The sequence below is a fragment of the Xiphias gladius genome, chromosome 22 (assembly GCF_016859285.1).
Source record: "Xiphias gladius isolate SHS-SW01 ecotype Sanya breed wild chromosome 22, ASM1685928v1, whole genome shotgun sequence".
Lineage (NCBI taxonomy): Eukaryota > Metazoa > Chordata > Actinopteri > Istiophoriformes > Xiphiidae > Xiphias > Xiphias gladius.
In genome coordinates, this window is record NC_053421.1 from 9673924 (window position 1) to 9737599 (window position 63676).

At 39.3% G+C, this 63676-nt stretch overlaps 1 protein-coding gene across 5 annotated transcripts; it reads right to left on the reverse strand.

Annotated features, from left to right (window-relative positions):
* Nucleotides 1-23082: 23082 nt before the first annotated feature.
* LOC120783818 (trafficking kinesin-binding protein 1-like) lies at nt 23083-60574 on the reverse strand. 5 transcript variants are annotated; one of them, XM_040117073.1, is made up of 16 exons: nt 60345-60574; nt 51599-51793; nt 38552-38628; nt 37810-37926; nt 37415-37515; nt 36973-37081; nt 36420-36498; nt 36134-36264; nt 35866-35940; nt 35561-35698; nt 35199-35275; nt 34826-35065; nt 34063-34391; nt 30985-31467; nt 29356-29458; nt 23084-27609 (listed from the first exon to the last, which is right to left on the reverse strand). In XM_040117073.1, exons 3-16 carry the CDS (start codon nt 38600-38602, stop codon nt 26556-26558), a joined length of 3087 nt encoding a protein of 1028 aa, XP_039973007.1. In that variant the 5' UTR covers nt 38603-38628; nt 51599-51793; nt 60345-60574; the 3' UTR covers nt 23084-26555. The 5 variants fall into 5 exon arrangements, with proteins under 5 accessions (XP_039973006.1, XP_039973004.1, XP_039973007.1 ...); XM_040117071.1 differs by lacking the exon at nt 60345-60574 and adding an exon at nt 55152-55340; XM_040117074.1 differs by lacking the exons at nt 51599-51793; nt 60345-60574 and adding exons at nt 28862-28958; nt 43448-43927 and having other exon boundaries at nt 27522-27609.
* Between the last annotated feature and the right edge of the window lie 3102 nt (nt 60575-63676).

The following is a 63676-nucleotide window of genomic DNA, read 5'->3' on the forward strand; positions in this document are numbered from 1 at the left end:
ACAATGTGTTAATTAGAAGAAAAAAATTAAAAAGAAGAACAGAGAGCAGAATAATATGTTATTGTTCTGAACTCAAATTGACAGCGTCAGGCTTTTGGTTACTGTAACAAAACAGACATATTTCTGTAATGACTGAGCAGGTTTGATCTTCAGGCATGTGGGCTTCAAATATTCAGCTGGTAAACTTCATATGACCCTTATTCTCACTGTTAACCGAAGGCTACCTTAATCACACCTGTAAAGGAATGAATTGGTTTTCATTTCTCACACACATTTGTGAAGGAGGGTCAAAGAGAGGGAGGATTGCTGGTTGTAATACAGAGGACTTGAAGTACACAGCCTCAGGTTGTGATTGGTGAGACGGATGACAGGGGAGGCTCAAGGAAGAAAGGCAGAGTGAGAGGAGGAGAGGATTAATTGGATCTGAGTCACTGCAGAGTCACTTGTCTTTCATTAAGAACAGAGAAACGCTCAAACGACATACAGACTGACAGTGATACTTATTAAGGACACACACACACACACACACACACACACACACACACACACGCAAACACTTTGTTGGATTCAGTTTGACTAACAATCTGAACATTAAAACAGTGTGTCTGATATTTTGGGTCAGACTGTTGTTTCATTCATTAACCAATTAGTTGATAACTAGTTTAGTAGAGACGAACAGCGAGCGGCAGAGGCCGGCTGGAAGAGAAACAGAGGAGGAGAGCAGTCTCAGTACAGTCCTGCTTATTGGAAGCTAGAATACAATAAGAGTGGCAAAATTTTGGAAAAAAATAAAAAATACAGTAGTAGAGTTTATTAGTCGCCTGCAGGCATGGTGTATATGCTGGGCAGCAAATCAGTAATTCAAGGGTAGAAGCAGCTCTACACAGACAATACATGGCCATAAATTAAAATGGTTTCTACGGGTGAAGTGAGAAGATTTATGTCCAGTACAGTGAGTCAAACAACACAAGATGCCCCAAGCATCTAATTTTTTTTTAATGCCAAAAAAGTAATATTTTTAGGGTAGGGCACTATTAACAGGCTTATTACAAAATAATTTACAGAGAGACAGTAGATATCACATGGGGCAACACAATGCAACAAGACACTCCTAGGAAACAAGTCTATGAGTCTGCAGCCATGTTAGCAGCACTGTGAGACTGTACTGAGCTAAATGCCAACATCAGCATGCGAACATGCTCACAGTGACAATGCTAACATGCTGATGCTAAATAGGTGTAATATGTACATGTTGTTCACTGTCTTAGTTTAGCGTGTTAGCATACTAACATTTGCTCCTTGGCACTAAGCACAAATTACAGCTGGGGATGATGGGAATGTCACTAGCCAAGCAGGTCATAAACCACAATATTGGACAAATTAAACTTTTGACCCAATGATGGTGTTAGGTTAAATGTCAGAGGATCACCAAAGTTAATAAAGTTCATCCTTACATGAAAACATGGGAACATGAATGTCTAAAGTCCATAGTACTCCATTAAATAGTTGAGACACTTCACTTAAAACCACAAATTTCAACCTGTTGGTGGTGGTAGAGGTAAAATCAGGGGATCACCAGAGTCATTAGGATTCATAGTCAGGGCACCATGAATATCTGTACACAATTTTGTGCCATTTCATCCAATAGTGGTTGAGATATTTCAGTGTGGACTAAAGTGGTGGCCTGATTAACTGACCGACAGACGGACTTTGCTGTTTCTAGAGCCAGTCCACTAGCATGGCTTTACACAAAGTGAAAGGATATGGTGGCATCATAGGATTTTTAATGCTGTGCCACATGAATTAGCAAAATGTGATTTTTAGCAGAAGTTGTGCACCAGTCTCTTCACTGAAACTTTAGGCTTTTAAGATGAAGCCAGTGAATGTGAAATTTGATGGTCTACAACAAAAATAAGGAAAAAGGTTAAGGCATTAGTTTATGGTGTCTGTGCAGACCACACGGCAATGTGGACTTGACTAGACTCTCAGCCAAAGAACTGTCTGAGGGTGAACCAAGAACACGTGCATTCTGTGAAAAATGGTTACATGGAATGACCTGTCATGAAATGAATGTTGACCACACTGAGTTTTCTTAAATTATGTCATCAACATCCCAGTTGACAAAAGCAACATCTATTACAAGGGCACAAAACCCTTAAATCAATAAGTTCTTGAAATGCATGGAAAGACTTCTGAGCCTTCCAGCTCTCATACATTCAACTCTAACGTTCAACAAAGCAAAGCACACAACAGCAGTATGTTCCTGTACAGAAGACTTAACTTCTAAATAGAAGCTCGGAGTGAAAGCTAGAAGCCCACGTACAGGAAAACAGGGATGAGTTCTAATCCTAACCCAGAAAAATGTATTTTAACTGATCGCACCCTAACCAGTAGGCCTAAGTGAGTCTGTTTTGGTTTCACTAAACAGACGCTGTCAAAACAAAGACATTAGTCGTCGCTCCTTAAGTGGTTTTCAGTTTTTGCATTTGCTGTTCTTTTCTTAAGGAAGCCCAATAATTGTTTTTTGGCAGGAAATTACCAGTAACTTGCTCTGCCATTCTTCTCTTACCACCTGCCATCTTCCATGACATATTATGATTCACCATTTCCAACTAAGTGGCTGTCGGACTGGTTTTAGTCTCACAGAAATCATTAGGAGTCCTATCCATTAAGTTGTGCTTAGTCACAACATGGTGCCTGATAAGAAAAAAAATTCAAGTTAATGTTAAGTGTGATTTGCAACTTTTTTTTCACATGAACTAGCTGCTATGAAATATATCAAGTCCATAGAATTAGGACAGTAATGAAACCTACCCTCTGTCAAACATTATTCCATAATATAAGTTGTTTCCTGTTCCGAATGTTTGTGCATTCTGAACTTTTAAATAAGTTTTTGATTTATTAATGTTTTTCCTCTCAGCTGTTTAAAATTTTAAGACGACAGGTCTTTACCCTTGAGTAAGGATTACAGTCATTATTAAGCTGCAGATTTACTCTACTAATCCAACTGTGTGGAACTAATCTTTAGTGTAGTCATCATCCATCCAGCCATTAGTGTGTTTCCATCTTTTTTTCAAATCTTCATCCATCAGTCAGCCAAGTGGATCTCTCATCCAATATATAGCTGCTCTCTTAAGAGCAAACCCAGTTAGACCGTTTAGAAGTTAGACAGTCATGAGATGATGGTCTCTGGGAAACAAAGTGCTTAAAGTCAGATGTGTCTGTGTAAAAGTAGCCACGTCCACGTAAGTGGACACGTCCATTTAAATCAGCTTACTGATTTAAACCAAGAGCAGCCGAGTTCTGTTCTTTAAAACCCATTACATGATACTGAATACAAATTTGAATGAGTTGAGCTTAACTGAGGCCTTAACATTTGTGACTGGCTTCTACATTTTAGTGGTCAAAAGAGAGAAGAAAAAATATAATAGATTCATTGATCAAGATCTAAGCAGGCTCCAAACTATGATTTTTGATGTGATTAGTGATGCATTTAATTCAGTTCCGATTCTAATTTCAGTCCAAGACAGTTGGACAGTTGCTTATTTCATTTACCAGCAGCTTTAACCTTAGAGTGGTGAACTAATGAAATCGAATGCCTTAGTCCATCCATCACTAGGACACCATAAAAAATTTACTTCATAATGTTTTAATTCCTGCTCTCTGCAGGCAGGTTTAGACACACACGCGCGCACACGCACACACACACACACACACACACAAACACACGCACGCACGCACGCACGCACGCACACACACACACAGTATAGTTTCTCAGGTTCTATTCTTTCAAATCTATACCATGACGCAGAAAAAAACAAGAGAAAATAAATGGAAAAGTAAAGTTTTACCAGAAAATCAATGCATAGGATCACCATGGCAACAAATCTGCTAAAACTGAAACTTTGACCGTGAAAACCATCGGAGAAGCATTCAAGTAATTTACATTTACACGTTTGAAAAGGAATTATTTTAATAAATTGGAGAAAAGACAGACTGTGCTAACATCATGAAAATGTATAAACTTTTAAGGAATAAAAATGGTGTGATAGTCAACAGGAAGGACTCACTAAGATGTTAGTCAGCAGAATGACAAATATATCATAGGACAGAGGATTGCTTTTAGTTCAGTGCCATTTCCCACACTGAAGTATCAGAGATTTATTTGACTGAGCGACAATCTCTGTGTCCCAGACACAATATTTCAAGGTGTTTGAACACCATATGTTGCTTTTTCTCAAACTGCAAATTACTGATGTTTTTGCCACCTAGTTGAATTTCCCGCCCACAATCACATAAACTTGATCAAAACAGGCAGAGTAGAATTTGATATCCTCCAGCAGCTGTGGATCACTTAGACTCTAAATGCTGAAGAAATCTGAGTGAATTTTTAGGACGTCAAAAGCCTAGACTGGGAATCGCCAAATAATAATCAATGTCTCTTCTGTTGGTCAGTAAATATATCCAGGATCCTCTTATCAGCCGGCCTTTAACTGTGCAGATACACAGTGCACACACACACAGACACAAACAGTAACTAATTAATGACTATTATTCACAAAACAGGAAAAATTGTATCTTTGCCCTTTAGATGTAAATGTAAATAATGAGCTCCATCTATAATCCCATTACGGCCCTGCTGACAAGAACAGACCCACTTTTCAATGGGAACACACACTCTTGTCTAGCACACACATCAGCTTACATACGCTACCTGCTGCTTCCTTTGGTTATTACCATAATGGTTTCCTGTAAGAATGTTGGACAGCGTGACGGGTAAGAGTCGTTAGTGGCACAGGTGGGGTCATAAATCACATTTAACACTGTTGAACTTTTCGTTAATGGTAACCATGCACAAAAAAAATCAATAATAGACTGCCTGTGTCTACTTATGTAACATGTTGTAAATCCAACAAAGATATATGCTGAAAATGGGATGACAGGGTTTTTTGTGTTTGTTTCTTTGGGGTTTTTTTTGGCAAAAATGGATGGATGCACATTAGACAGTGGAGGTAGGGATAAAAAATAGAGATGTTTGCTGGGTAAAAACCATCTCTGACTTTATTCCTCTAGTTTGGTCCTTCTCTTGAATCCTATTTATTGCACAAAAGTGTAGTTGGTTGATTTGGGATTGACACCAAACTGATGTAAAAATCCATATTTGGACCTACTTTGTATCTTTGGCTGGATATTTAGTTGTGTGGTTTTTGTGATTCCTTTCCTAACATGGGTCAATTTCATGTCAGTTCAGTCATTTCAGAATGCAAATAGAAACTGCAGGTGCTTGATTGATGATGAGTCCTTCACCACATCTGTTTCTCAGCAAAAGTTTTTGAAGTTAATTTAAAATATGATACTTTTGACAGAAAAGGTGAATATGAATTAATTCCATCCCTGATGTATTCCTGTTGAGATGCTGCGTGCCAACGCATGAGACTGTTTGTCATCTTCTCTAATGCTAATAAGTGAGGAAAGTTTCAGTCATAAATCTGACACCGCAGTGATGGATATTTTTAAAGATTAATTTTGGAATTATTATATCATGATTTAGCCAACCACTCAATATTCAAACACTCTTTATTCATCAGGTGTATTAGGGCAGTTAAAGTGGAAGCCACTTCTGATTTAATAGCAGCAGTGATGAAAGTGCAGCTCCCCTGAGCATAGCACTCAGAAGAACCCTGTTTGAATAATCTACCTGAGTGAAAATTATTTTTTTGTCATATTTACAGCTGGACCATGATGGTTTTTGGAGAAAACTGTAGTCTGTATAGTAGGAGTATGAGAATTTTAGCACTCAAAACTTGTGAGTTGTGTGTGAAACGTTAGTACATAGTAAGATGGCTACGAAGGTAGACATAAGCATTGTTACTGTGTAGTTTTTGGCTGGACTGGGGCCAGCCCTATAAACAGTAACAAAGCTGTAAATTTCCAACTTACAGCCTTTGCTGCTAGATTTACTGACGTTTCACAGCCCTTAAGTGACTTTTCTTCACAAAAGAACCCAGGGACAATCTATTGACTTTTTGGACAAACCTTAGACACTTTCTGTAGAAGAGAGTCGCCAGTGTTGCCCCGCGAGTGCGAGGTTTGCCTTTCCATCCACAAGTACACCTCTCTTATTCAATTTAACACCATGCAGCTTTAGAGACAGGAATGAGCTTCTAACTTTCTCCCTGGGTGATCATTTTACAAGTAAATATAGCCAAAATCACAACCGGGCCGTTGTCTTTTCCTTATGTGCATGGTGATTTTGTCAGACTACGTCATGGTTATAAAATCAGGATTTGAGCAGTGCAGAGCAGCAGCTTGGAAAAGGCTCTGAAATGACTGCTGGTTAACATGTCGTCTTAATGGGCTGTGTATCAGTAACTATTTCATCCTTGTTCCATTGTCTGACAAAAGAAACAGAAAAAATGCAAATGAGAACAGCTTTATTGAAGATTCGGCGCAGAGACAGAGACATGGACGTGATGATAGATTCAAACTGTTCTACAGAAAAGCCTACAAAGAGACGGATACATAGTAAGAGAGAGTGATGTGTGCTGTGGTTGAGACCCTCCCTGATGTACATGACAGATGGAGAGAAAGAGAGTCCGCTTGTGATGTGAGCAGAAAGCAGCGTCCCCCATGCATACCAACAACTGTCATGGACTCGAAGTCAAGTGGCCACACTGAACAATTGACACCAGCATGCCCCTGTTTGTATGTGCTGTGGCTCTGTTTCTTTATGTGTGTCTGTGAAAGGGAATCTATAATAGTATGGATTTAAGGGTTCGGGTGTGTGTGTGTGTTGCAGTGTTTTTGTGTGTATGTAAATGTGTGTGTGTGTGTGTGTGTGTGTTTGTGTGTTTGTGTGTGTGTGTGTGTGTGTGTGTGTGTGTGTGTGTGTGTGTGTGTGTGTGTGTGTGTGTGTGTGTGCAAGGGCTGGGGGTAAGTGTGTTCGCGTCAGCATGGTGCTTATGAATTTGCGTAGCAGATGATGTCATGCTTTTCGGTATGAGGCTCTCTCACAATGGGAGTAGGGCACGCACACACACGCACGCACACACACTCTCAAATGAGTATGTCTATTTTTTTCTATCACTTTGTGGCATTTCGGCTCTGTGAGACAGTACAAACCAAAGAATAAAAATAGATGGGGTAGGAAAGAAAAAAATGAATTGCCTATGTTCATATCTTATTATTATGTTTTTTAAGATAGCCTGTAATGTTTAATATTTATGTCTAGGCATTGAACAGCAAATTTTCCTTCTATTTACAACAATCATGTCCAAACTGTACAGTTAAATTATTTTCGTAAATGGTTTTTTGATGGCATAGTCCTTCTTACTTTTACAATCTTCCTTGGAGAGGGTGGCATTTCTTTCAATGGGAGATTTTAAACTGACAGTGAGATATTGGCTTGACGTTGCTCAATAGTTAAACAGGAGACGTCTCTTATTAGAATGCCACTTCAGGTTAGAGTTGAGCACCCTGAAATGGAAATCATGATGCCAAAACTCATCATGCAAATAGTCTAATAACGGCTCCAGCTCTCAACAATTAGAATCACTGTGTAAGGCCTTGAAGCTATTGTCTGGGTCACTCATACACACACACACACACACACACACACACACACACACACACACGGATTTAAAAACCTTGTATTATAAAATATAGAATAATATAGTGTAATAGTAATTGTGTTCAACTGTTCGCATAAAAGATGGATAAATGAAGACAGGATGGTTTCATTGAAAAAAGATTAAAAGATAGTATTTTACTGTATTTTAAACATGCAGCTGATCAGGTATCAATATCACAAATCTGTGTTCTTTAATATATTTCAACTCATTATTATTAGTTCAGTAAATGCAATTCAATATTAAAGCTGCACTGATTCATATTTTTACATTAAGAATGGATCAGTTGACTACATGTAATGTGAAAGGGGTCACTCGTAACCATGAGCCCACCTAGAATTATAACCTGACTGTAACTTCTACAAAAACCTCAGTTCGAACAAAATTCGAACCACCACATAATTTGTTGGAGTTAATTTGCATGCAGTCGTGTTTGCCTCCACTTGGGTGGATAACATGTGAATCCTCAAATTTGTTGTCATTGTAGAGTAAAACAGCTGCTTTTATGAAGTTGGCATCTTTGTTGGTTATTTTGTTACCTACGGTGTAGAACCCAGAATACTTGCAAACACAGCCTCTCACAGCCTCTCACAGCCTGAGACCTCACTGTTTTGGTTTCACTCTCACTGCACCTCGCTATCGTTGTTTCCAGATGCAGTGTCCAGCTGTTTTTTAAAAAAAAAAATGAACAACAACAACAACAAAAAAACTCTAAAAACCAACTTTCCGTCCAGCACCAGATGGCAGACAGATGCAGTTAGTCACCTGAACATAGTGAAACATTTAGCTTCTAAACAGCCAATTATTTCCCAAGTAGAAGTTAGTGGAGACCAAACACGAGCTAAATGGAGGGTGAGTATTGGATCTACATGTGCCAGGTCGTCATAAATACGATTCTATATGAATGCTAATGTGCCTCTGTATCCACTGGATGTGTAAATAAGCAACTGTTCGCTAACATGTTGGCCATAGCAACTTTATATGGTGAAATTATGCCAGTGTTGTGTTTACAGCTGCTCCCATATTGCCAAAAAATACATACAATGTACACTACTAGTAGCCCGGATCCTCTCCACAAACCTCATTTCCTAGGGATGTAGTCCTTACAGAGCTACAGCTGTCAGGGTGAGATGGTCTGATTTCTTCTTCTCTGTATTCATTGCGCACGGGCCAAGCACAGGAATGCTCTGAAAATGTTATGTAGCTCATATGAAAGTAGACAGGGCTATAATGTGACCTACTAGAGACAATGGAGCAGTAATGACACAGACGTTAAGTGCACACACACACACACACACACACACACACACACACACACACACACACACACACACACACAAACACACGCACACACACAGTCTTTAACCTTAATTTCTCTCCTCTCTTTTTTCCTCTCTTCTCCCTTCTGTCATCTGTCTTTCTCTCCTTCCCTTTCCTCTGTTGTTCACCATTACAAGCAGTCATAAAGACATTAAGATATAACCACACAGGAGACAGGAGCCATAAAACACACACATACAGTGGTAGATATGGCCCTAATGTGTATAAAGTACACAAATCAGCAGGATCCCTCAAACAGCCAGAGAGGAGGGCAGATAAGAAAGCCAACAAGCTTCAGTTATTAATATGCAAAATATAAATGGTGGATATGAAAATCGGCATGTGTTGGTAGTTTAATAAAAATATCACATTATCATTATTAATTGGTCAAGTTAGGATTTATTTAATGTTATTCTGGTGTAATGATATTATTAACAGAAAACTTCCCTAATTTTCCTTCAACATACAAAATCTGTGGTGATTAACAGCGGTAATTTGATTATGCTGATTTACTAAACAGGCCCACCATTCATTTTTCTAGCAGAGTGATGACACAAAAGTGTGTTTTCATTACTGTAATAAATACAGAATATAATATGCAGATTTTATTATTTTGCCGAGCATTTGTAAACATTAGAAATGAACAAATATATCAAACTGACCCCTGTTTTTTTTTTCTTTTTTGAAAAATGTGTCTGTGTCAGTATATTACAGTATCTGTCAGCACAGGCTCACACATCATGCAATACTTTCATCACTGACATCATTTCCCCAATGTGCTGTTTGCTTAGGTTAGCTGTTTTTTTTTTTTGACATGATGAAGCTGATGCATACAATATGAAGCTTTTAAGGTTCATAAGTCCACTTACACTTGATTCTGTGACTGGTTACAGCAGCAAAATGGGCAACACCAGTTTACATTACTGTGAATAATTAAGCACTGTGGGAAAATCACAACCCCTCGAAGCCCAGAAATTAGTGGCATTGGCCATTTAGAAGATGGAAGGTTTGTCTGTATCAGATGAAGACAAGGACCTTTAAGATATTAAATGATATCAAGACCTACAGCCACCCAGAGGGTTTATTATGCAAGGTAGACATAACATCCCAGTATTAGATAGAACCCTTGTTACATGTACTCCTCCTCTTTCTCTGTTTAAGGATAATCTAGCAGGTAACATTTCTGGGAGTGCAGTGACTAGAAAAAGCACTAGACATCTTCTACGCTGTCTTATAATATCTTCTTCAGTGGTATACATTGATGTGCAGCATCTATGGTTTATTCTAGTGTTTAGTTTCCTGTTGTCATATCAGCCTTGTGCACCTGCTCTCATAATGACAGCAATGCGACCTGGCAGCCCTGCCGTCATAAAAGCACAGTGACTAGTTGAGCATTTGGTGAGGTTACTATGGGGCACCGGGATGGGAGACACAGAGACAAGTCTATGGTGGTGAACACACACACACACACACACACACACACACACACACACACACACACACACACACACACACACACACACACACACACACACACACACACACACACAAAGAAATAAGACTCATAGCTGTAGTTAACAAATCTGCCATGGCGAAATAGACATGCTACTTCACAACCACTTTAAAGGTTTGTGAGCCATTTAAAATGTTTTATATTTCTACACACAACTGACCTAAAATGTGTCCAGATCCCCATCTAAGCCCTAAAGTTAAATAAAGAGAATCCAATTAAAAAAATAACACAAGAAACATAATACAGTACTTTTTCCTTTTTTTTATTAAGCAGAATTTTCAAATATTAAATATTTTGTTGTAAAAAGTTTGTGAACCATTGCTTTCAGTAACTGGTGTGACCCTTTGAGCAGATATAACTTCAACCAAACGTTTCCAGTAACTGTTGATCAGACCTGCACATTGAGTCCTTACAAAACCTCTTCAGCTCTGTGATGTTGGTGGGCTTCCCTGAATGAACTGCTCACTTCAGGTGCTTCCACAACATTTCTATTGGGTAGAGGTCTGAACTTTGACTCAGCCACTCCAAAACGTGACTTTTCTTCTGCTTTAATCATTTTATGGTGGACTGGCTTGTGCGTTTCGGGTCATTCAGTTCATGGATGGGAACCCTGAAATATTCCTGAAGCATTCGTTGGTACAATGCTGAATTCATAGTTCCATCAATGATGGCAAGCCATCCTGGTCCAGAGGGAACCATGATACTGCTACCACCATGTTAAATAGCTCATGGTTCATTGTTTGTTTGATGGTAGAGTCATCAACAATGACCTTAGCAATGCCAGAGAGGCCTGTAGATCCTAACACGTCACCTAGGGTTTTTTGGTGACCTACTTGGATATTAAACTCCTTGCCCTTGTATTGATTTTTGTTGGATGACCACTCCTGGGGAGAGTAGCAACGGTGGTGCATTTCCTACGTTTTTACAGGATCTGCCTGACGGTGGATTGGTGGAACCCAAACTCTTTAGAAATGGTTTTGTAACCTTTTCCAGTCTGCTGAAGAACCACAACTTTTTCTCTGAGGTCCTCAGAAATCTCCTTTGATCGACGCATAGTACACGTCCACAGACCTGCGTGATGAAGATCAGTGTTTGATAGTGAAGACCGAGGTTTGTGGTCTTTAAACAGAGCAGGGCCTCCCACACTCACACCTGACTGTCACCCCATTGACTGACACACTTGACTCTAATTAGCTCCTTAAATTCACCAGGTTCACATACTTTGTCCAGTCACATATTTAATGTTGGATCATTTGCTCGATAAATAAATGAAAAAGTACTGTATAATGTTTTTTTGTATTATTTGTTTAATTGGATTCTCTTTATCTAATTTTTAGGACTTAGATGAGGATCTGGTCACGTTTCAGGTCAGCTGTATGTAGAAATATACAACATTTTAAAGAACTCACAAACTTTCTGGCACCACTGTAAATGTACGTTGCAGCCTGCTTCAGTGCTCACAGACACACTTGTTTATGTTAATTTTTTCATAATGCTAGTCAAACCATTTTGAGGAACGACGCCTTACTCATAGCTGTTCTGTCGGGTTCACTCATCATCTGCTCTGAATGTTTTACATGGGTTATGAAAATTTTAAAATATATAATTGACACATTGGTCTAGACTTGTTTTTGTGTGTTTCCTCCATACTAAGAGCGACAACAGCATATATGGCTTTTTTTTTGAGAATGAGCAAAAACTGTTTGAATTAATGGAACAAAATTAAATGTTACCTGCATTGGTAAAACAGTTCCCTCACTTTGTAACAAAATTTGATCGTATTTGATATTATTTCATGTTTATATGGTATTTTATGTAATAAGTGTCTAAATACTTGATTCTGACAAACATAATCCCCCTTACAGAGACAGATGCACATGTAAATAAATAAAAGCGACATCTCAGTCTTCATGTCATGTCATCTTGTTCTACATCCTTCCGATGACGCAGGTGAGACGAGCAAATTCTGCTAAATATAAACTTGCACTGGAAAGGTCAGCAATGTCACATTCCTAAATACAAACCTTACTACAACTTCAAATATAAACTGGTTAAATCCCGATGACCCAAAGTAAACTTTTGGATTTGAATTCATATATCTTAGCTACATATTATCACCGTCTTCATCTGTCTCCCTGCCCCCTCATGTCCTCTCTTTCCTCTCTACCTCTGATGTGTACTATTTGATAATTTGTGAAAAACAACACTGAGAAATACAAAGTGTGCATTAGAGTATGTATGAAATTAACAAACCTTAAACAAACCGTGAATAATCATGACTTAAGCGAAGCAAAACAGGAAGCAATTAAGTGTAGCAAAGGGTTTAACCTGAGAACAGACTCCTGACTCAGCACTGTGGTCAGATGTACACTTGTCCTCACACTGGCCCTCTTATTCTTCTTTGAACATTTAACAGAAAATCATAGATTATATAACATTTTCAGTTGTGGGCAGTCCTTCGGCATATGTTTGCTAAACTAAGAAGTCAAAGTTAACATAGCTTCTGTGTCACATTCTGTGTGACTGTCAAAATATGTTATATTAGCTTATAAATAGGTTTGGAAAACACATCTATGGTTTCTGTTGTCTCATTCCATCTGTGGGGCATTTCTGGGACTGCACTGCATAAATTGCCCTTGCCCTGGTCGAGTGTATGGTTCTCTGCTTTCGCTGTTTTGTTTTGTTTTTTTGACCGAGCACTCATCATGTTGTATGACTTGGGTGGGTTTCAGGTGACAGAATAAATTGCTTGTTGTAGTGCAACTATTATCCGACACATTTATACTTTCAGTTTTGTTTACTGCACGTCCCCATCTGCAATTTCTCCAACATCTGAATAGTGTGTTCTTTTTGTTTGTTTATTTTTTTCATTATCGACTGATGTACTGATTATTTTCTCAACTGATTACAGTTGCAAACCTGGAAACCTGGAAGCAATTAATTTTTTTGGAAATTTTAATTGAAAAAATACTGTAAGAATTAACAGATGATCAAAATAGTTGATTAATTTTGTCTCCGTCAACTGATCGATTCATTTATTCAGCACTCAAGCACAGAGACTTGGTGTTGCATTAAAATTCCTAACTTTCAGGAACTTTCAGGTACATCGGGGTGTTCTACGAATGACAAGCCACTTGAAAGAATTTATTTACTGACATCACTTAAATAAGGTCCCAGCCTTGGCAATAAAAAAATATATTTTATAAGTGGGAATTCATGCTTTCTTACATGGATTAGCACACAAATGAGGATTGCTTATAAATAACATACAGTATCTAGGTTCAGTGTCAGGGGTTGTAAAGAGAACTGTGTGGCCACAACATCTTGAGTCAGGCGAATTATTAAGCCTCTTTCAGACATAGAATATATTAACAATGCTGGGTTTTATTACCCATTAAGTAATGGCTTGGATTTTAAATAAAGGTCTCTGTTATGCAAAGGTGCTATGTTGACTATGGACATTGTTTGGCAGAACACTGGCAAGCAGCCAGTTAAGAATCCTACTCCAACTTTCAAGATCTTACTGCAGCAAGGAGATTATCATGCATCAGGAGGTGCCCTCTCTGTCTTGTTCTCATTCAATGCTGTTCACACTCTGGCTAATTTACCACAATTTAAAAAAAACATTTCAGTCGTGTAATCTCGTCAAATTATTCCACTCAGTAATATAATGAAAAGCTTTATCATGGCACACATTGTGGGATTGTATTGTGTGTTTAGGTGATATGTAGTTATTTAGTTCCTTAAGATTACTATACGTTTTTCAACTGAAGCACAGTCAACGTGAAAAACCAAATGATTTTACCCTGAGGAGGCTGACGGGGTCTAATGTCAGCTAATGTTTGTTTTGGAGGGCAGACTGAAGGAAATGCAATTCTACTTCATTCGACTTGATTCAATTTGCTGTCTGGTAAATTCTAATAATCGGCTGTAAATATTGTTGGTTAAAAATGCCACAATGAAACTGTAATGAGTGGAGCAGGTGAGGACAGGAGGAAGAGGACCCTCCTCACACATTTCACATCCACAGACCACAGCAGAGGACGACATTAACTCTCATTGTATTATTCCTTCAGGACCTGCTGCTAATCATATGAAGGACGTTGCTGAAGAAATACGCAACTGTGAATAAATTGATGATATTTATCTTGTGCTCATATTGTCTCAAACAATCACAATATTACAGTGACATGAACAAAAGTGTGAGAAATGTTTTGCTTCTTACAATAGGCACATCATATCATATCATACTAAACTAATGAAATGATTAAACTGATCAGGTCAAAGACAACTTAGCACTCCGTTATGTCCCATGGCTTGAAAAGTCTACAGGGGAATATTGTGCAGGGTATCTGTATGACTTTTTTCAAACACAGTGACCTCATACACAATTATCAGTTCACAGAGTTACAGTAATGAAAACCAAAACCGGTCTAATTCTTAATCTAAATCACATTTAAAGGAAAATACCAAGACACAGGACGCACAGTGACTGTGGACTGAACATGAAACTGATGAAGATAGAAGTTGCACACCAGCAGCCATGATGCAGACATTTTTAATAGAGATGATGCTCCCACATATCAGGTGTTCTTCTGGTCTTTGAAAAACAGGAAAACTCCAGAACACATCCATACAGGCAGTACTGTAGCTTATGTGTTTATACAGCGCTGCTTTAGTACACTGGAATGTAATTTTTAAAAAATGGAAAAATTGAATTCATGAGTACCAAAACACATCCTTGCTTATTCATTACACTCAGAGGTTTGCTTGTACAGCTTTACTTGCTCTGGTATTTCCAGTAGCTTATGATAGCTATTGTTAGCTAATGTTAGCAAACGTTAGATCCATTCTGTTCTGTAACTGATGCTACTCTGTCATTTCACTGAATTTATGATTCGTTTCTACTTGTGCTACTTTTAACGTTGTTTTAGCGTTTGCGTTATCTTGCTATTGCTACTTTTGCCTGCAGTTGAGTTAAAGCAACATAGGGTTGCTTTAAGACTATACTATGAATGTAATTTCTTGCATTAATCTGTTTAACAGGTACTGTAAATCTTAGCTCATGTAAAGTCCTGGTTACCTTTTAGCCAAAAGTACAAACCAATTATATGATTATATTCCAATTAATCATCTCAGTAACCAACAACTTTATGGCTTATAACCTGTGAATGAGTAATGTTTTGTCTCCTTACTGTGTAGTTTAATCAAATGAAAACATATCTAATCACGAGCCATCTGAACAGCAGCAGCCAGTTACCATATATAAGTGCCTGTATATATCAGGACAGTGATGAAGTAGCAAGTGTCACACTCAGCTGATGACTTGACAGGTACCTGGAGGGCCCTCATCTTTCAAACTGGCTTCAGGCAATTTAAAGGTGAAAAAGACTGCAGGAAGTGATATTTTGAGTCTATGTGTGCAGACTTGCATTTGTGCCGCATATTAAATTAAGTCAGGGGATCAAACAATTAGTATTGATTAATATAGTAAGTATATTTATGATATATATATATATATATATATATATATATATATACAGTAGTTAAAAGTCTGAGACCACTAGTAAAGATACTTTTATTTTGCGTTTGTTTTGAATGTAATACTATTTTTTTTATTACAAATGATAATATCAGTCTAACAATGTGAGTGAAAAGTTGAATCTTTGAATTATGTACATGAATTTCAGAATCTTTTAGTATTTAGTATGTCCCCCTTTTGCTTTAATGGCAGCGTGGTACACAAGCTGGCATGGACTCCACAAGTTTGTGCAAAGCCTGATGATCCATGTTGTCCCAACATTGATAAATCTCAACCTTGGATTCATCACGGAATAGGACTTTTTTTTCCCAATGACCTACTGTGAAATGCTGGTATTTCTTAGACCACCGGAAGAGTTTGGCCTTGTTTCCCCTTTCTGAGAAGTGGTTTAGGAACTGCTACTCATCCCCTTAGACCACTACAAGACAGCTTTCGTTTGACAGTACTTTTGGAGATTTTCAGATTTCATTCTTTATATAGAAAATTCTGTATCTGTGATGAAGTTGCTTTTGTATCGCTCAGGGAACTAAGCTTGATGTATTGCTCTTCTGATGGTGTTGTCACTTTTGGTCTGCTTGATCATGCTTTGGATACTGACCCAGTTTCTGCAGAGCGTTTTAGAGTTCCATGCACTGCCCCCTTAGAAACCTTTCGTCTAGCCATGACTTGACGCTGAGAAAGACCCTCTTTGCTTTGAATTACAGTTTGACTTCTGACACTTTCATGTGTGTTGTGTGTTGCTACTTAGCAAGCAATGATCTCCTGGAAACTTGAAGCACAGCCTTATTTATAACAGGTGACTCTGGCTGCAAGTTGAGTTACTTGAACGAGCCTGTGATGAGTAGATCAAACCCACCTGATCCATCTGAACAAATGCTTCAATGCAAGGGATACAACTCTAAGAAATCCGGCCTTTTGCACAAAGAAGTTAAGTTGGTCAGTGCCCTGAAATTTGCTTAAATTTGATTGCTGACTTAGAAATAGTACAGAATCTTAGATATTTCTTCTTCATTTCACATGACATAACTTCTTGTGTTTTTAAAAGTTTCTGAATCCTCAAGCTTTCTGATTATTTCCAGGTTTACATGAAAATATTAGAGATTTTTAATGTCTCAGCCTTTTACTGTATAGCAATTAGTATGGTATTATGTACTGTAACAGTATTGATTATGGAGAAGGTAGATTTACTGTATTTCAGCAATAACAAAGCACTCTTATCTTTTAAAAAGACACCAAGATTTGAGCAGATGATAGACATTATATGCTAAATCATATTTTTTATCAGGTAATTTTGTGATAATTCAAGATTGTTTTTACTGTATGAATATTCTAAGGTCTTTGAGATGTTTCTACACCTTATTTGGAGTCCAGCTGTGGTAAATTAAGTTGGTTGGATGTGATTTGGAAAGGCACACACCTTTCAATATAAGGTCTCACAGGCTGACAATGTATATCAGAGCAAAAACCAAGCCATGAGGTCGAAGGAACTGCCTGCAGAGCTCAGAGAAAGGATTGTGTTGAGGCGAAGAATTCTGGCTAAGCTCCAGAGATCCTGTGTGGAGATGGGAGAAACTTCCAGAAGGACAACCATTCCTGCAGCAATCCACTGATCTGCGCTTTATAGCAGAATGGCCAGACGGAAGCCTCTCCTCAGTGGATGACACATGAAAGCCCGGTTTGAGTTTGCAAAAGAGCACCTAAAGAACTCTTGGACTGTGATAAACAAGATTCTCTTGTCTGATGAAACCAAGATTAAACTGTTTGGCCTCAATTCTTAGCATCATGGAGGAAACCAGGCACCGCTCATCACCTGCCCAATACCATCACAACGTTGAAGCATGGTGATGAAAAAATCGTGATGTGGGGGTTGGGGAAAGGTGAACAGAGCAAAGTACAGAGATGTCCTTTTCTGAAAACCTGGCCCAGAGTGCTCAGGACCTCAGACTGGGCTGAAGGGTCACCTTCCAACAGGACAATGACCCTAACACACAGCCAAGATGACACAGGAGTGGCTTAGGGACATATCTGTGAATGTCCTCAAGTGGCCCAGCCACAGCCCTGACTTGAACTCAATCGAACATCTCTGCAGAGTCCGGAAAATGGCTTCCACTGACGGTCCCCATCCAACCTGACAGAGCTTGAGCGGATCTGCAGAGAAGAATGGCAGAAAATCCCTAAATCCATGTGTGCAAAGCTTGTTGCCAAGAAGACTCAAGGCTGTAATTGCTGCCAAAGGTGCTTCATTCTAAGTGTAGAGTAAAGGGTCTGCATACTTATGTCAAAGTGATATTTCAGTTTTTTTTTCTCTGTAATAGATTAGCAAAAATTTTTAATATTCTGTTTTGAATTTATCATTGTGGTGTAGATTGATGAAGAAAAAAATGAGTTCAATTGATTTTAGTACAAGGCTGCAACATAACAAAACATGTAAAAAGTGAAATGGTCTCAATACTTTCGGAATGCACTGTACATGGCAATATAAAGAGATATGTTATCAATTTTATCCATAAAAACGTAAAACAGATATAATGATCAACAGTATCTTCCTCCATAATCGATACTCATGTCAACATTTGTGGGTAGTGCTAGTTCTGCTGTGTGATGTTTAACAATGTGGGGACCAAATTAAACCATAATGTGAAATATATTTATAATAGTTGCTAAAGGGGAACATTTTTCTCAAGATGAATACTTCTGCAGCATATGTACAGAAATCAAAACATTAACGATTCATGTCCCTATTACGCCGATTATAAATAAGAATGAGGTAGTGCTTCTCTCTGAGATTAATTAACATGACACTACATTAACACTGTTGTTACCTTTGGATATGCAAATACACAAGAAATGCATGAAGTGGTCAGGGATACTATACCAAAAAGAATCATTCTGGACCTTGTAGTAAAGCACAGTTAAATTACTGTAAAAGTGAATGCATGTTATAGTTTAAAATGGACTGATTTGAAATGTGGAATTATAAAATTTCTGAAATGCCTGACTTGATTATCTGCTCTGGTGTCACAGGGTCAGATGCTGCATTTAATGAGTCAGGCTGAAAGTACCGAAAGTTACCGATAAACATGCAGTCAGGCTGTGCAGGGGTTACCATGTTACTCTGCTATTTTTTTTGAAAGAGCAAGGAAGGGGGCAAAATGTTGGGTGGCATTTTAATGAAGAACTCACTTTATATTTTGTAGCCGAGTATATATGCATGTATCTATAGAGACTTGTGTCATTAAGATGAATGAAAACCCACAGACAATTTAAACATGACTGTCACTCAGAGAAACGTAGTATATCTCACACGTTTACTCTCTCAGATTTATTACTCCCTGGTGATCAGAGAACATATGTTTTATATGTTTACACTGGACTAGAAAACCTCTAATGGCAGCACTTTAAACCCTAAAACTGCTTTGTGTGTGGATGGGAGACAAAAAAAAAGAAAGAGTGACCAAGAGAATTGATCGAGTGAATATCCAAAGGCAAAAAACCTGGTTGACAGTTGTGATCCACAGACTGACGTCAGACAGAAGACAACAGAAAACAGTTCACTTTGAGATGAATTCTCCAGAAATGTGCGCACTGAGCAAATCGAAGGCTTGTTGAGTGACTGTAGAGGCAGTTAGTACAAGAATAAAATGAACCTAGTGTACACTATCCACACAGCTTAATTAACATGAGAAAAGCAGGTGTGAAGTGCCCATCCAGGGAAGACAATAAGTCTACAAATCCAAACAAAGTAAAAATGAATCATACTTTACACAGAAATGCTACAATATACTTGACATGGACATGTAGCACAATAAAACAAGTGTGACATTCAGCCGCACTAGCGGTTCTGTCAGGCTGGGATGAGGCACAGTGATGCTTTGAGCTAATAGCTAACATCAACATGCTATCATGCTGATGTTTAGCAGGTATAATTTTTTACCGTGTAATGTAATGTTCACCATCTTACTTTAAGCCATCCTATCATGGTAATCCATATTTGATTCAGACAATAAGAAGTGGTTGAGATATCCCTCCCGTAGATGTTGAGACATTTCAAAGGATAAGTTAAAACTGTATTGTCCTTTCCACAGCAATAACACAAACAGGCGTTTCACATAAGAACCAAAGAGTCTGAAATCACAAAAGATCGGCATTGTCAAAAATACTAAAAATGCAGTACATATTCAGTCTCTAAAGGCTACGTTCGAGGTTTCTGGCAACATTTAGGTTGACTACACAAGCCATGTGAAACATCGTTGCTGAAGGTCCTGGGTGCGTAGCCCATCATGCTTCACGTCTTGAGGACATGATCGCATGTCACATTGTTGAAGTGTACTTTCCTTTCGAGCTGCTGTTAATTACTCTGTGCCCAAAAGTCTCTTGAGCAATCTTGGCTTTGAAGCATGGACAGCAGCTGAGCTGGGTGGAGATAAAGACTTACTTTACCTCAAGACACATGTCTCTGAGAGCGAGAGACGGTTTGTATGAATTAGTTTTAAGGGCAGTTCATGGAGAATATTCAACATATCAAAAATATATATTTTTTTACTTCAAGGAGAAAATTTATCCTGTCTTTTCTAAGACTTTTTTTGTTGTTTTCTCCATGATGTCCACTCAGTTTGCGGTAATAATGATTACCTTACTCCACGGATGACAAGAAATAAGGGCCTGACCAATATTTTTCTGACTATGACATGCCAGGAAAAGAAGTTTCCTCCTCCTCTATCATCTCATTCCTCTTCCATCTCTTTACTTTTCTGTCCTGGCTGACTCAACTCTGCAGAATGTTCTCATTTCCCCTCTGGGACCACACACACCTGCTAGTCCTTTACTAAGCATCAAAAACAGTTTCACAACCATCCAGTATCGCGTATCCATCTGTCCCCTCTCTTCGTTTTCATCTCCATCTCTCCATTATTCAGATAGGGAGCAGTCTTACTTTCCGTCGTCTGAGTTGCATCTCTGTCATCTGTCACTCTGTCTCTACTTTCACAATTTAAGGTTTTGGAGCCTGGTTTGTTATTAAGAAAGAGGAGATAATCATGATAAATGATTAATCTCTACTCTTTAGTACATAATTTTAATGTACACTGAGATTTGCTATCTCCATCTGGTTTGCCAAAACAATAAGATACACCATGTAGATAATAAAAATTATAAGCCTATTTCCATTATCAAACTGCAAAACAATGACATATTTTCTTTGCGCAATTAAAATTAATAACAGAACAAAAAGAGTGGTAGGTATAGGAAGACAGACTGTACGACCAGCTGAAGAGAAAGCTCTGCTGGGCTTCATTCTGAGGCCAGGAGGAGCACATATATGTTTATTAGACCAACACTGGGTGCATTTCTTAATCTTTCAAGGCTGATTTGCTTTCCTTTCCGAGCTTAGACTTGGCCGTGGTTTGTGTTTACGCCAGCTGTCAGTTCTGTTCTCTGAGACACACTGCCTCCCTGTGGAATATAGCTGTAACTGGAAGGGCTAGAGCTAGAAAAGTTACTCAGAGCGCTCTAACATTCTTTGCTATTCATGGGAACTGATAATCACATTGATGTATTTATGACTTGAGTCTTTTCATTAACCACAACTTTAAGAGTAAAAGTAAATACTAGGGCTTAGAATGGATAAGGAAATTAAGGTGAGAAAGCAGGGATTTCCTGTAAATACAGGATGCTGAAAATGAGACAAGAAAAAAACGATAGTGGCAGGAACAAGTAAACAAACCCTTTGGAATTACCTGGTACAGAACTGCCTCAGCTCAGCCATATTCTTAGGATGTCTGGTGTGAACAGCTCTCTTGGTGTCATCCCACAGCACTTCTATTTGGTTAAGGTCTGGGCTCTGACTAGGCCACTCCTAAGGGTGCATTTTCTTTGAAGTCATTCTGTAGTTGATTTACTTAAATGTTTAGGGTCATTGTTCTGCTGCATCACCCAACTTCTGCTGAGCATCAGCTGGCAAACAGCCACCCTGACATTATCTTTTAAGATACACTGATAAATTTGGGAAAATACTTCACCTATGGGATGATGTTTTCTTGTTGGTATGCAGCGCCCTTTTTACACCATATGTAGCATTACATGTTCTTTCCAAACAATTCAACCTTAGTTTTATCAGTCCATAAAACATTTCCCAGTAGTGTGGTGGAGTGTCAAGGTGCTCTTTGGCTAACTTCAGGCGCATAGTGATGATTTTTTTTGAAGAGTTACAGCTTCCTCTGTGGTGTCCTGCCATGGACACCATGCTCCATGCAACCAGACACCATGATTTGGTACATTCTGCATTCTGCGTTGTGCTTCTAGAGTCATCTTAGCTGGGCACCTGCTTCTAGGAAGTGTTGGCACAATACTAAATTGTCTACATTTATACAGAAGACAGTTTCTTTAATAGTGGACTGATAAATATCTAAACTCTTTGAGATCCCTTTGTAACCCTTTCCAGTTTCATGAAAATAAATGAATCTTGAGCGCAAATTTTCAGAGACCTTTTTAGCAAGGTCACCAGATGCTTCTTATGAATAGAAAACTCAGTGTTTGATTGTGTTTTATAAATCAAAGAAGCTCTAACCCAGACCTCTAGTCTTGTTTCATTGACCGGACAAGAACTCTGACTCAAGTTAGTGCTTGTTGATGTCAGGAGCCCAGGGTGCACATACTTTTTATCAATCTACAGTGTCAGTGTTTGAATTATGTATCAAGTATGGACAAGAACATTACAATTATTTTTGCATTATTAAAGTAGAATTTGTTCATTGTTGTAACTTAGATGAAGATCTGACCACATTTTAAAACAAATGTATACATACATGCAAATAATTCCAAGGGGTTCATGAGCTGCATTAAAAAAAAAAAAAAAAAAAAAAAAAAAAATCAATATTTGCACATAATGTAGATGAGGGCACACAAATATGATAGAGGGTAACATGGTGGTCATGAAAATTTATTTTCAAGTTCCTTCTTTGGTCACTCGAGGCCTGAGTGTGATAGTCTATACATGAAAGTGAGGTCTAAAAGGGAGACAATGTTGTGAATGGAGTAGAGTAATCAGGGAAAACTCGGAGAGTATGGAAATGAGAGAGGCATGGACATGCTGCAGAGGTGCGGTGGCAGATACAGGGAGTTGTAATACTCCAGACGTTAGAAAATAATTCAATATCATTGATCGACTTTCGGTGGGATTTTATCGTGACATGGTTATATCATGAGATTGTGCATGCATTTGTTATATTATTGAATATATTGGAAAATCATTTGTATCAATGTGGTGCCGGGTTCCAGTGTGTTATCCAGCCCTATTACTACAAATGATTTATGGGCACTTTATGGCCTTTCAGAGTTCACAACCAAGACAGTTGTCCCACACCTCTCCTCAAAAAGGGCATATGATCAACAGCCATGAACCAGAGGCATAAAAATCAACAAAACTTTCACATCATGCCAAAAGACTCAAATTAAACACATTATTCTTTGCGTAATAAGGCAAAAACAAGTAACTGTATTTATATGCATTTATTTTCTTATTGACAGTACACAGTCTGTTCTGTAGAATAGAACACTTCAGTCCCTGAACAGAAAAGTTTATTTCCCTCTTTACTCAAAATAAACAACTTAATTCCCTGTCTTTTTCTCTACTGTTGCAGTTTATATAAAAAAAAGAAACAAACAGGTTAGCATGGCTATATGTGTTTGCATACATTTACAATGTAATAATAATTCCCCTTCCGAGGTTAACACAAATTAATCAAGATAAATCAACGTACTGTACACAAATATATGGCCCTACAGCAAAATTACTGTTTGTAATGACTTACATTCAGATGATTGAAGAGACACACAAAAAAAACAAGCACACACACAAACACACACCAACTGCTTGTTGCACCATTCTTGGCACTTGGTATGATTATTAAATACTGTGAATTGTTGTCTTAATTTTTTTTCTCCCAAATACGTAGCTGTTAAGTAGTAAGCGTTTTAAATGGAAATGTTTCCACAAAGCTGTTTTACTCTAAGTGCCACAAAAATGTTTATCATATAACCATGACAACATAAAATTGTCCAATCAAGAATGATTCAAAATGTCTGTGTGACAGCTCAAAATATAAATAAAAACTGCTAAAGTCCTTCACTTAAACATATACAATGGATATTCAGTTATATGTGTGCCTCTAGTAATCCAAGTGTTTAACGAATATATTTAATGATCATTAATCAATTAATAACTCTCACTAGATAACATTGCAAGTTTAATTCCTTAATCATTGAGGATTTCAGCAGATCACTGCCAGCATCAGAACCAGCCATTTTGTCCTTTCTTTCATCAGTCAGACGAGCAGTCAGTGGCCCAGTCCCAACGTCCCAACTTTCTGGTAATATGCTGCCCCTTATTTGTTTGGAATATGAATTCGACAGTTAGCCAATTCTTACACATTGTCCCTTTAATAAAATTTAATGTTACTTTATTTTTTTTCAAATAGCCCAATACATTTTACAGACAGTGTACAAAATGCCTGATGGGCGTTCCCGAGGGTAGGCACTGGAACTGGACCAAAAACTTCCCTTCAGCAACAAACTGTGACAAAAGCTCAGTCGCTTTTTCTTAAAACCAACATTTGGATACTGAAATTACAATTACATTTGGAAATGTACAAGGTTTGCAATGCCTAATATTGCTTTACATTTTTTCACCCACACACTTGTTTGATTTTGACAAAACAAATAATATTATGTCAGTATGTATGCATACGATTGCTTACACCAGCAATATGGAAATAAAGAGGATCTGTGATTAAAATCTGTTTTGCAAGCAAACATTCTTCAATTCTGTGTCATCGTGGTCCCACCCACTTTTTATGTGGGTGTAACTTTGGTTTTGAATGAAAGCTCGGGGTGCAGCAGTGCCTGTGGCAGACTTTATTTTCTCATCTTCCGGCCCCCATCTGCATTTTGTTGTATAAGGATGTTTGTGCGAATGTCGTGGCATTTGCATCCTCCTCAAACTATTTCTACACTGACTAGATGAGTATGGAGGTGCACCAAAATGGGAAAGTCTAAATGAAACAGTCAATGTGTTTTACCTGGTATCTGTATAGCTGGACCTGATCTGTATTGCCGCTTTTGTGCTACATGTTACTGTGGATTCTAAATGTAGGGGATGCTTCACCCAGAAACAGACACAAACATAAAAGAGCATGTGTGGGAGCTCCCTCAGCAGGTTCAGACGCGAATAAATTAGTTTACAAAATTATTCTCATTTACTCCCTCTACTGCATACCATCTAACAAAAGGCAAAATTAAACAATCAAATAAAACAAATTCAAACCCATACTCCAATGAGATACAGTATGTTAGCTGATTTTAGGCACATAAGAACATTCAGTCACAGCGAGAGGAAACATTAAAGCCCCAATCCAGTTTTTTTTTTTAAACTACATATTTCATACAAACAGAGAGAGAGAAAAAAAAAGAGTTGCTTCTAAAAAAATAATCTCTAATCTCTAATGCTATTGCCACTGTATGTGGCATTATGACTTTCATTTAACTCCAGTGCAATACAATGCAGACACAATAAAAGGCTTAAAAATACCATAGTGGCCCAAATATAAGATGAAAATGTTTTTAGAGGAAAACCTTTTGACTTAGCTTTGGTTGACTTTGACATTAGTCTCTGTCCTTAGCCCTGCCAGCTTGTATCATACTCTGAACACTGCGATGACAAAATTTTTATAAATACCATGTAAAAAATTCAAAAGCCAAAAACTAAAAACCATCCTGTTTGTTGTGCTACCTGTTATCGTTTTTACAGGTGTGTCATTTACGATGGTCGTCAATGGGGAAAGTGTTTTCTGACGATTTTTCTGTTGCAGTATGACGATAGAAACCTGCTAGCCCAGCCACAGTAAGGCTACAAACCACACGTGACATGATACTGTTACGTTAAGAAAGTGCTGTAACAATTGCTGTAATGAATGCTTAATTGTGTCGTTATAGAATACACAACTTCCATTTCTTCATAAAAAAATCTGTAGGAAAAAAACAATCTTATATTTGGGTCAGTACAGGACATTCTGAATGGTGGACTCATACAGGTTGAGAAGGAAAAGGAGACTAAATTGGGCCTTTAATATTATACTACATACGACACAGTATATTGCATCCACAATATACATTTACAATGGACACATGAAGGCAACACACTCCATCATCATGACATTATATGAGTACAACAGAGTGTAACACAGTTTCAGCTACTACTGGTTTATTCATCACCATTTCATTGGGTTAATGTTGATGAGATTGATAATTGGGTGAATAAATCATTTGGAGTGTGGACTGGTAAGGAAGGATGACGTATTGTTTCGTTGAGTCTGTGGGTGGACTCTTATTGTCATCGGTGAACTTGTTCGGTCTTGGGATACTCCATAGCTGAAGGATGTCTGTATAGTAATGTAAGGTATTTGGTGTTGTAAATACATTTGTGTGTGTGTGTGTGTTGTCGTGTCAGAGTGTTGTACTGTAGAATGTGTGAGTTTGTGTATTGTAATATATTTCCTATTTATGTCACAGTTTCATCATCACTGTGTCGGTCATTGCTTGTTGGCCTGGTGTGTCTCTGTATTATTGTCTGTGGTGTGAATGTTTCCAGTGTATGTAGTGTCTGTGGTACTTGTATGGGCTTTGTGACCAGTGTTTGATTTGTTTCTATTTTGCCCATTTCTTGTGTGTGCACTGTGTGTTGTGTATTTTGAGTTTGCATCGTATGTGGTATAAGTATCTCTGTGCTGGGGGTACCTCCTGGGTCTTTCATGGCCATACTGGCCCCCACCATGGCAGGATAGCTTCGATTCCTCCTCAGTCCAGCGTTCAATCCTGGAAGCCCCCCACCCAGAGCACTGTTCCCCAGTCCAGTGGAGCCAAAGGGGGCTAAAAGAGTATTCCCAGATGGAAGCGAAGCAGTAAGAGGGGAAAGGGTGCGGAAACGTTTCAGTTTGTCCACAAGTCGCAGGTTCAGCATCTCTGTTTGGCTGTCATCATCTGTCTGGCCCCCTCGCTCCCTCTCTGCATCCCCCAGCACTTCCCTCAGAATGGTACGAGCTGGTTTAGAGGCGAGGAAGGTGTCATAGTATGGAGGGTCGTCATTGGAAGGGCTGAACTGAAAAACTGGGCCAGTGGTGGTAGAGGAGGCAGATTTGAAGCGAGGGGAGTTGGGTGGGGTGCAGGGCTGGAGGAGAAGGGTGTCCGGGCGTTTCCCCACCTGTGTGACATCAGTCTCCCCTGGTGTGTCTGTGCACATCTGTGCCTCCACTCCTCCCAAAGGGGTTGAAACTCCACTGGAAGCCAACCCTCGGTCCCAGCTTCGGGGGTTATACACTGATGCAGAGATCCCATGCTCCAGCAGGAGGCGCACCAGCCCCAGAGAGGTGCTGGTGGTCTTGGTGGAGTCCCTCAGGTTGGTGGAGGACTCAGCCAGGGAAAGAGACAAGGAGAGGCGGCGTGGGGTGCAGCAGGGGGTGTAGGAGGGCGTAGGTGGGGAAGAGAAGGGTATAGGAGAGGAAATGGGTGGAGGTGTTCCGACACAAGCACTGCTGTAAGAGGAAGCCATAGCTGGGCTGAAGATGGAAGAGAAAAGACAGAGGAGGGGGTGATGGAGGGAAAAGGAAATAGGAAAGAGAGGGGGAGAGATTGAGGAAGGTGGCATTGGTTGTGCAAAGAAAAATGAGAAACAGTATGGGAGCAGGGACAGACACAGGGACTCGTGAGTCATCAAGTCTTAACACATTGTTTTCAGTGACAGTCATCAACAATTACAAGGACAGCATTGACCTAAAGCATCACTTAACCATGAAGAAATTTTTCTCCTGGCAACTGAGATGGGCAGATTAGTTTAGACATGATCTAAATCTGCATAACAGCCATACAACCACTCTGAGTTATGTTACGGAGAACCCCACTAGACAATTTAAAACACGGTAAGTTATTTATTAGATGCTCTGACGTAGCTATAGGGTGCAAAGAAAGTAATTTAAAAGATCCACTTCTATCTTTGAGAGCTATCAACTTCATCTCAGTCAATGCAGCTGCCTCAGGTGTCATCACTTGACCTTTAACTTGTCCTTCACTCATGTGATAACAAGTAACCCTTCTCTCGTTGGGTTTGCCGTTGCATGCGAATGGCCTTCTCAATCTTTCTCCTGCCGTCCATAGTCTCCTGGCCAGGGACATCCTTCCATCTGATGCTGTGACTGGCTTTGGTCTGATGTTCAGACAGCCGCTATTATTTCACACTTATGGATGTAGTGTTCACTTCCTCACTGCTGTTGCAAATGATGCCATACACCACTTCAGTCGTCTTCTCCAGGTGGGTACAATCTTTAGGTGCTAAATGGCTTGTGGTGGGTGCTGAACCTCTGAAATCCTCCACCAAAGGCCAGCCTTGAACTGAGTCAGGGGTCACAATCTTTCTCCCATAAATGACCACTTGTTATCACTTGACCAAAGGACCAAATTAAAGTCACGTGATGACACCTGCTCCGGCTGAACGAATAAAGAGTATTAAATGCGTAAAAGCTAGAGGTGGACCTTTTTGCTTTGTTTGCACAAGATGCTGTTCCCAAAAGGTCAAGAATGAACATCCACACTCAAACCCTGACAAAGGTAGATTTGATCAGTGATTTGGAGTTATAGCATTGAATCAGATGTTGGATTATTAGTTAGGAACATGTTGACAGTTAATATTAGATGCAAAGTATGTGTAGGTCCACAATTCTGTGACTATTTGGGGTGTTAGAGCAAATTCCTTATGTTATTGTGTTTCATACACACCCACAATCTTTACAAATGCACTCCCATGCATTATCTCACCAACTTGCACACCAATGGGTGCACTCAATGGGTCTGCTCTACTCCGGCCATGACAATCATATGATACAACTCCACTTCATCTTCCTCATCACATGACCTGCCAAGGCCAATCAGACAGTTGGTACATAAAAGGTATAAAACAGCTGCTGTAGCGTCAAAGTAAATTGGAGGGGGACAAAAGAGGAAGTCTCTCCTTGGCTGAGAACACAGCACAGTGGAGATATGGGTTCAAGTTAAGTAACACTGAAAGTAACTGTTACTATTGTAGGCCTTCATTAATTTTCTAAGGTAATCTTCCTATTAACAGTAGATTCAACAGCAATGTCTTCTCCTTCCTGTGCCACTTTATAAAGATATAATGCAATCTATGGAGAGCAAGAAAAATGTCTGTCTGCAATGTTGTGTTCATAGTAGTTCACTACACTTTCAAACATAAGTTGTACAAACCAATAATAGGATATTTGAAAACAGTAAAAAGTAAACAAGAGGTTTACCTTGGGGACACTGAAGTCAGCTGATCAGAGGGGTGGAGAATCCTGCAGGTGGTGAAGGTGTATGTGGAGCTAGTATGGGACATACACTTCCCTGGGAAATTAACTAAAGGTGAGGAGAAGGTAGGGAGGGAGAATAGAACAGAAGGAAAGGCTGTCAGTATTCAGACAGGTACCAAACAACACTGCAAAAACACTGTAGACAACAAAGTGGGGAAAAATCAGCCACGATCAAAGTATAAGCCCCAAGAAAAAGCATCGGAACCCATTTGCTCCTTCATTTCTGATACTGAAGTGATGATGAGATGTGCACTGCTTGCACACTTTGTTGCTTACAATCATTCTACCAAAAAAATAACTACAAAACATCTGCTGATTCCATGAAACAGAAATGTCCTGATGATTCCAGGTGAAAGATAATTTCATCAACTTCACCTCAGTCATGAAAGGAAATTTGCTGAATATCCACAAAGTAAACTTGATATATCTCACTATTAAAGATTCACCTTCATTATTTGGAAGTATAGACATTTTTTTGCAAATGTAATATTAACTATCCATGTAGCTTTATGCTATATTTTGTATTACTGACTTTTCAAATTATGTTAATTGTTATTGTTGCTGTTACTTATCTCAATTGTTCCAAAATGTTGACTCTATATTTTAGATATGAATTTAGCCAAAGAAGAAATACCATGTAATAAATATTCCCCCCGGAGAAGAGAATGACGTGTAATACACACTGATGGGGCTAATGCATCTGGCATAATATCCCAAATCAAGTGTATTGTTTGGTCATTCCATGGTTTAGAGGAACATAGTACAGTATTGCACAGTATTGCAATTCTTGCACCAAGGAAGAAAACTGTGTGTGCACGGAGGTGACCCTTCACCAAAGCCAATAAGTCCAATCCAATATTAACTGTTGGTCAGCAGTGGTGTCATGTGTTCATGTGACTTGGACAGCTGCACTCATAACACCTGATATAGACACATGCACTTGCATGAGCAAAAACTTGACCTCAGGCATGATATTTCTGCATCCACGTACAATGGTGTTTTAGTGGGAGGTCTCACTGTCAGAAGAAGGTAAATAAATCCTTATTAGTGTGGCTTAGCGCCAGGTAAGTTCATGAGCTATCTTCTAATTGTAATTTCAATAAATTATACCATAACATAAAAAGATGTTTTCTGCAGGTCACCGTTGAGATCCGTGGTATTGCAAAAGACACTCAAACTTCCAGAATTTGGAAGACTGGGTTGAAAGATTGAAAAATGAGCGTGATCGGTTGAAGTGAAGCAATGTGTGGCAGTGAAAGAAAGTATGAACTTAGAAGGAAGAATAAGCGTATGTAAGTTGAAATAAAATAAAGAACAAAAAAACAATACTCAGTTTTGATGGGGTTCGATGGCTGCACACACACGGACTGCCGGTGGGATGACTGGGTGTTGGGGTGTGTACACGTGATCGTAATCGTGCAGGAAGAGACGTCATTATTGGGATTGTGAGATGTCCAGTGAATGCGTTCCCCAATCCCTCACCCTCCCACCCCTCCCCTTTACCCCCATGCTCCAGGGTTACACAGGATAGTGGATGCAGTGGCTGTGACCCCAGCTAAGAGGCTCCCTCACCAGGCATGCGATCCATTGTGGCAGGCTGTAAGGCCTGGAGCTCCTTATGGTCCACGTGCCCGTTCATCATCTCAGAAGATGAGGGAAGAGGAGAAGAGGAAGGGGAGACGCTGGATAAGGAAAGGGGCATGTTTCCAACAAGTCCGTCTTTTCCTTCAGTTGCTTCCCTAGGCCCATATATTTCTCCATGCAATGTTTCTAATTGGCTGTTGTCATCGATGTCACCATTTTTGTTCCAGCAGACAGAGGGAGTAGAGGTAGATTGCGGCAGATCCAAAGGAGCAGTACTTTCTTCTGACAAGCCAGTAAATGAGTCACATGAGACATCATCCTCCTCTGGTTGGTCCAGTTGCCAACTGTCTTCCTGTCCTTGCTCGTGTACTAAAGTGCGGAAGCCCTTCGTGACCACACCTGGCCGATGATCCAGCAGAGCGCCCATGTGGGGTTGAGCCAACTGCTGCCATGCATGGAGTGTGGCAGAGCCTGAAACAAAAAGTGAGAGGAAAAGTGGTTGTTATCTAAATCCATGTTACATTAATATATTGTCATCTGAGCTGTGATAATATTTGCTTTTTTTTTTTTTTTTTACCTTGTTCAAACTTAAGTCATTTATACCACTTTGTCAACAAATACCAAAACTGTCAAATTAGATATTCCCAAAGATGTAATGCCATGCTTTCAAATTCATTTTGATTTAACGTGCACTTCAGTTGTGTTGTAATAACCATGGAAACTGTTAGCTGAATGTATTTAATGAATCCTCAAATGTCAGACTAAAAGATTATAGCATTAGAAACAAATGTTTCTAATGCTATAGGGATATTAATACATATCTGTAACACTGTTCATACTATCAATATAAAATAGTACAACTTCATTTAAGTTCACTGAACTTAGTACTGCTATCCAACCTGTATCACATCACTTTCACGGGATCATGTCTCAACTAACTGCATTAAGATTTTACAGTATTATATGTAGGCATATTGACATTATATGTATTCAGTAAATGTCATTTCTATGTTTAAATGTGTTAAAATAAAATAAAATATCAAAATAAAGTCCAGCTGTTTACTGGTAGACATTGTACTGAATATAAACAGAAAAACACACAGTCAAGCTGATAGTAGAGACACATTTGCGCGCACGCACCCCCCCACGGGGACACAGTCATGCATATCAAGCATCACAATCCAGGTCACCCATGTACTCACACAGACAGGTACAATTGTTACAATATTTCTTCATGCAGTACATACAAACTCTATCTCACATACCCACACTGTGGTGACAATGACATGCCAGAGTAGGCATTGTCTTTCTATAAACGTTCCTGCACCTAGTAAATTGGATTCATTTCAGGTCCAATGAATGTTTTTTTTTTCTCATTAACATGCACATAGGTCCTTTCAGAGATGTGAGTACACAAACTCATAAGACCAACACAAGAAGAATGAGAGAGAAAAGGGAAGATGAGAAAATTAGTGGGATTTTATTCAAGAAATCATCAACCAAGATAACAGATAAGTTGGACAGAAAAATACGTAAAGTGCAAAGCAAGGACAAACCCAAAATGAAGAAAAGAAAAAGGTGAACAAAAGAGGAGTCAAAAGGGGTGGACAATACATACAGTAATATGTCACTGATGTAGAATCAGATATCTGTGGATCGGTGTTTGGATAGTGAGAGTACTCTCTTATGTGTGTAGTAGATTTCATGATCTCACAAACCCTTCAAGACCCAGACTATTAGTTTATTTAGTTTATTAGTTTGTTTTTTGTTGTTGTTGACTTTTAATGGCTACAGGATAGTCACCTGACAGCAACCTGTAGGTTCATGTATATGATGACTCCAAAATCCAAATTATATGTTTACACTTAATATGTACTGTAAATGAATAATTTGTTTTACTTTAAGCATATTAACTGGTGTTTAGACATCACCTTCACAGCGTTACAACAGAGGTGGTGCAACGCTGTTTGAACACTAGGTGGTGCTACAAAATAGGAAATACCTCTGTGACCACTTATTTTTAAAGTGATGAACAGGCTACATATTGCACATGTGCAATTAAAGAAAACATCTTCAGATTTAAGGCTGTTGTTTTTTTTTTTGCCAACCTGACATGTGTTAAGATATGGGAAGAGAAAACTGTGTGTCTGCTTTCAGTTGCTCTATAGCTATAGTGGCATCATTGTGTGGATAAATATTTGACGGCAAAAATATAAACAATGCAACCAACCAATAAAGTATGGAATATATCATTATAGGATAATAAAGGTCCTCAATTAATAAAAACAAGGCACAAAAAACCCTAAAAATACAGTAAGTGCTATTTAAAATACCACATGCTGACTCACCTATTGCAAAGGCAGTATAAAGTGCTCACCTTTTGTGATGTATTTACGATAAATGTAACACCAGGAAACATGCATTGTTCTCATGTACAATGTTTTTATCTCACATCTACTTAACTCACATTAATGTATTTTATATAATGTATAACCCCTCATGGTATGGTATATATTTTCATGACTGTTGAATTTCTAAAATGTAAGAAAAAACACTCAAAGCTGCTGTGAAACCAGCAGCACACAGTAGGCTGTCTATTATTCTATATTTCAAACCAGCAGCGTGGCTGTGTATGTCTGAAGTAAAAAGAGTGCTGGAGATTAAAACTGCCTTCCTGTTGTTCTAACACCTCCAGCAGGCCTGTAACTAATGCAAGTGGGTCTCTGAGGTGATGCTGCGAGCTCGGCAGGCTGCTCAGATCCAACAAACTGGAGCTCCTCTGCAGGGTCATAGGATCCTGTGAGGCACTCAGAAAGATTTTCGACTGACTGCAGTTATGAAAAATCAGATATTGATTCTGTTGTGGGTTCTGAAAAGCTTGACTTTGGTTGTTTGTTTGTGTTTGACACATCTGGGTATAAATTTGGGGATGATGTAGAGGAAAACAATTTGAATTTTGTGCCATGTTGTGGGTTTGATTGTGTTCATTCTGAATACTGTAATTTTTATTCTCTTTTTCATTATGTGGAGGACTAGAGGCTCTTTGACTTTGAGAAGAATAATCACCTTCGAGCGGCTTTACAATCTGCAGCTTCTCCGGCAGGTAGGATCTTGCCGTGAAGGAATATCCCGACCATACACTTCCAAATGAGGGATGCGAGCACAACGAAAACAGGCTCTCAGTCGGGGTCCCTGGGCCTCCGCTACTCTCCCCACCTCCTTTTTCCTCCTCTTTTGCCAGGTAAGCCAGCTTTCTCTCCCTTTCCTCCTCGAAAAAGCGTTTTTCTGAGAGGTAGTTGTCACGGCGGAGGGACAGACGTCGCAGGGCTGCCTCCAAGTCCCTGCTGCCCGGGGTCCCTGGAGTGCCAGGGGGCCGCTTGTTAGAGTCCTCTGACCTGAACCAAGAGATATAGTTGAATTACGTTTAAGCGAAGAGTAGTAGTAGTATGTCTGTTTCGCTGTTTTATTTTGTAAAGCTCAGCTGGTTTCTGTTGTAGTAGATAAAAAAAGGGCAGGAGCTAATGACTGAAATCTAGAATTTAGGATTATGTACTTGGTTCCTAGTAACTCTATCCGAACAGAAATCCTAACATAAACCATAGAAACACACCAACAAACACCAAGGTTACCAACAAACACAGAGATAAATCAAAAGAACTGATAGAGCGACTGGCATCCCCTTAGCTACTTGAGAAAAAGAGGGAGAAACAGAAAATAAATGACAAAGAAAGAACTAAACAACTAAAACTTAGATTAAGTGACATAAACACTAAAGAATAAAAATCTAAAATGTGTGTTGCAGAGTTGAAAAGAGAGAAAATTTCCATACCCATCGTCTGGAGTCTCCAGGATACTGCTTGTCCTGTTGTCCAGGATGATCCCACTTCCTGTCTCGCTGCCATAAATGGAGTTAGAGCGAGGCGTGCCCACCCTGCTGCAGCGCCCTGAGGTGAAGCATGACGTCTGATTGGAGCCGGGGATGTTGAGTGGGGAGGGAGCTGGCGATGAACGCTGCTGACGCATCAGGTTGAGGTTTTTCACTGTCTGGAACACTCGCTTCGGGTGCAGTCTGGAGAGACATGATCACATAAATATCGTATTGATGGATGAATATTACATTATGATATTAGATCAAATCATTAATAATCCTATCTTAATATATTTTTTCTGTTTAGGGAGTCAGGTTTTAAAATTGGATGTACCTCTGCTCTTCTACATCTGGATCATCCATCTGAAGTTCCTTCCTCATGGTGCCCTCTATTTCTGCTGCCAGAGAGTCCTGGAGATGAAGGAGAAAAGTTTTTTTTTTTTGAATTATCTACTAGGGCCCTAAATCAGACAGACATGTAAATGAATTACAGCATTGGGAAGTAGCACTTACTGTGGATATCTAGCTAGAGTTTTGGGTCAAAGATTTAACGTGTTAAATTTATAATGACAAGAAAAAGTACAGTTAAGTTGTGGAAAGCTGAAGGATGATAATAACCCACTCTTCCCCCCCCAATGCTACCTTCTTCCTTGCTTCTCTGTTGTCTTTCCCCCAACTGTGTGCTCTCTCACTCACCATCGGGAACAAGCCCAGAGAATGGAAACGCCTCGGTGTGCTGAGCGGTAGAGTTTTATTTCTCAGGTTCTTCAGTTCCTCCTGAGCTTCATGAAGCATCTCCATACACTCTGCATACTTATCTTGTAACTCCCGCAACTGATGGAGGACAAAAGGAAAAAGCAGGTGAGGAAAGACACCTCCTCTTATTATCACAGGAGCCTCTCGAGCATTGTGTCCTTGACCATTAATATTTGTTGGTGGAGGCTGCTACTGCAGAGAACACAATGATTAGCCCATGGTCAGTGGGTTGTAGATTGTCTTACCTCAGCAGTGAGTTGTCGCTGGGCATCTTTGGCTGCTCCTAAATGCTGAGTCAGCTCCTCATTCTCCACAGCATACTGTACGAAGCCCAGACAAAAGTTAAAAAAACAGACAACAGGTATGAAAAATACTGAACCTACAATATGCCACCTTGCGCACACAGATCATGCATAAATGAAATACATATAAATTATTAATGCTACGTATTCTTCACACAGAAACTGTAGATATTTAATATTATCAATATACGAGATGAGTATGGTTTCATACCAGCTTGGCCTTCTTCTGGAGGTCTACTATCTGGGAGAGGAGGTGTGTGATCTCCTCCTGCTGTCTGGAAGCGTCTTCAGTCTTCCTGGCCAGTTCTTCAGCCAGAGAGGAAATCTGCAGGTTGGCATCTCCTGGGAACAAGAACAGATGCTCGGCATAAGTGAGAATCTGCCAATAAAGCTGCCTCTTTACTGCCTAACTGCCTTTAGAGAGTGACGAAGTGATTCGTATCACCTAAAAGTGTCACCATTGACCATACTATGACTGCAGTTAGTCAGGTACTCACGTAGTTCTTTGACACAGTCATTGACAAGTTGCTGTTCTTTCTCCTCATAGGAGATAGTTTCTGTCTCCAAATGACTGGCCTGGAAAGAACAAATACACAGACATTACTAATCAATGCCACACACTGTAGAAATTAATAATCACCCCTGTCAATAATGTCTCCTAAATATAACCAGAAATGCTGACTGTTAGACTTTCTAAACAGTATTGCTGCCAAGAAACTAAATTAAACAGACTTTAAGATCCTTGTGAGACCGCTGGATGGGCATATTTATTTAGTATCTGTAAAAAGTGAGTGTGAGACAGGAAGAGATTCTCCCAAATTTAAAATGGGACTAATCAGATTTCGATGATCATAATTCTTGGTTTGAACTTTGAATATAGGTTACCTAGCTAATAGTTTTTACAACTTTTGGAAACAATATTTGTATGCAATTTCACTTTGATAAGTAATGCAGGAAACATAGATTTACACAGAAAATACACTATAAAAAACAAACAAAGAAAAAAAACAATGCTAGAATGTGTGTTTGCAGGAGCTAGTGTGTGTGTACCTCAGATCGCAGTGATTTGTTTTCTTCCTCCAGATCTTTGAGTTTCTTCTGCAAGGAGTCCAGGGGGAAAAAAGTTGGAGTTGACACACTGGTTTCACTGGGACGCACACTGAAAACACACAAATATATGTGAGAGTTGAGCTGTATAAGTATTAGTTTACTTCATGGTCACATTTTACGCACTTATTTTTTCATACAGACAAGCTAATAAAACCTGCAGCATTATCACAAGTTTAAATTATGAAGAGATTCACTACAGGGACAATGAGAAATCTTTTAATAAATAACTCAGCTGACTAAAGCTACTGGGACATTCTGGGAATGTTTTGATGTTTTTGTTTGCATTGGATTTGAATTTTGTTGCATAACTGCATTGCATAATATTTTATCAAGATGGAGAAGGGAGGGAAAGGTGAGAGGAGGTGACTCAAAGGAGACGTACGGTGTGGAGGTGGTAGACTCTCCCTCACTTTCCTCGGCAGCGCTGGTATAGAACTGTAACAGTTCATCTTTCATAGATAGGTCATGACGCAGCTGAGATACCTGTATGTCGAAAAACAGAAGGAGCCATGTAGATAGAGGATACTTCAAGTAAAAGATGAGATGGCTACAGTGCTAATGTTGTGCTGTCCAAACCAACTGAGATCATATAAATGGTTTGCCGTGCCCAACAACCCCTAAGGTCTGATAAAAATTACATATATTCTGTGTATGTGTGTTTATGTATATATATATATATAAAAAAAAAAAAAAGAAGACATTTCTCAAAAACTGTCACTTTTGATCACCACCAAGTACAGAAGCACACATATCCCCACAAACACCCTCACTGTGTACCTCCTCTCGTATGTGCTCTACTTGGTCCTCCAACAGTTCATTTCTCTCGCTGAGGGCTTTGTTTTTCTTCAGCAGCGACTGTCCGATGCGAGCTGCTAATTCCAAGTCCCGCTCTTTCTACACAGAGCCAAAGATTTGTTTAGTGTTTGAATAGCAACATAGTTGAAAAAATTACACAAATTAAAGTGCTGACTCAAATACCTCACCATGGAGGAAATAAGTGAAGGGAAGGATTAAACACAGAGTATGACTGAAATGACACAATGTCCACACCGCATTTAACAAGGTAAATCGTAGGGTAACCATAACCCCGAACAGTGAATTTTCATCCAAAGGAAATAAACTGTTCACAGCAACGGAGATCAGTCCAATAAGCCTTTTACATGGGGAAAACAGTTTCTTGGTCTGTTTGTTGATGGTAAGACATCTTTGGCTGGCTGTCTAATTTCACGGTTCATTTTACAATGACATCGTTCTATCTTCAAAGTTTCTATATATGAATAGGAAGTCAGCTGGGCTCCTCACTAGCAATGTCAGTCTGATTTGAATATCAGCTGGCTGAAACTAGTTTTATGATGTCAGTCTATCAAACTTCCTTTATCATAAACCTAATAAAGCAACCTGTGTTTAGACTATCAGACCACATTATAACATTTGACTAAAGTGCCTCACAGTGTGCCTGCCAAAACTGTCCTCCTTTATGTTTTTCTACTATAAGTGTTTTTACTGGACATGATCTTACTTCTTCCAGTAGTCGAGTGACAGCATCAATGTCGCTGTAGGTCTTCGTCATCTGGCCCACTCTGTCAGCACACAACACTGAACAGAAACAGAGAGAAACGGTATTCAACACTGTGTGATTCCACTGCCCTGGTTCAAAAACATTCAACTTTCTGAAATATCTCAGTTTTAAAACGTTTTTAGAAAACCTAAAAAAATGTAAAAAGTATGAATAAGTGTCAAAAATCGGTTTTCTATCCATAACTACAGCATCTAAAACCCTTTAATAGTGTATGATGTAGAGCTGGACAATTGATGTTTAACTTGTTATTTTATATAACTCTGTTATATAAAATTCTCATTGTTTCTACCACACAATGTGGATACATGTTGGATTTCATACTGTAAATAGCATGATTGACAAATTAACAATGATCCACTGCTCTCTCTGTTGTCTCCTTTTTTCTCTACTCTTTTCTAGTTCTAAGTTTATGATTTATATTACAGTACATTCCTAGGATGTTCACACCTACATACTACACTCATACGTGACTTAACAATCTCACATACAGGTCCACTATTCATCAACCTACCTAGTGATTCAGAAAAGATAACTTAATGACTGCAGCCACAATGGCTAATGTGAAGGGCCACACCTCAGCACTGCTACAGACAGGTGAAAAATTATAGGAACCAAAGGAACCAAACCAACATAAAGTGTCTTAGTAAGGTTCTGGTCCACCATGTGCCGCCAGAACAGCTTCAGCGTTCCTTGGCATTGATTCTAAAAGCCTATGGAGCTCTACCGGAGGGATGAACACCATTCTTCCAAAAGATATTCCCTCATTTGTTGCTTTGATGATGGTGGCGGAGAGCGCTGCCTAGCATGTTGGTCCAAAATCTCCCATAAGTGTTCAACTGGGTTGCGATCTGGTGACCGCGCAGGCCATAGCATATGATTCACATTATTTTCATGATTTGAATCCCCTTGTGCCCAATGGATGGGTGTATTGTCATGTGTATTCTGTTTCTCCACTCATTTTTCAGGTCTTCCCATTAATTTGTCACCCATCTGTATTTCAGCTACATAAGAACAAGGTCATTGACAGCTCCTTCCATCCTCATTCAAAGCTGACTTTAAATTACTTTGTAATCCATTTTCAGTCCAGAGTGAAAGAATTATTCACCACAGAGGATAAAATTCAACAAACAGGGTCTCACTGACAGAATACATCACATGCAACAGTATGTTCCTCTACCTTGGGCAAAACACCCATAAGGGAGATTCAAAACAAAATAAAAAAACTAATTTCTCTGCTCCTTGAGAGTAATTGGTTTCAACATTGATTTTTATTGTGGTCGTTGGCTCATTATACAATTTGTTTGAATTTTTCTTAAGTAACGTTCACACATAATTGTAAATAAAATGTCTTGGCGGGGGGATATTAGAGTATAAGGATGTTTATTTTTTGAGAGTCTTGTGAGTCACTTTTGAGAGAGCAGGTGTATGTTACACTGTCTGGGAGGTGTAATGCCCAACATATCTTTAGGTGTTATATGGTGCCAGGAGGCACAGCAAAATAATATGATACATGCCATAACAACACGGAACAATTTTAAAATTTCAATTTCCGCTGAAATAGAAGTTTACTCCGGTTCAGAAAGGCAAATGTCATGCCAAGCAGATACACAATACTGCTAACTCAGAGGCCTCAGAATGCAAATCGGAGTTGGCCAATGCAAACAACATATTTAAATATCCTCACATAGTACATCACAGGCAGTGTATGGCAGCTGAAAACGGAGATAAAAGGCCTCAGCTGGCTATGCTTTAGCAAAGGATATTTGCCATCATTATCATCAAATATTAAACAAGTTGCACCTTTCTAACCAGACAAAGTGGAATGAGCATGCTAGTCACTGAGCAGTTTCATTCACTGAGGCATTTTGTCCGATTAAATAAGGGCACCTCAATATGTTCGTCATTCATTTGTACTCTAAGGTTTCAAAGGCTGTTTGGGATTTAAACTATTTTCCCTCTATGTTCCCATCACAAGTCAAACAACTCGTCATTGCAAATACTGATGTTGTGCTAAAGAGATTCTGCTCCAACGAGTCTACACTAAGAGTCTACAGTCACACTAGCAGCTATGTTAGGCTGTTCTTAGGTGCAGTGGTAATTTGAACTAAATGCTAATGTCATCATGGTAACAAGCTTGCAATACTAACATGCTGCTTTTAATACATGTTATGTTTACCATGTTCGCCATAGTGTGTTAGCATGCTAAGATTTGCTAAAGAGCACCAAAACTCATTAGTTTTGCAAGTACTTAATCATAACCCAAAATACTGGATCAATTTAAATTTTGACCTGATGATCGTGCCAGAGGAAAATTTGTGGAATCACCAAAGTTATTACAGTTCATCCTGTGGAGAACTTGATTAGCTGTACCAAATTACATGGCCATACATCTGATAGTTGTTGACGTATTTCAGTCTGTACCAAAGTGGTGAACAGACCAACATAGCCAACCATAAAGCTACCCCACTGTGATGGGAATCTTGTGAGCTGAATGGAAGAAGGTTCGGGAGACCCAGATGTCTTAGAGCAGAAGCACTTATTGAAGTTCGGCCAAGGATAAAAGAGATAACCCTACGAGTAAATACAGTGTAATACAATCCCATTCTGAAGGATTCCTCCCTGTCTGATTCTACGTCACATTTACTACATGTCCAAATAACGTTATTCGTCATGGAACCGCATTACATCAATACCTGTGTGAAGATTCTATTGGACACCTAAAATAGACATTAAATTACATCTGACCTAAGTCATGTTTGATAGCTGTCCTACTTCAGAGAAGGCTAGTGTAAGTAATTGACATTGAGACTAAGAGACACTGGCTGTTTTTTTTATGGCTGTGCTCTCCTCCACCAGAGGGCTAGCTTAACATTTTTTCTACTACAAGTGTAGGGTCTGTGCCATAACTTTGGTTGTTATGGTAAATGCCAATGGGGATTGGGCAACTGCGTCTTCACAGCTATGATAAAGATAAGCAATAAACTATTACCTTGAGGGCCTACTTCTAAGTGACCTGCGGGATTTAATGCCTAATATTACCTAAAGGCCTAATAATTATAAAGGTAAAATCCCTAATACCTAAAGAAGGAAAAATAAGTATACAAGTATACAGTTTACATAGTCTAAAGACTTTAATCATACAAGGCTTATGGGTTAATTTCCTACTTCAAACACTTGACACAATGTCTGATACAAGTGTGATACACAGTAAAGACACCCAGACTCCCCCCCCCCAAAAAAAAACAAAACAACCCACCCACACACAATCTTCTCTCCTCGGTGTAGTTTCAAGGCACAAAGTGTTACTGTGGGAACAATTAGGCATGACGTCACCAGAAACAACGTATGTGTATGTGCGCACACAAAAAAGAAATGCATCGCTTGTATCTGCTATCTGGCCGATTTAGATTGTACACTTGATAGCACAAGGTGCAGCCTGTTAACCTGTCACACCCTCTGCGTGTATTTGTATTTGCTTTCTATTGAAGAACATGCTGGTTTATTTCCTTGGTAACAGTCCACCCAAGTCAGATAATTAAGGTGAACTAAGTGACTAATCATAACACAAAATATTCCTACAAAGAGTTGTAGGCATATTGACATATATGACAATAAGATCAATTTTTTAGCATTATGTAAAAATATAATAAGGTTCAGAGGAGGCAGCGTTGTGGAAAACATCAGACAAGTTTGACTTGACATGACAACATGCCTGGGATCCTAGGCAGACAGCTACTAACACCAAATATAAAATTCCAGAAAATGTGTACACTTTGTGTAATCAACCTGCATCAGAAAAATATTATAAAAATATTACTATTTCCTGGTCTTTCAGTGATATCAGATGACCAGATAAGTGTACCATTTCTTTAATGATTTACTTTATTAATCCATTTAGTCACAAATGGGTGGTCAAGGAAAAGCAACTGTAATCTGGATTGTAGGAGGGGTGTAACCTTATACTGGAAAGTGATCGGGATGTTTTCTTGGTGTTTTATACTTAGAGCAGGTAACTTTAGACAGAGGCTCTCTCCTTCTTTGTCAGATGGAGGACAAAGGAGAAAATAATGTTAAAGTCAAGTCTTGTTTTCACACACCAAGATCACAACAGGTGTTACGTAAAAACTATATACAGGAAACCACCTCAGAACAGATTTCTGAAATGGTGACTCAGAGTTTTGAGTTGTGAAATACTTCACACATTCTCAAATACAGCCCATAAAGTGACCAATCATGATTGTTTCTTTAAACTGAATCTCTCTTCTATTCATGCATATTTTGTGCTAAAACCTCACTTTAGCTGTTTACTTTCAGTTAATCAAATCACAGAAGAGTCTTCCATCCCTGCTTGATAAGGTAGCTTTAGTTTATGTATACATCTTTCACATCATCACAATGCCTGTCTCTGTCTTTCATCTGTGTTTTTGAACCATGTCTGCAAGAAATTCAGGATGGCTACTCAATATTTGTGCATTTTTGTACACAGTTAAAACTGTAGCATGCTGGCCCTTAATAAACAAGCTGGAATAAAGAGCCAAGCCCATATTTGAACTTGTCAAATCAGCAGGCAGATGAACCACACTGTACTGAGACCATATACAACACTAAAATGAAGGACTGCACCTGTAGGATAATCGGACAGCCAACAGGAGACATAATACCTTTCAAAAAAGTTACGCAGGTATTTAATAATCCCCCATCAGAACAAATGAATGAAGACTGAATAATCACACTTAAACTAAGGTCAGATACACTGAGCAAGCTAGAGTAGTGAGAAACAAGAACACAAGCAGATCAGAGATAATGCCTTCAATTACAAAGATGACCACACACTACCTTCACTCAGAACTTGTTGTTCTTCATCATTTTCCTCTCCCTCTTCCTGCTGTGTACTTCCACTAGGAAGACAGACATACTCATCTTCCTCTTCCACATCCTCTTCTTCTTCCTCCTGTTCTGTGCTTTCATTACTGGGCAGACAAACATATTCCTCATCCTCCTGGTAGGAGTACTCCAGCTCGTCCTCAGGAGATGGGAGCAGTGCCATCCCCCTCTCTGGTACTACAGCTAACCAGTAAACCACAAAGCCTGCAGGTGCAACGCCATGGCTTCTACTCGTTCTGTGTGCAAGTGTTTTAATCTATGAATCAATATCTAATGTGTGTGTGTCTAGATATGAAAGTACACATCTTTCTAGCTTTTGTTACACTGAGAAGAGAAAGTGTGTATAGTGTATGTTGTCTGTCTCTCTAAACACTCCATTGTGCGTGCCCTAGTGTGTAGTTTCTGCTGTATGCATTTCTAAAATTGTGTGTATCATTTGTCCCCTGTGGTAGCTCACGAGATAACTCCCCTGACTCCTCCCCTTCTTCTCCGTGACTGCTTAGTGAATGGTCTACTCTGCATTATCACATACAGGGGGTTGGACATGCACATATACAGGAAGCTGTCCATCAACAATTTAAAGGTAATATAACTAGGTTAAAATAGATTTCACACAACAGTTGAGCATTTTAAATAATCTATAATATTTATCTTTATCCCTGTAATCCTCAACTATTCAATCTTTTCAGCTGGGGTGGGCACCAACATGTTTCTCAGCTGAGTCTCAAGCCCAACGATAGCAAAGTCCTCACGTAACCCCCCTCAAGTGAAAATACCTTGGTACAGTCCATTTAGCCTCTATGGTGACAGGGCCGAGCAAAGAATAATAGACATGTACCTGTTTTCAGGGTGGGGCCAGACACAGTGAAACCTTCACAGGTGAAAGTTTTTACACATATTTAACCCCCTGCCAGTAAGGGAAATTCATTGGATAGCAAGCTTACTTTGGGATAGAAGGGTGGCACAAAATGAAATGAAATACGGAGATATTCAAAGCTGGTTTTAAAATGCACCATATAATGTACAAACATCTATAGAATGGACTTACTGTGTAGGTTTTTTTTAAATATACAAAGACAGAGAAAGCTGAAAACAAACAAGTAGAATACAAAAGAATTGACTTGTAATCAAGTGATCCATTTCTAAAACTCACTTCTCCCTCTCAAGAAACTATGGAGTCTTTTGTTCAATCTATATCTAATCTATAATCTCTATATAAATATAGAGAAAGAATCCCAAACTACTGCCTGAAAACTGGCATGAAAGCATCTGTTACTGTCAACTTTAAATGCACAAAAAGACAGAACTGAGTCAGGTTCACCAGACTGAATTGGGGTTTCTAGAAAATGGACACAAAAGGACGAGCCCTTCCAATACTTCAAAACTTGTCTTTAGAAATTTGTTTCACTATTGGCAAAGAATGAACAATTATTTTTACCTTATAGCATATTCCGCACTTTACTGCTATTTAGTTCCATTGAAACTGAGACACTTCTTTGTGGCTTATTGATCTAAACTTAGATGGGTGCTCATCCAAATACATTTCAATTAGCTCTTGAGACTTAAATAAAAACTAGCATGGTATAGTTTTCTTACTGCTCATTACCATCCATTAAGGTAAGTATTGGAGCCTCTTTAGAGAAATGCATAAATATAGTTACTAATGTAATTTTCTTAACATAATATACCTTTACAGTTTCTTTCACATTAATAAAGACAAACATAGAATAACTGTATACTGTATGTCAATGGACATGCCACATGTCCATCTGAGCTGAACTACTAAGACCTGATCCTTCATAAACTCATATAGGCCATGTCAAAGCAGTGCAATTTTCTGCTCATTAGTCATTGCTCAAGAGTTATAATTACTGTAATTGGTCTAGAAAACTGATGCCAGCTCAGTACTGTCCTGCATGCTTGAGTAACTCCACTCAATGGTCCTATGGGTGCAATGCTGCAGGCAACAAAAGAGTCCTCAACAAACTCCCCTCAGTGCTTCTGAGCAGTGTTTCCCTCCCTGTTTTCCTATTGCTTTTCTGGTCACATTCACTCTTTACACTCCACTTGTTTTTCCATTTTCCCTCCAATACAACCTCACCCCTTTCACCTCACTTGTCATTTAAGATTCTATTAACATACTTTGTACAGCAGTTTTGAGGAAAATTACTACATTTTACTCAGTTACATGTATATAACCCTGTTAAAAATCCAGAAATCCAGCTAGTTAAAAGATTGCCCACTCGTAGCTAAATATGCCACATCTCTCAACTCGTATTCTTCCTGCCTCTTAGATCTCCTACTCCTACTCCTTTCCTTTGTTACAGCAACTGTAACAAAATTACCAATATAGCAGCAACTGCCAGGGAACTACTACCTTCCAGTGGTAAGTTTAGACTTCTGTTTTAAAAGCAAATGCCAACTCACATGATTAAAGAGAGTCAATTCAAAATTTAAAAATATTATCTATGCAGACATTGAAACAAAGATATAATTAATTTGCAGTGGTTGTAACAGTTCTTAAAACCCCATCAAAACTTAAATGCTGACAAAAAAAAAAGGAATCGATGTTTTTTCCTCTCAGGTTCATTGTGTGTCCTACAACTATCCCTCCGCCCTGCTACATCCCCACAGTTTGCCCTCTTTTTTGGCCCCAGCCCTCTGTCCTGGTCACTCTCTGCCCATTCAGCCATTTGATTTGAAGGTTTCCAAAAGTTCCACAAGAATATTTGGCAGGCTGCTATTGACAAAAGCGGCTTAGAGCACCATGCAAAGCACTGGGCTAAATATAAACCAACCTACTTCCACATCCCTCCCTTGCATATCTCAGAATAAAACCAGCTGTTTTCTATTTCTACCTCTTCACTCCACAAGAAGATTTATCAAAGAACCTGCACGTACTCTCATTTGGTTATTTGATCAGTTCAGCATAAAGCACAGTAAAACCTGTTGTCAGAGTCTAGCAGGAAACATTTGTCTCTAAAAAGTCAAAGACTGAATACCAAAATTGGGGTGGCTACCACAGCTAAATAATATAGCAGACATTTAAGCTGCACTACTCATATTCAGGAGGCGCTGATCTGTCTCAAACTGTTATGTAACTATTTCTACACAGCATCCCTGACACACATACACAATATAGTTCACATAAAAACTTATAATCATATTATCTTCCTCTATACACTAGATCGTCATATTAAATGCAAAGTTCAATTTTATCAAAAAATACTACACAAATCATCAAATACACAAAAATGCACGTGTGTTCAGCCAAATGAAAAGCAATTATTGCAGTTGATAGCTGCATTAAACAGAACATCAAGGCATGTACTATAACAAGATGCATTATAAGGTGACAGGAAAACCAAGACCAAGACAAGAAAGCAGAGCAAGAGGCAGTGCCTAAAGGCTGGTAATAAACCACTGCTATAACCGGCTGTTAGTAACATGTGACACATGACAAGGCACCATCAGTCCTCCACATGTCTTTGCTGTGAATGTGTGGATCAATCAATAACCCACACAGATTACATACTGTAGCTGCTGCAAGACAAAAACACAAGCTGTCGTAACACACTGGGGTACATTACATAAATGCACTGCACCAAATTCTCCGATTAATGGGTAATTTTAAAGCTGTGAGGCCACCGTTTATTAACAGCACTTATTTGTTCCTTATTGTTCGCTACATTTTTTTTAACATGTGTTTGTTTGTTTTGTTTTTGCCAGTCTCCAATCCCAATAAAATTACATTTACATTTTAAGATTGCTTGCAAACATTTTCAAATGTCCTGATATGGAGATTATTTCACTGCTTCCACTTTCTCTCGACAAAGTTTCCTCTCACATTGTCACTTTGACAACCTCCCTGTCGCCTCCGTCTTCACTACATATCTGTCTTCACAATAAACTATATTGCCACCTGTGACTTTTAGTTGTCTCTCCAGGTCAGCTGCTACCCTCATCTTTTTCAGCAGCTGTGATAAGCAGGTAGCTGGCATCAGCACGGAAAGCCCTCTAGTCCTGATCCACAACCAACAGAGAGGAACCATGACAAAACCCAGTCCCATTTCCTACACTTAAATCCACAGCTAGTTGTATAAGCTACTCTTTGGGCCTACTCTGGAAGCCACACTGACTCAGCTGCCACAGAGCACTTGCTACAACACCTACTGTATCCAGCAGTCACTGCCTGCTGTAGCCACAGCTTTAATGCTGCTGTATTTGTGTTATCCGTAGCATCTCCCTTGATATTTTCTTGTAGTGTGAATGTCCAGTCCATAGGGTCACATTCTCTTGCTTGTCTTCGAAGGAAACAAGCAGAAAGAAAACAGTTTACGCTGATTCCAGTAGAGTTTGATGTAAAAGATGGCAAACAGGTTTTATCCTTTTTGAGCTAGAATAATTTTAATCCACTTTAAAAAAAAAAAAAAAAAAAGTGGTTTAATATTGATCAGTCCACCTTAATCCTGCCACTACTTGTAATCCTGCTACTACTTTTCACTCTAACCTCAGTCCTACTCACCAAAGGACACGTTATAAAACCTGGCCAGTGGTTATCAAATGCTGTTACAACACATGCAGTATGCATGCCACCCTCAAAGCACTTTTTATATTTGTACCATTAAATCTGTGTCAGTTTCTTTATATTTACATTCCATGAAAGCTGGGATCTGGATCTAATGCATTGTGCAGCAAACAGTTCTCTCGTGGTTTCTAGGAAGCTCTTGTCTTGTCTTGGTACTGTAATTCCTTTTTTTTTTGCAACAGTTAGACTTCCTAATGTATGCATTTCAACATCAACATCTTATACATCTACATTCCCAATAACACCACTCTACTAAGCAGTTTGAGTCTTCAACAACTACATGTCATTGCATAAAACTATTGTCTTACCATCAGTACACTCTTCATAGTACCAGTCCAGTTCATAGTAGTCTGCCTTGACAAACCTCTGGCCTCTGTTCTGGCCTCGTCTCTTCATCCTCACTGCTCTGACACACAGCTGTATGGTTTCCAATGTCCCAGCATACTTAGCTTCCTTGAAAAACCCGAATGTTCCAGCATGCTTAGAGTGAACCAGCTATCACTGGGGTCTTATTGGTTACTGATAGTGTCCGTTGGTCAGTCAGTCAGTGCTCAGTTCTGCTATTCCAGCATGCTTAGCAGTTACCAGCTGGCACACGGTCAATTATGGTGAGTGTCTGCCCAGGCTCATCATATGTTGTTTCTGTCCCTCTCTCATTAGCAGCAAACGGTCAACGCTTTATGCCCCATATTTGTTGTGGTGCTGGTCCCATTTCTGCGCGTCATCCCGCAGAACAGTTACTTGCGTCATCAGTTGCCAACAGAAAAAAACCATTGTCACTTTATTGTCCTTTGTCCATCAGAAATTCCTTACTGTTTCAGTAAATCTGCCATTTGGATACTGCCATCTTTCTTCAATCTGTGGTGTCTCTCTCTCCTTTGGCTTGTCTTCTCTCTTTTCTGTCCAGCAGTTTACCTCAGTCACTCCAAAGCTTCAGCAAACGTGTCAGATTCTATCCTCTGATGTACACATCCATTTATATCTTCATGTCAATTTATCTTCCTGTGCTCCTGCCAGTCTGTCCTCTGGCTGTGTCTTTCTGGTCATATTATTACCCTTGTCTTCCCTTTTGCAACATTCCATTCTCAATGACAGTACTATCTCTACACATCTCTCACAATGACTCAATAAACACAGAGATACAGAGAGTGAGCAAGCAGCAGCAGCAGCAGTCACGGGTTTTGCAGCAGAAGTGATGATAATCATGACACAGTTGGGTGGGCGGGGTTAGAGGATGCCTCCAGCCAATCAGATAGATCAGTATTCTCAGCTTGCTCCCACCCTCCATTCGTGTGTCAGCATCTCCCCCTCCTCTCCTCTACTTTGTCCTTCTGTGTGGTTGCTATAGTAACAGGCTCAGACTCCAAGGCCTGAGGCTAAGCAGCATGTAGAAACAAGTCAGTAGGAAAAGAGTGTAGCGTTGGCAGAGGTGACGTGGCTCGCCCAAAATGAATGATCACAATGGTTATTCAAAGATTGGCTATTTTAGCGGGGAAGTGATGAAATAAACACATGCACAATGCACAGGAGATGAGCAAAATTCCATGTCACTCTGCTTAGAAGTGCTTAAAGAGACTGATGCTGCATATTATGAAGTATAGCTCGAAGGACTCAAATGCTCACAGGATGGAGTTAACAAAAGGCCAAAACAACTAGCTTACAGGCTAGCTGCTCACTGTCAAACTGATGCCTATTAGGAGGAAAACAGTATGAGTTTCTGATGCAGTGGGACACAGCAACTCCTGCTAATGAACTGACTTGCACACATTTTTATGCTAACAAGCTAGAGGAGTGATAACTGCTCTAGATTTTTACTTGATGCAGTGACGTTGCATCAGCCCTGACTCAGAGATTCAGTTACAGCTCACAATCTGCTATTACGACATGATAATACATGAATTATCACTAAACTCCTGAAATTGTATGAATAGAAAATATATTTTAAAAATGATTAAATCCATTGACTACTTTTTATGCAAGTTCGCAGTTGCGATGAAATTATAAGATCAATAAAAACAATACTATCGATATAACTGCAGAAATCAAATAAAACTATCTTGTACATACATCAAAGTGAAATCCCATGTTTATCACATACAATAACATATTTTTAAGAAATCATTACAATATATAATATATATATGTAGTGAACTTCCACTGGTCTCTTTTAAATGACTGGTCAACCGTATCCACTTACATTAACTGTTATTTTTCATATGGTTGACAACATTGATCACCACCTACCTTATAGCTTAAATGGCTATGGGAATATCTATCAATCAGACAACTATCTCCTTTGTTTAGTGAGACATGTGGGGGTGATGTTATCACAACATGGAGTTGCTCCATGGTTGCTCTCTATTGCTCAGCTGGCCCCATGCCGTTAATCACATATAAAAAAAAAACAAAACAAAACACTCAGATGATGTAACAGTGTGCGCATTAACCAGTAATTCAAAGCCTGTTCCCACAATTTCACAAACGGGAGCTCCGGGTAAAGATGAATGTTAAAGAGGACAAATATATGACCTATAGGGCCCTTTATGATGGCTAGTGTGGTGAAACATGGCTTTATGACCAGAATGAAATCAGTATGACCCATCACTGCTCATTCATCATGGGTGTTGGGGAGTCAGTACCTGGCGATCTGTTTGAAGCAACAGTGAGGAGCAATGTGCTTCCAGTAGGCATGGGAGAAGTAACTGTAAACAATACAGTTGATAATAAAGCACAAAAGTGATGCTGAATATTTTGTCAAACACCCCTTGCATAATCTCTCATACTGTTTCTTATGTAACATGACCTTATCATTGCCTCTTAGCCTGGCTGGCTATTATGAATGTCAAGGCTAGGGTGTCCATGTCAGCATGGGACATCGAGGTGAAGTTACAGTTCTTAGTTAAGCCTATTTATAAGACGCTTGATGTATTTTTAGACCCCCGCTTTAATTCGGAGTCACTGCTCAAGCAGACATGATCAGAACTGCATTATTGATGGTGAAGAAAAAACAAAAAAACAAAACACTTTACGTTCCCTTGGTTTGCCGTGTGCAGGGTGTACACGTGTTTGGTTTATAGCTGGCATAGAGGGCAACCATAGGGCAGCTCTTAGGGTGATAGACACGTGTATAAAAACACAACAGTGGACTGAGTGGAAGAGATAGCAAAACATCAGCCAACAGAGAGAGAGAGAGAGACACAGCTATCAGGTATGTTTGTTGTGGCAACCATGACCAGCTGTCGCACCCACACTGTGTTGGGCAGATGGCCATCTCGCTCTCCTTCTCCCTCTCTGATTCCTGCTCACTCAAGGTCATTATGGATCTTAAATCTATCAACTCTCAATCTTAAATCCTCATTGTCACTGTCCAATAACAGTGCCCTGAAGGTTAAATCCAGAAGTCTAATTTTATGTCCACACAGTGTGACTTAATTTTGTGGTTAAGAATTTTTAACACGGCAATTTCAGGGACATATCCATGGATGCAATTTGAAAACAATATATGATCAACTTACAGAAGTATTTGAGGGTCTCATCTATTTGTTCAGTCGTCAGGTCGAGGGCAGAGTCAGGGTCCACCAGTGGCGTGTGCAACCAATCATCTTGGTCGTAGCCGAAGATGGTGTCGGCCCTCAGCTTGTAGACTGGCAGCTGTTCCTCCAATAAGCTGATAATCTCAAGCTCTGGCAAATCAGTACTGTTACACACATCTGTAAAGACAGAAAGAGAGACACTTTACAGTATATGTTCTTTTCTTTGGCAATAATATGTTTGTTTCAGTCATTATGTATTACTTATAGGCAGTGGACATAGGTAATGTTGTCTTAAGCAGAGACAAGGGTTGGTGATGACCACAATTTCCCAGTGTCAGTTCTGGTCATTTTAATACTACTGGGCAACCCTTTTTCATTGGAAAAGCATCCCAGGAAGACATTTCAGCAGTTTATTTTAACTGAAAGTATAGGATTCCCTCTAGTGGCCAACTGAGGAACTAGCCAATTTCTCATTGCAACTGCTCTGTAGCACTCGAAAATGGTTCATTTATTTCCATTTGCATCCTCAGTTAAATGAATTCAGATGCTTACTTCAGGCAAGGCAGTTCAATGTAACTCCTCTGGTCATGTTAGATAATAATAAAAAAAAAAAATAGAATGAAACATGTGCCACAGCATCTCTCAGAAGTTGCAATGATGTAAAAAATTAGAAAAACGCCTTATAGCCCATATTATCTAGACCCATAACTGCTGACTACTCAAAAGATAGTAATGCAATAGTATTCCAAACCCAACAACACATTTTTGTCTCCTTTGTACACAGTACATATAAGGAGTGTTTTACTAGGTATGTCAAATTCTACTGTATAATATTTATTTCTCAAATATCTGTGTAGCCAGCTGATAGAGATTCAGTATTAATCTCAAAAGGCACAATAAATGCAAAAGTGGGGACTGTTTGAGGGAAAGTCTCGCTACTAGCTCCAAGATCCTGCTGTCTCCTTAACAAAGTCTTTCTTAACAGCCTTCTACTTCAAACCACTGAGTCAACCAGAGAGCCACATGTCTGTGCTGCTGCGGAAAACTGAATAATCTTACATAAGCTTTCAGCTATGTGCCTCGCTGTTCACACATCACTTTAGTGTGCTATTAAAAATGGGCATGCATTTAGGACTCTATTAGGGAGCACTTACTCTCTGTTCTCACACAGAATTCAGGTTTTAGTCACTTTTTCAACACAAATGTCGAATAGAGAAGCTCTTAGACACAATGAGAATTAACATACAGTGAAGATAATGTCCTTTGTTTCTCTGTTTCTGGTTCTGTGGCTCTCATCTGCTGTTTGTCTCTCACTCTCCGTCTATGTCTCTCTAACAATGCTGTCTCTCACAGTCTGCTAATCCAGACTGAAAGACCGACTGTGCTGAAAAAGGGAAAGACATACTCATACGCACGCACACACGCACAGACAGCAGCTGGGGATTCATTTAGCAAGCACAGCCAGTGAGGCTTCAACACAGGAATAATTATTAGACTGAATTACAGTTCATACCATTGCCAATAGAAAAGTTACATTTTATTATTAAATATTGTTTTTACTAATTTGTGCCACCAAGAGTAGTGTGATGTTTCTCATGCGATTCTTACTATTGTCTATGGCTAATCATACATTTGGTTTAAATCATTCTATTACATCAACAGTCTTTTCACTAGACACAATATACATTGCAGCAGTAGACTAACAGATCTTAGAATTTTGAACAAATCTTCTTAATCTAACTTGTTTTTTTTTTTGTTCCAAAAGTTTGTATCATCACATGCAATCAGTACTGCTACCACTCAAAATAAGTAAGTACAATTATAAAGATGATAAGCCAGGGCTTTTTTTTCAAGCAAGTACACGTATCAAGTGAGCAGCCATATAAACTGTCAAGTTAACTTTTTGGAAATATCAAGTTGTCTTAAATACCCAAATAATATTCAGACAAACCTGATCCTGAGGATGATGTTGTTATTCAGATTAACAATATTTCCCAGTCCTACTGATGTGAAATATGACCTGTGCACTTCAGCTCCTAAAGTGTGTACTGACAGGACGTGGATGAGGATAATAATAGCACAAACTCTTCATGCTGTGTTTGCTGACAAAAGGTCAATGGAGACAGCAAAAAGTGATTGTGTGTGTGTGTAGTATTTGTTAAAGACAAATATAATAGTTTTTCAGTTTTAGAATAATCTCTTTCTATTAAATCCATAAAGACAACTAAGTATGAATGTGTTCACTTATATAGGTTTCATTTAACTGGAAATTGTTTTCACAATTCTCAAATGTAGTAACTGTTGCTAAAAACATTGCTTACAGCACAAAACAAGTTAACCGGGACTATCCAAAGTACAAGGTAAATGGACTGTTGGTGGTACCAGTGTTTTTGACTCGTGAATATTTATTTCTATACACTTAAAACACCGCGGATGGTATTTTCTCTGTTGAAAACTCTTAGATGATAAACTATATCATATCATATTTTCACAGACCACCAGAAACCAGCACACAAGGTCAACTTTACAAATAATAGGGACAAAGTGACTAACATTTATATTTAGTGTCAAGGGTATAATATTAAAGAATCACCTGATAGTGGCATTTCATGTTTTAACTGCTCAATTTAGACAAAGTTGATATACGACCAAGAAAGGTTCAAGTTCAAGTTCAATATTCAAATGTAAATATAGACTGCCGGCACCAAGAAGACAAGCTGCAGGGACATGCCAACTTTAATAACATCTAGTAGTCACCAGAGGAAGAACGTTCAAATGTAAGAATAGGCCACTGTCACACTGTTGATCTGAGCAATAAACACACCTACATGTGCAGAGGACACAGAGTCAGAAAGGCAAAAAGACTGACAGACAAGTGTCAAAATCAAGATCAGGTCATTATTTAGGCTGTAGAAATATACTGCTAATGATGAATGATTACACAGAGTCATACACAGAGTTTGGTCAAGTAATAAAGGAGACTTTTTAGAGAGCTTCCTTCCTCCACTTGATGCACGCAAGCACAAACACTGTACATACAGTATAGTATAACTTAGTGTAGTAGAGAGACCCTAAATTAGGTTACTAAAGAGAAGGGTATACAAGCAAATGGGCTGGATTCAAACTAGCCACTCATTATATTGGTGTCAGACCTTAGAATCACCTGGATATGACTTTAGAAGTGTTACTAAGCAGACTGTTTCCCTCCTGTTAACCTGCAGAAGTGCTACGCATGGCCAAGTTAAAAATGCAAGTTGGTGGAATGGAGAAAGTTCCAAACCTGCTTAAGGTTTGGAATTTTATATTCATCATCGGACATTTAAAAAAAGTTGAAAATGCAAATATTGAACTTGTAAAGGCGAATACCTAAAGGCCAAACAGGGAGCAAACAACCACGTGACTCAATGACAAGCAAAAACAGGCAGAGATAGAGACAGCAAGAGAACTTTATCCAGATGTTAGCCAGACTAGTCATAAACCTGACTAGAGACCAGGCGAAACTGGCAGAAAACCGCGCTGTGTAGAGTGTACTCACTCATGGTGCCTGAAGCCCGACAACCACCGACTCTCCTGCCCTCCAATCACATTTTCCACTGGTCCAGGAGAAGGCAAGGTCGCGAGAAATAACACAGAGAGGAGAGAGAGAAAGAGAGTTGGGAGGGTGAGAGATAGGAAGAACAAGGGAGAGGGAGCTAAAAGTTTTAGAGGACGGAAGTACGTGCAAGAGACGGAGAGAGAGAGAGAGAGAGAGACAGACAGAGAGAGACAGAGAGAGAGAGAGAGGGGAAAAGAGGGAGGGTAGAGTGAAGAGGAGAAGAGACCTAAGCCAAACTGGTTCGTCATGCCTGACATGCCAATGACGGAATCTAGATGGACCGCCCCCCGCTTGCTCAACTCCCCCCACCCCACCCCCCTTCCTCCCAACAGACCCAGCTGGGCTCTTCCTATGAGCTGTACCATGAACACACACACACACACACACACACACACACACACACACACACACACACTCTCGCTCTCTCTCTTCCTATGCTATATAAACACACAGTGTGGTTAACAGCAGGCCTGAAGCTGTTCTTACTGTTTTACTGTTGGTGTTTCAAGCTGCTCTGATCAAGGGATCAGATTTAATACAGTTACAGCATTAATCATGGCTTGTCCAACACGTGCAAAGCTGCAGCAGAAAAACTGCCAAAAACCCACTCAGAGTTGGGCGAACTATAATCCACTAGCACTTGGGACCAGTTTTCCCCATTGAAGCCATTCAAGGAATTCAACCAAATACTGCAATACTTTTATAATGGAGCTAGAGCACAGGCCTGTCTAGAATTAGACTGGGCTGTGAGCTTCACACTACAAATTGCCAGACAGGACAGCACACTGGTTTGGTTACAAAGGCTAGCAGTAAGAGATACTGTACATGTGATTTCAATGCTTTATGGTCACACAAAACAGGGTCATGTGTTGGTTTTGTCAATCAAGAGTCAAAAGGCACGTGGTTTTTGAGAGAAGTTTCCCATTTGATCTCATCAGAGAAACTGATCCAAAACCAGTAATTAAGAGTAATGCAATGGATGTTTTGTACGGTAACACAAAAAGACATAAAATGTGCAAAATGTTCCACTGGAATATAATACTGTATAACAACTAGCTGACAAGTAGACATTTTGAAATGAAATGAAATTAGAATACATTTTAAAGCTCCTGTTGTGTAGTATTCACAGATGCAAGAGCTGGACACAATCAAGAGAGGAGGCATGGACATGATTGGGCATGTGGTCATATCAGATATGTGAACGTCGCATGCCAACAACAATAACATAGAAGAACAACTTTTACGAGCCTGAAAAATAAGCAAGACGAGAGAAAACAAGAAAGAATTGTGCATGCTTTTGCCTATTCTGTTTAAGGGTGAAACCAATATAGCTGAAATTGTCAAAAAAAAAAAAAAAAAATCAATGTTTTCAATGTTTTCAAGGCTCTTGCAACAACAAAACAAATGCAGTTCAGCCTATTCTGTCGAGCATGCAGTCAGCCAGTCTCCTTACTGGTGGTTCTACATTGGATCATTCAGACCTTACTGTACAAAAACACTGTATCCATGGCAAAAGTGTAAGTTAATTAGTGCGACATACATGTGACGGAGCCCAAGTTCATTTAAAATCCTACAAAATGACTACACTCCTCCAATAAAGTTGACTACACCGACAGACGGTCTTCAATTGATCCGTCCATCCATCTATTAGTTATACCGCATATAATAGAGGGTCAAGGGGATGCTGGAGGCAATCCCAGCTGACATTGGGTGAGAGGCGTGGTAACTCCCTGGACAGGTCACCAGTCTATCACAGGGCTGACACTCAAAGACAAACAACCATTCATGCTCACATTCAAACCTACAGGCAGTTGAGAGTTGCCAGTTAACCTAATCTGCATGTCTCTGTACTGTGGGAGGAAGCCGCAGTACCCAGAGGAAACCCATACAGGCTCTAGGGCAATAGTTTTGATCACTTTATAGAGACACCACTGGGGCAACACAGTTTCAGGCTCATTTTACTTAGCTCTGCCTCTACTGTGTGTATGTGATAATGCAAACAGTGAACACGACCCAAGCTCAGCACAGTGGCTGTGCTCGCATGCCGTGATTGGATCAGAGTCAGGCAGCATACTCAGCAGTTTGGATTCTACTCTGTTTGTCCACTTACATAACTTTGTCTCTGTCTCACTCAAGTTCTCTGTCCTCTGTCTCCCTTCTGTCTGCCTGTTTGTTCCCGATCCCTCTTCTCCTGACCATGCACCCCATAATTTCACAGTTACTCAACTCTTTACATCACTGTTGGCTGGTAACCACGGAGAATTAACCTTACGCCCAGGAACTGCCCCATGGCAACGAGCTGTTCTATTCAGCTCTTTGTGTTCATTTATCCTCTAGACTTTTTGAAATTGTACACACATACACACTCCCACACAAACTCTCTCTCTCGGTGAGGAAGTATTTAACTAGAGAGTTAGGCAGGGAGACAATAACAGTGACAGACAGAAGGATGAGAGAGAGATGGAAGGAAATGAACTTAAGTTCTTTTAACATAGAAAAGAACTTAAAATGTTAAAAGTCTATACATCTAACTTAGAATGTAAAGTTAGGTTTGCTATAGTATTCCTATCATACCAGCAGATGGCAGCACCTACCTAACCTCTTCAACTGTCTTGCCCTTGAATGACTTCAGTGTTTAAGAAGCATGACAACAGCATGTCATTTCCACATTTGATTTTGCAAAACACAAGTGTTACACTATTGGCTGTTGCACCAACATGCCACCAATCTGTTTCGGACAAGGATGAAACGTATGAGTTTGTCTGATGAAATCAAGAACTCAATGTTTTTGTTTCTTTTTTTAAACTTTGACACCCACCAAATAAGAATCTTAGAAGATCAGAACATTGCAATACACCAGTAGATAAAAAAAAAGATGAATGTCAAATAACATTAAGATTTGAAATCCCAAGCAATGCTTGTGACCCTGGAATCTAAATATAGTTTCAGCACTCGAGAAAGAGAAGAGTGAAGCAGTGACAATGCAATGTTATTTTTCTCCTGGGTGTATATTTAGTGATAAATCAATTTACACTGACAGTACCACAACTTTAGGTGCTCCTTTTGATTTGTCCCCCACCTGCTTACATAAGAATGGTTTAGCGGCACGCATAAAGAAGTAGACATTAATGCACTGATTGAGTGACTGTAAAAAAATTACTGCTCCCTCCCAGCACAGGGACTTCACAAATCTACAAGCACACACAGCATCAAGCAATTAATTCTCCTGAAAAAGCTCTGGTGTATATAGTATATAGTTATTAAAATTAAGCTAAAAATTAAAAATCATATCATAGCATTGATGCCCTGGGGTTGTCAGTCAAAAATATTTCTTCAGTCCAAAGCTATTTTTAATAAGTAAACAGCAGTCACCACACCCGAGTGGTGAAGCTAATGCAGAAGTGTATTAAGGGGCAGCCCTGCTTACATGAAGTTTCTGACTGTCTGAAGTCAGTTGAGCAATGGCTTTGTACCAGCTACAGAAGATGACAAGTATCTAACCTTTATTACGGTCATGCTAAACTGATGCCCCAAGCTTGAAGAAAATGAGACAAGAAAATCCTATTCTGCTCATTCATTCACTCTCGATTCCCACCAGTTTTAAAGAGATGATTGTAAAGGTTGCTAGGCCATCACACAAGTCCTCAAACTCAACTAGCTCGAAAAAGTTTACAAATCGCCATGGTACTCCGGTTTCCTCCAATCGGTGAACTGATGACTCTAAATTGCCTACAGTCAAATGTTGAACTACAGTAGTGAATGGTTGTTTATCTGTATGTCCTAACCCTGTAACAGACTGATAACCTTTGCAAGGTGTAACCTGCCTCTTGTCTAATGCATACTGGGGTCGGCTCCAGCCCTGTTTGACCCTGTGAAATGATAAGCTGATTTGGAAACGGAATAGATGGATGGATGGATGAACATTAGGGCCAAGAATGTGCTGTGTTCAAGCTGAAAAAAACCCATCAGAAGCTCCAGATTTTTCAATACCTTGCTTGAAGGGGCCGTTCAAATTAAAGCGAGGAACTGAGGTCATGGTCAAGGGTGGGAGGGAATGTGCTTGGGAGGGCCCTTTTTCCTGCTGTTTGTATTAGTATGAAACTGCCATAGTCTCAATCACTGCTGAACTGACTCTTTAGTCTGGTGCTGTATGGAAACCCTTGGAAACCCTCATGGCCTTACTCAAGTAGCTTTTGGCCAAGCTGTATTCAGCTCCCTTTCCCCTCCCCTCGGCCTGTTCCTCACTGTTTCACAAGGCCCTAAACTCCTTATTTAACAGAGGAATAGCACTGTTGCTCTTATCATGTTTCTTGAGAGGTTTTATCACAAGACAAGGAGGAGACTGTGTGCTGGACTCATCACTTATTGTAATGCTTAATGTTTCAGCTCTGGTCCAGTACTCTGGAGACAGATTTTAAAAGATTTGTCTGTCATCAGTTTTTGTTTCCAGGTTTGGACAATCTAGACCACTGCATGATTACAGCTTCAAGAAAATTAGCATCAACAGCCATTAATATTTTATGTGACATCAGTTATTAAAAGCATCTGTTAGATATTTGGTCTAGACATGCTCATTCAGACTGTAAAAAAGAAAGGTGACATGCCACAGTGCAGCTAAATTCTGACCATTGGAGACGAGACCTTAATGTCCCTCTGCTCTCTCGGAGAATGAGGGTGGGGAAAAAAAATAGAGGGGGACATTAGTGAAAGAGTTGACAGACACAGTTCACTGGGAGCTCTTCTCTCTTTCACATGCTGGCTTATACACAAAGCTGAGGTCCCCTAGAGCTGCATTACTGACAGGATGTGACATTAGAAAAGGGTCAGAGGGAAGGACAGTTTCTCACAGCTCCAGATGCCTCACTCCCACACGCAGCATCTTCCACAGGCTGCTATATTCCGCCCAGCATATTCCAAACTATTAGAAATGGAGAGCTGTTATTGTTGGAAACATTTTATTGGGTTAAATTCTGATGTAGAACTTCTATGATATACTAGTGCGGAAAGTCTTCGAGTAAAGCACTGCTGAGAGTTGAATTAGATATTTATGCATCTAGTGCTGATTCGACACGGCCAAATGGATTCCAGTAAGTTTTGTCTACCTATAGTTATAACGTATGCATGCAACATTACCAGTAATGGTCTCTGCATCTCTGTAGGTGGCCGGGAACTCCTGGAGTGCAGCCGGCAGATTTGCCTCACTGACATACTCCTCCTCTTCCTCCTCCTCGCTTGCCAATCGGAGCCCTGGGTCGTGGAGCTGAGATATGTTTATATGGTCCAAAGACTGTTTAGGGGGTGGGGCAGAGGAGCAGGAACAGGTGAGGGGAGGCAGAGTCTTCGGGTCCAGCTTGGCGCTGAGTGGTTACCGATTTAAGGCAGGACAAGCCATGGACAAACTTGGACTTGCCAAAACAAGAATGGGACAAACTAGATTCTTCTCGAGTGCATTATTTGACTGGACCTGGACAAAGCTGATCAGGGTGTCTCACCAGCACAAGACAGGGGGGAGCAGGCGCAGAACCAGAACAATGCACTTGGATGTACGGAAGTTTTTCAATGCCTACCTATAAGAGAAAAAGAAAAACAGCAGAGGGGAGGAGGAGAAGACTGTCAATGTGCAACCATTTTTTTAATCACTAGTTATAAATGGCACATACATAACACAGTTAGGCTTAAAAATCTAACTCATTAGTTTAATATGTGGGAACGAGTGCCCATTTACAGTATTTGCTTTAACTGAAATATCCCTCCCTGGTTTTATAACCTGCATTAGGTTATTGCAAGCAGTAATATTTATAGACATGGTGTCACACTCATCTGCATAATAGCTGACTGGTTCATAAACAGAAATTCATGCTCAAGTGTGGATAATTATAGATGTGACTTCACTTTACACCGTTATCAGTTCATTAGGTTTATAATCTAATACAACAGCCCTGACATAAATCATATCTTTGAGAAGCTTATAATATTCTGTGTTCGTTGACACTTTATCAGAAAGATGTACATGGTATACTCTCTTGTAATGTTTGGTTATATTCACCACTAACGCCAGCATTAAAATGGCCACAAAATTGAATCAACACATCTCTGGCAGTGTCAACCAAAACTGAACTTTATTAGCTTCACAAAGATATGATTTATTGCATAGCTGTTGTACTTTGCAGGTGTCTGGTACCCCTAATAAACTCTTTATTCAGCATATTTTTGAATATAATAGAGTATGCAAGAAGTATGCAACAAGAAGCAAATAAATACAGTTACACTAGATACAGTATTTTAAAAAAGGCTGTAAGAACTCATATTGAAATATTGAGAGAATTGAGAGCTGTGTTTAGAGCTAAGCTGAGTAAGTAGCTGGCTGTCTGATAAAATGATAAAAAGTGATAAAAAATAACTTGGCTGACAAGCTAAATAGGCGGACAAAAGTACAACCGTACAGTCATATCCCTCAGCAGCGGGCTCCCAGCGCAGCACTGAAGAGGAACTTGGCCAAGTTTCTATTAATAGTCAACCCTTCAAAACATACACACAACTCTCAAGACAAGCTGCTTGATATGTAAACCTTGACTCACTCACTATCATCATTAAAAAGACCCAGCTGTGGTTTTGTTGCACCACACCTTCCGTTTCTCTACTTTCGGTCTTCTCTCTGCCCCTTTGTGTGTACCCTCTTTCTCTCTCCCGTATTTATCTACCCTAATCTTTCCATTTCTCACCATCTTTCTTTTTCCTCTCCTATCTTGTCTTATATATATATATATATATATATATATATATATATATATATATATATATATATATATATGTAAACCCTCATATATATAAAAATATATATATATATATCGAGTCAGATCCTGATGTCTTGTGGGAAGAAAAATTTAGGTCATGGAGTTTCCATTACTTAGTAGGACAACCAAATGCCAAAACACTGTTGTTAATGACAACCGACCATACAGTCACTGCAAAACATACGACAGTCTGCAATGGCATGTTTGTTCTATAGGTCAGGACCTGAGTCTTTCTGATGACTGAAACAAGTTTCCTGTGTAGCAGGCTGGAAAAATTAGAAACAAGTTCTTTCAGGGATTTGAAATTCTAATCTGTAAAACAGTTTTTATTCATAACCCTCCAAACACAATGCGGAATCAAAGAAGATGACTTATAGTTTATACCAAAAGTAAAGAGAGAAAAGTCTTTGCAATTTTTTGAAACAAAATCACCTCATAGCCGGCACCCTGAATGAATGATGTCATTATAACTACTGTAATGCTGACCACAAAGTACTGTATTTACACATTAAAGTTCAAAAGTACCAGGATTAACAGTACCAGGATCTAATATGTTATGGTCACAACATTCCCAACTTGTCCTGTCTTCCACATTAAGGCTCACAATGACAGGGTTGGGCTGAGTTTAGAGGAAGTAGAAGAATTCAATGGGCTGATGGAGCAAGTGCTCAACAACACAATAACTGCAATTTCTCTCTTGGGGACAAGGTGTGGTTCTACATTTTCTTTAGCAGACCACGAACATTCATTCGTTCTTGATGTTACATTTAAAAATTGTAATGTTTGCAGTGATAGTATGGTGAAGGAATTTGTTCTTAATAACCCCCAAAAATACTGTATGTCCATTAGCGTACAGAAAAAGAGTACTCTCTTAATCTAGTGTCTAGGTGAGGACAGTCAAACAATGATGTATCTCTCCCACAGATGATTTCTCAATGCATTCTCTTAATAGGTTTCTCCTGACTGTGCCTCAAACTGCAACAAATATGGACATTACAACAAAGACCACAAATATTCATTCTCAGCTCCTAAAGGTGCTGCACCACCCAAAACCTCTGAGTATCCCTGAAACTCTTTCCATCTACAGCTGAGGTCAACCCTAGGAAGAGTGAGTCAAGACCAACTCGGCCTCACAGCTTGACCTCCTTAAAACCTTTGAATCATAAGACCTCATCATCTCACTTACACTGTAGACACTCAAACAATACACGGCAGGCACCTAGAACAGAGCAATATCCATTTTCAAATGTGTTCTCAAACCTACAGTATATTTTGAATAGGTTTCCAGAACCATAGTGCCATGAAACATAACTGATGCATAAAGACCAATCCAATCAAGTCAGGTCCAGTTGATGTGCTTAACTCTCGTGAAATTAAATCTACCTGTTATCATTCAACAAATATTGCATTAATGTTGAAATTTGTTTCATTGTCATGACAAAAACATCACAGATTTGCAGTAACACACAGAAAAACACACGCCAACATACGCAAACGCACAATCACAAATGTTATGTTTTGCCATTTGGAGGAATTCAAGGGCATCCTGATGACATCAACACATTGGCAGCCTTACAACACACACACGTGAGTCTTCATATTTTTGAACTCTACAGCAATACTCACTACAGTATACTTGATGCTCTTTGGCAAACGTGGCAGCATCTACAC

Bases quoted from the DNA above. Each gene is read 5' to 3' on its own strand.
- LOC120783818 (XM_040117070.1), bottom strand. From the start codon at position 43,658: ATGGCACTGCTCCCATCTCCTGAGGACGAGCTGGAGTACTCCTACCAG. The intron at 37,927-38,551 runs GTAAGATCATGT...GGCTCTGTGTAG, and splicing joins TCACTCGACTACTGGAAGAA to AAAGAGCGGGACTTGGAATT. The intron at 36,265-36,419 runs GTGAGTACCTGA...TCTTGTTCCCAG, and splicing joins TGACTGTGTCAAAGAACTAC to GAGATGCCAACCTGCAGATT.